This window comes from Ricinus communis, chromosome 7, assembly GCF_019578655.1.
Source record: "Ricinus communis isolate WT05 ecotype wild-type chromosome 7, ASM1957865v1, whole genome shotgun sequence".
Lineage (NCBI taxonomy): Eukaryota > Viridiplantae > Streptophyta > Magnoliopsida > Malpighiales > Euphorbiaceae > Ricinus > Ricinus communis.
The window spans coordinates 2,775,781-2,841,818 of NC_063262.1; the positions used below are offsets into that span (position 1 = coordinate 2,775,781).

The following is a 66,038-nucleotide window of genomic DNA, read 5'->3' on the forward strand; positions in this document are numbered from 1 at the left end:
TTTTTAATTTCAAGGAGTTTGATGAATATCCAAGGGCCGATGTTTGATGTAACTCTATTAGTTTGCCCAGTACTAACTGTATACTTCAGAATGAGTTACTGAGAATTATTAACATATAATTTAGAATTTATCAATGGCGTCCATAATCATTTGATTCCAATACCAGGGCTGTTATTATGTTATTGGCGGATCTTAAAGACATCATCATCTTTGTAAGAATCTGCTACTGCTGCTCAATCTCCAAAAACATAGGTGCTGGTTTTCTAGCGTAGATGAGGAATATCGTTTTGCGACTTGGATGTGCTGTTAGCAGGATCATCACTTGCGTTCCTTGAGGCATAATGGGCGCAGTGGGAACTAATGCTTGAAAGCTGAAGAATAGCAAGTATATACGAGGCTTGAATCTTTTACGTTAATAAAGAACTAAGGCGGATTAAGTGGAACGTTTGGTGGTATATAGCATGTATATTAGCTAGGATCATCCCTTTTTTTTTAACAAAGATAGGTTGGGCTTGGTTACTAGAATAAACGCCATGTTAAACTGAAGCACACAAGTTATGAGAAATAACCCAGCAACGGAGAATTACACTCATGTACCGTTGTCAGTGATAAACAATAAATATCCCTGTCAAATAATAATGATAAACTACCTTCCTGTGTTGGCATTGCTTAGCCCAGCATTTTGAAAAGAGATGTGAAGATGGACCATATAAACCGAAGCAGGCTATTAGGCTAAAACAGTTTCTTATTAATTCATTAGGGCAAGGACCACATCTCCAGCAGAGTAATTCAGAGCTCAAACAATGCAGCACTTATTTATAAATGCATCCAGCTATAGAAAAGAAAGTTGCTTCTATTAGGACACAGCAAGAGGTTTCTCTGCACCCTTTTCAATCCATCATGTGTGGTCAAGTTTTGCACGTTACGAGGATGGGTCCTCTATGATAATAATTCTGAAACTTGTACAGAATTTAACTCAAGTGAAGCAGAAGATGAACCAGTAACTAAAAGGCCTAAATGCATTGTTCACTCAAGATAGACTAAAGCAATGAAACAATTTTTCACATTTGGGTGGAACAAAAAGCTGACATATACATGGTGTGCATATGATCAACAAGAAGATGATCATGCAAACGAACAAGGCTGGGGCACAACAAAGAGTTGAGGAAACAACTAAAACATGCATATTAGGACTCTAGTGTCAAAATTTTTGTTCGACAAACACTATCTTGTCAGCTTGGCCATTACCTAGTTCTGGCAGACCAGAGTGAGCTCTACATGGAAGAAATTCGAGGGAATCCCATCCTTCAGGATTTCTACATCGAATTGCTGCTCAAGAGACTCGAACTTGTGTGCCCTTAGTGTTGCGAGCGTAAGATAAAGATCATAGCGTCAATAGCACTCTGACAAATTAGTTGAAACTCTATTCACACACACGATTCAACAAGTTAGTTATATTGCAAATTTCAGTAGTCAGCTTCGAGAAAACTCTCATATGCTGTTCCAGTTAGCGCCTTGTTGACATCTTCCCAGTTCTTAATATGGTCCGACAATGGACCTTTATGTATTTTGACCTGACGACTTGTTAATTCCATCAGTGGAAGCCCCAGAAATTCTTGAACGTCCTTGAGTTTCTGCAGCAAGCATTAACAATGTGCATTGAGGAATTTGGAATTCAAATAGATGTCAACAATTTCAGTCACAGATTTACAGTCTATAAAAAAGATAATTTTCACTAAAAGTTAAATGTCAAGATGGGACCCGTAGGTCCATAACTGCAACAAGCATAAACAACAGGCAATGGACTACTCTCACATTACTATCTATAGTTGCAGCACTATCATATAGTAGATTTTCACTTAAAAGTCAAGATGACAGCCATTTGGTGGAACCCAAATACATGAAGTTTCAGAATTGTGGCATAAATAGGTAAATGTTAATAAATTAAAAGAAACTTTGAAAAAGCTTTTGAAAGATTACTCATCTCAATTTAGAGGGATAGAAAATGCCACAACGAATTAGAATTATGCCATGACTAAGCTATTGCATATGAAAATGTAAAAGATGATTTGGTTTTCTGTGTTTATAGAATAGGTTCTTAACTAGGAATTTGTTTTGGGATTTCAAGAGAGGTTGTCATGACAAACTTACAGTGTTATTTTTTATAAGATCCTCGTAGTACAAAATGATGTGCCTAGTGCTATTGAAGTACTCTAAAGCCCTGGCAGCTGTTATCTCCACCTCCTTTAAATCAGATATCAACAATGTGGAATTGATTATAGGCTTGTATCTTGAAAGCGTCTCAGCCTAGGAAAAAAAGACAGCTAAGAAGTTCAAGATCATTTGTATTCATGAAATAGAGTGAAAGAGAATCAACAAGAGGAAGAGAGACACCAACCTCTTCTGTCGAATGAACATGGGACTTGTGGGTTCCATTCAATAGCTTAGCATACCGATCATAGGAATTTGCAAGAACAGAAACCATACGGCGCAGCAGATTTCTTCGGAACAGAAATATTGCAGATACACCCCTACTATTAAAGTATTCTACTATTGCCTCATGATGTTCCATTAATCCCTGCATGAGACATAAAAAGCTAGCCATTAGCCTCTTAATCCGTGGTAAAGTATAATAAAGAATTGTCAGAAGAGTCCTTCTGAAGCCTATAATAAACTAAAAACAAACTATCTTGCTAACTAATATTTCATTCCTGTCCTAAAAAGGATGCTCAAATTTCCTTAATATACCTTCCTGATTTTGCAGAAAGAATGACTTTTTTGCTTTTCCTTCCTCTTTTAGTGAGAATTTTGGCATTAAGTTGAAAACAAAAACATAGAATGGAGATGAATGCTTTCAAAACCACCAACAACTACTGAACCTACCAATGGACTTGAAAAACTATAAAACTACTAAATATAAACTAGAAAATCTCACTGTTCACATCCAAAAGCCAAACAAATTTCGTTCAGATGCTGACTAGTGGGACAGGTTACATGAATTAAGAACAAATGAAAAGCACGAGTTTTGATGGTATTAGAAATCTAGTTAATCCACTAGAGAAACTGAATTCAGATATCAGCTGATATTGATGAATCAGAATCAAAGCCAAAAGAAAAAATTGATAAAACTCCAATCGAAGAACAATTAACAAAAACTGCTACCTTATATGTGTTTATATCAGCATAGTTATAGAAGGAAATCCAGTTGAAACAAAGTGGGTCATTTTGATCAAAACAATATTTCAGGTACCTGATTAAGCATCCACTTGAAGCCAACTGCTGCTGAGCATTCATTCTTAGAAGCACTTGTGAACCAGTCCAAATTGTAAACTTTCTCTAGAGTCTTTATAATTGATGAAGAATTTCTCCTTCTATCCAGAACAGAAAATATTTCTCCATTTGAGCTTACATTGACATGACTATTTAACAAGGTCTCAAACCATCCACTCCCCGATCTTTGCATCGAAAGTATTGCAAAGTATCTCACAGGATTATGCACACATTCAGACCTGAAAATTAAGCCAAATATTGACTTAAAAGTCCTAGTGAAGTTCAAATCCAAAGACAAAATCAGAAATTTTAAGTTACCTGTTAAAAGTTTCAGGATGAGGGTAATGCACTATAGGAATTTGCATTTGTGTGGATTCATTATCAGAAGGCCTCTCGATGACTTGAATATCTTCAATTTTAATTTTGCTGTTGGTGCTTATCTGCTTTAAACAGACTGAGCAGATATAAACACCACATACCATGGCAATCAATAAAACTATCATCCTTAACAAAATGGGAGATTTTTTAGGAGCCTTTATGATTACTGTATCCTGGACACAAGAAACAACAGACCGCATTAAATTATTCTAAAAAGAATTACTTCATCAGAGCTAAAGTCTAACTCTAATCTGATCTAATTAGGCTACACAGAAGTTTTAGCTCCCAACACAAGTTAATAGAGCGAAATTGCTCCACCAGGAACAATAATAAGGGGAAGAAAATCATAGAACCTGAAATATTAGCTAAACAGCCACAAAAGATGAGACTTTTATAAAAGATAAATGTAATATGGATTTAGGACCAATAAGCTCGGTGCTAACAAATCCAAAACATAAGAAAAAAGTCAGCTTAAAACCCAGATCAGGACATTCACATTTGTCAAGCTTCACTTTACATACCCATTGCCTCATCTTTTAGACCCACAAATCTAAGAACAAAGACCTTGGAAAGAGGCAGCTTATTCACTGATAAAATTGCAAAAAATAGCGAACCCAGAAAGCATTATCCTTTGTGAAAATCTGGGCTAGTACTCCATTCCCAGATAACAAAAAAGAAAAAAAAAAGTTCCAATCTTTCAAGAGAAACACCAAAAAATTCAAAAGTAAAAGAAGCACTGCTCACCTTGTTAAATAAACAGATATATTCAGCCATTGCTAAGCTTGAAAGATGTTAAGTATGAGAACCCAGAGAGGTCAAAGAAAGAAAAAAGAGAGAGAGAATAGATACCAAAGCAAAGCTTTACTCTTCTTTCTCTATGTATCTCTATCTCTATCCCTCTCAAAACTATAGTGATAAACCCATTAACAGCACACCACCAATCTTGCAGACTCAGCCAGACAGTCCTGTCCTTCTTTAGACAGAGAGATAAATAAAACAGAACAGAAAAGGCCAAATAAAAAGCTAATAACATAAAGATTTAGAAGTAGTCATCGAATACATATAAGTTTAATTTTATAATACAGTAGAATGGCAGCAGGAGCTGCTTGCTTGCTTGCAGTCTTTGTTCTTGTTGGAGTTGGTCTTCCTTTTAAGCCTTGATTTTCTAAATATTATTTTACTTATTTCAATTGGAATACAAAATCCATAGCGAATTTTGTAATAATAATATTAATAATTGCCGAGAAACACAGAGAGAGATGGCGTAAGTGGGAAAATAGTTTTTTTTTTTTTTTTTTTTCATGTAATGGACCCACTTAGACAATATTGTTCAAGTGAAATGTGAAGACTTTGACTTTTGTTTTAATAACTATAATGTTTTTTCTTTTATTTGAATTTTAAATAATTTTTACTTTTATTTTTATTATCTTAAAATATCAAATTATTTTAAAATTCTTTCTCAGCTGAATAGTTTATGTGTTCAATTTTAATTATTTCATTGGAATGTGTATTTTTATAATTTAATTTAAATTTTATACGTTCAGAAATTAAATTGGTCGAGTTTTTAGATTTATATTTATATATTAACAATAATTTTTTTTTGTCAACATGAATCTAGCCAATATAGTTGTAATTTTATTACCATAAATATCTTAAAATTTTACTTTAAAATACTAAAACATAATTATACAAATTTCTGGAGTAGAAAATCAAGATATAAAACCATGTACACATAAGGTTTAGCTTAATAATAGGTATATATTTGAATTTAAATGAGATATTAAACTTAAATTTTCTTTCTGCAATTATAATTAAATAATATCACAAAATCATAAATTCAAAAAGGTTGTATATATTTATTTATTTGTGATAAATATTAGATGAAGAAGCGAGAATATAGGGGTGTCATATTTTTATTTGATTGGATTATTATATTCTTTTAAATAGAACAAGAACTATGAGAGTAGTGCTCCTCGACCATATTTTTTATTTGATATGAATTTTTTAAGAGGTGGTGATGGTCTTGCTGTAATGATGCACATGGCTCAATATAATTTAATTTTTAAAGTAAATATTATCTAAAACTTTCACTTTATGATTTCTTATTAAGATTGTCATTTGGACCCAAAAGCATTCATGATTTAATATTTCAATAATTGCAAATTGCAAATTGCAAAAGTACTCTGAGAATAAATCCGTTGAAGCCCAACTTAGATAAAGGGTTTGCAGAATTTTTCAAATGCAACTTTTTGAAAATATTCTAAATATTACTTTTATGGTGTAAAGTTTTTTAGAAATAATATTTTTTTAATTTTTTTGAAATATGTGTGATTATTTTTCAATTGTTTTTAATTTTTTATTGGTTTTATTTGGTTATTTTATAGAAAACAATCAAAAAACAACTAATCCTATATTTAAAAAAAATTAAAAATATATTTTTAATACTTTCAGATAATAAAAAAAATTACATTGTATTTTTTGTAAAAAATAATATGAATATTTTTATTATTTTTTCAATTTTAAATAATTTAATTTATCTTAACATACATATCTATAATGCCAGTTTTTCACCATTAATCAGAATTGTTGTAAATCTTCTGTTTTTTACATTTCTTTTTGTAATTGATTAGCTTTTATGTATCATTGTTAATAAAAATATGTATATAGTATTTAATAAAAAAAAGAATGAAAATTAAATAGTATCATATTTCTTTCAGACTCAAAAAAAAAATTCAATTTTAATTTTTATAGATATTAAGAAAGTTAGTTCTCTATTATAATTGATAAATATATGGATATTCTAAGTGTTAATTATTTATATTAATTTTTATGTACTATATAATTTGTAAGTGAGATTTAAATACAAAAATTCAGTGTTATACTAGTCGTTTATCTTTGCGTTGCTTGTTATTATTATTAAAAATAAATAAATAAATAAAAATGAAGTAGAAGAGCCCAGATTCCAAATGTTGCTTGTTATTATTATTATTTTAATTATAAGATTAAATTAATAGATATAATTTAATAAATTTTTAATATTTAACATTTATAATATCTTAAAAAATAATAGCAAATTAATTATTTTTAATGTTCTTTTTAATCTTTTAAAATTTTATTAGTGCAATGATATAAAAATCATCTTAAGAATATTAATAATTAATTTTAATATTATATAAATTAATACTATCAAAGTAATTGATACTACTTTTTAAAGTAAAAATTTATTGTATAATTAAAAAATCAATTTATAATTGAATATAATATTAAAAATATAAGCTAAGATATTATTTTCTAGAATTAGAATTTTTATTTAAATTAGTTAATATAATATTAAAATATATTTAATATGCTATTTTATAAGGTACAATTAGTATCATTATCTGATTAGAAAACTATTTATTAGTTAATACAATATTAAAATATAATTAATATATTATTTTTTAGAATAGAGTCAGTATTTAATTAGGAACTAATTGTTTATCCATGTGTTGCATGACTGATATTATTATTTCGATTATAAAATTAAGTTGATAGATATAATTTAATAAAATATTTAATATTTAAAATTAATTTATAATATTTTAAAAAATAATAAAAAAACTAACTATTTTTAAATATTTTTTATACTATTTTTAAATATTTTTTATCTTTTAAAATTTTAAATTTTATTAGTACAATAATATAAAAATTATTTTTAAAAATATTTATTAATTAATTTTAGTATTATATAACTTAATACTATAATTGATATTATTATTTTTAAAATTAGAATTTTATTATATAATTAAAAATTAATTTATTATTAAATATAATATTAAAAATATAATTTAAGAGGTTATTTCTTGGAATTAAAATTATTATCTAATTGAAAAATTAAATTATTAGTTAATATAATATTAAAATATAATTAATATGTTATTTTTTAGAATAGAATTAGTATCATTTTCTGAGTAGGAAACTATTTATTAGTTAACATAATATTAAAATATAATTAATATGTTATTTTTTAAGATGAATTAGTATCATTATCTGATTTGGAAACTATTTATCAGTTAATATAATACTAAAATATAATAAATATACTATTTTTTAATATTAGAATCAATGTTTAATTAGAAATATAACTTATTAATCAATAAATTACAGAAAAAACTACAAAATTATATACATAAGTTTGAATTCTATGGTTCAAAAATAGTACACGTGTCAAAATAAAAATTATACGTGTTAAAAATTAAGCACACATGTTAAAAAAATTTAAGTCTCAAAATTTATATATATATATATATATATATATATATATATAATTTATTAATTAATAAATTAATAGAAAAATTATAAAATTATACATATATTTGAGTACCATGTTATAGGAAATCATTATTTTAGCAACCATACATTCCAATAACTAATGTGTTCTAAAACCCAAAGATATTCTAAAGTGAAGTTAGAAAAAATTAGTTATAACAATAAAACTAGCACTTGAATTCAACTCCAAATGCTACAAATCACATGTGATTTGGTAAATTAAGAATCAAACACAAGATTTTGGTTAGAGAACGCCACAAATTAAAAAAATAGTTTAATAAGTTCAAAGTTCATATAAAAACTTAAGCAAAAATACTCACAAATAACAAATAAAAATTATCATTCATCAATTGATTGTTCACAAATAAATTTGGCTTTGTTATTTATAGCCAAAACAAGATAAAGAATCTTAAATGGATGTTATTTGAGCTCTCCTACGTTTTTTCCTTTAATCCCCATTAAAGCTCATTAAAAATAGTTGTTTTTATATTGATTGCATTCATTTTATAACTTCCAAATGATAACTCATCATGTGCACTCAGATGTAATTTCATATGATAACCATACACAACACACATATAACTCACACTTAATAAAATAAACCCTCACTAAATAAAGTTAAACGAAAATAATTACTTAAGCTAAAACTCAAAAAGATAAGAACCAAATAGATATGAATTAAGCCCAATAGCCTAATCATGGTTGAACGACTTTTATTCTTTAAAATGGGGTGAATGTCTCGTTATAAAGTTGAATTATTATCTTCATACATGAGTTGCATTTCCAATTTGCCCCTTTTATACATGTCTTTGCAATGGAACCTCATGGCAGCCTTGATTCATATCTTCATGTGTCAAAAATAAATACACATGTCAAAATAAATAAATACACATGTTAAAACAAAAATTCTATGTGTCAAAAATTAAACACATGTCAAAAAAATTTTAACTCTAAAAATTAATCTATATATATATAAATTGAAACTTAAATTTGTTTTTAATAAAATTTTATAATTTTGAAATTAGAAAATTGAAATTTAATTTTAAGTAATATTTATATTAACGAATAAATAATTTTTCTGTTATTTCCATCCCAAAAATGTAATCCACTATGATTCTACCTATAGATTAGGAAAGTTAGTCTATAACCATTGATACTATTAATTTTTGCCATTTCTATTAAAATATCTTTATTATATATTTTTAAACTCCGATCCATTAATTTTATTAAAGTTTTCAACTCATTTATTGTTATTATAGCCTTAACCATTGAAATTCAAATAAAAAGATCTAAAATTATATTTTGATAAGTTTAAAGCAACAAAGTTGTAATTTAATTTTGGATGATAATATTTATGATAACAAATGAGTGGCATGTTACCATTAGCTATTCAACTAATAAATTAAAAAAACTATAATTTAGTATGTGAAAAAATAACTATCTTTTTAAAATAGAAGGATTATTAATATTTTTGTTTCAGATAAAGTTAAATATATTAACTATAGAAGAAATACAAAGCATATTCACAAATATAATTGATTTGGTTAGGATTTATAAATTTTTTTACAAATTTAAAAATTTATGTGGAATTAATTATAGCTAAACTAAATTTTATTAAAATAGTTAGAATTTTTAAATAAATTATACACTAATTATTAATATATTTTATAATACTACAATATTTTTTTTCAGTTTTATCATTTTTATTATACTTTTTTTCGTGTATTTTTATTAAATGAAATAAATTTTTTATTGAATTTCAGCCAAAAATGGCATTAAAAAATCTGACCGGAACTAATAATAAGAATCATTTTTAATAAATAAAAATTAAGGAGAACAAGAGAAATTATAATTACGGAGAAATTGAGACGAATATAGTAATATAATAAATTATAAATTTTTAGTAGAAGTAATAAATAAAAGAGATCAATTTATAAAGAAAATATTTAAAAGGAGTGTTGAGAAGGGAGTGTAGTTAATATATTTGGATATTTTCCATCAATTGATTAGGTCGTTTTCCAATGTCCCATTTCGACTTGTAGCTTAAGTCCCTCCTGAGGTAACAGAACCCCGTCGTTGTTAACATTTGACTTATGAACCAACAATGACATATATAGTAGAAATAGCCATTAAATCTAAAATTAGATAATAAAAAAAAAAGAAAAAGAAGTCAATTTCCATTTAAACAATTAAAATGAATCACAGAAAAACCATCTAATAGATCACAAAATACAATCTGATAATTATCTACTTTGTTATTTGTTTTTCTTCACTCAATTTTCGAGTTACTTTTACTTCAATTTTGATAGGATTTGAGTAAAATCGTATTAGAATTCATGTGGAATCCAAAACCTTATTGTATTGTAATACATAAAAAGATTGTCCATAAAATAATTAACTAAAAAGTAATTTTTATTTTTAGATTAATAAAATTTAATTTTTTAAGTTTAATGCAAAATCGTGTCATATTACCATCAGATTAAGGTATTAGATTTACAAGTAAAGTAACTTGTTAATTCATTGCGTAAACAAACTGGGATCTTTAGAAATGTTCCTAATAATGTTAAAAAAGCAAGAGCACAACAGGGACAGCCTGAACTGAAGTACCCATTAATATTTTGGGGTCTTCCACCTCATGAAATCTTCAATGTTAAATGTCGAAAGAATAATTAAAAAAGAAATTGTTGGAAAACTCATTAATTATGTAATATTGGTTCAAAAAACGAGCATCTCTAATTTAAACTCTTTTTCTCTTTTTTCCTTTTCAAGAAAAGAAAAAAGAGAAAGAAATGGTGATTGAGGAAACTATGGACCATAGAAGAGAATGGGTATATTTGATGAACAGATGGAAATGATTAGGACCCATTAGAGGCAGATGACCTCAACAATTTGAGTTCTTAAAGGAGTTTTTAGGGCAGTAAGTGGATCCAAGAAAAAGCCGAAGTTAATGGCAAGGGGCCATCCTTTCAGTTCATACGAAGGGTGTCCCTATTGAAGCATCAATGGAAGGCAATACTCAGAAAATATTTTATGGGCTCCACTTCGAATCCTCTTGGTATGACTCTGACTCATCTAGTTTGGTGAGAACCGACATTTAATTTTATTTTTTACATATATAATTTTGCATTGAAAAATTGAAAAACTAAAAAAAAAAAATCATTTATCTTTAAATAAACGAAAAAATATATTTCATAATTTTTCTAACTTAAAAAGATAAATATTTTATTATAAAATCATATAATAAAATAAAAAATTGACAAAAGATCAATACCTAGCATATATCATTATAATTATTTTCTTAAATTCAGTATATAAATAATATCATGTTCATCCAATAAGTAATGTATTTTTATCGCTAAAATTAATTTTTATATATGATTTTTATTAACTATATGAATACGAGCGGCATATGAAATTTTATAAGTATAATTAGGTTAATGAATTTATGACATCCATAAATTTAAATTACTGAGTGATATAATTCGCATGACATAGTTAAAATTGAACTAAAATTAGCGAACCAACTGTTTGGATTGTAGTTTTCTTTATAATAACAGATTTGTTGTTTAAAAAAAAAAATTAATGAAGCAAAACATGAAATTAAGAGGTCAAATTACCTAAATTATTAGGCTTTTCCTAATTCACTCAAATAATAAAATGTTCTAAACATGTGAAAAAACCTAAAGACTTTAATTTTCTTATAAATGACTCGAGACTGATTAAGCCATTTGATTTTGAGGTTAATACGATCAATTTGGACTCTACCTTTTTAATTTGATTTTGACATGGAATGCACATTGGCCATCAATTACAATGAATAATGACTCTTTTTTTCTAGAAGGGACTTGCAGAGAGAGTTGGCCTTGTTACATGGCTTTTGTACTCATTTTTATTTCTTTATAAACTCTTACTTTTTTTCTTATTTCCGTCACTATCTTAGGCTCTTAGCTGTCCATTGTTTTCACCTTTTTAATTTTGGAAATCAATTTTCTTTTTCCTTTGAAAATGATGGAATAGTCAGGAGAATTTCTTAGACGTTTTCAAAGATTTCTATTTCCTTTCCCCCTTCTTAAATCTTTAACATAAATATTTTGAAGATTGATGAATTAATATTCGTACTTGCTTTCTTATTCATATCTTGAAATCATCTTTTAGGAAAAGGCATAAGTTTTTGAATTTGAATACAATTTCGTTCTGAAAATGGTTTTCAAGAAGAAAGAAAAGGCGTACACATTTTTCATTTTTCATTTTAAATTTTCTTACTAACAAAAGCCATCAAGAATTTTATAGAAACTAAATTATTGATGTACGGAAAGCACAGAATTGGGAAACAATAAACTGTAAAGATGCCAACCCAAAGCTATTTAATTAATACACGTCATATATTGAATTCTTTTTAAAATCTCAAAATAGACAATATAAAAAAAATTACTATTTATTTTTAACCATCGGATTTTAAAATTAAAATTAAAATAGCGCGAAAACCTGTAGCATAGCTTTTATATTAATTTTTTTTTTGTAAATGAATTTTTTATCCGTTGTTAATATATTTGTTATTCATACATAATTATAATAAAAATTTATTTTTCATTCAATTATTTAATATGCTATTTGAATTTTTTGAATTTTGAGAAATATCAGTTTAAATTGTAGTATAGTATTTTATGTTTTTGTTTGACAGTATAGAAGGTCTCAATCCAATCCTTCCTTCGCTTGAAGTTGAAGTTTACTTTTTAAGAAATTATGAGAGTAGAAAAAAGAAATAAAGATAAAACTAAAAATAAAAAATTAAGAAATGATTAAGCACACATGTCTTTTGTCCATCAACGTGACCCCCACGCTCAGTAGTGTCTGGTGGCGACCATCATTTTTATGGAATATATATTCATAAAAAAATAAAAATAAAAATAATATTATTATTTTTTTCTAATTTTTTTAAAAGAAAAATTCGAAGTGGGGAGGATCATTGTAGAGTGTGGTAGGGGATTCTTTTTGCTGGGAATTGTCGTTGCATGTGCCTTGGATGCGTTTCGAACATAAATTTGAACATCTAAGAGCTATCAATTTAAAAATGAATATATATATATATATTGCTTTTGTTAACGAAATTTAAACTGAAGAAGGATACTCTATTTAACTTGCAAAGCGGGATCAATGAATATTTGATTTTAAATTTAAATCTGGCCTGCATTATCAACCAATATTAATTGAATCTATTACTTTTACTATAAAAGTTAAAAAGATATTATTATATTTATATGGGCTTCAAGTATTAGTAAAAAGCATAAAATAAAAAAAGTATTGTAAAATAAAAATTAAGAATAAAATAAATAAAAAGAAAAAAAAGACTATTATATATATATATATATATATATGTATGTATCGTTTCATGGATCGTAACACCTATTAGATAAAGTTCTATTACATTAAAAAATTTATTCATAGACCGAGAGAAGAAATTGAATTGTTTGTGATTAGTAGGGGTTAAATGCGCCGCTGGTACCAAACCTTTGCACTTTTTTTCAAATGGTACCAAACCTTTAATTTGTTTCTTTTTGATACCACTCCTATTATTTCTGTATCTTCCGCCAGTACCAAAGAGGAATCCGACACTTATTTGTTGATGTGGCTGCCGGATTTATGAATGATAACACACCACTTACCACATCTGTTGCTGGCCCAGCAACTTAATCCTAGTCAGCAATTAACTAGTTATCCAACTCAGCAACTAACAACATCTAGTTTTTATTCCCAATTTATAACCTTAAACCCCAAATAAATAACCCTAAATCAGAAAAATTCTCAATTTATGAAATCTAGTTTTTATTATATCGATCGATTTACTTTCTCTAATAATCGATTTTGTAGCTTCCTTGTTCTTTATCGTGTCGAATAAATAGAGCAAGAAACAACTGAAAGTGTGTTTAGTGTTGGAGTTGAGCCACCGATCTATATGTGCATGGTGACTTCGTCTCTCGAACTGAAAGTGAAGCTTTGCCAAAAACAACTGAAAGTGAAGCTTCGTCTCTCGAACATAAAGGAAATCCGGGAGCAAGTTTGGTTATGCTCTGTTATAGTAAGTTTTGGAGATGTTGTCTTAGCTTACATTGATATGTTTTGAGTTGTAATGAAGAACCTTTTTCATGTACATATTCTTCATTTGTCATTTTATTAACTTTAAAATGGAAAGTGGTGAATCTGACCTTACAACTGAGCTGCTGAATGAGTACAAGAATGGATTAGTTTGCTAAATTCAAAGCTGCAGAAAATGAAAGAAGAAAGATGGAGCATGAAGTGCAGAATGGAGTGTCTAAGCTTGACTGTTATGGTATGGCTAGGATTGTTATTTAGAATATATAGCTTTACTTAAAGATGTACTTTGGATACAAGTATTTACAACTACTGTTACTTATATAATTTACTGATGAATGAATGAAATGATAAATGAGTATTTGGTCTTTACAATAGTTGATTAATATTGCTTCATTTGAATGTTACTGTTATGATAAATATGCACAAATATGTCCTATTGAGTGAAAATAATTGTACTCTGTAGATTACTTTAAATAATGAAATGTTTAAACAAAAAGTGAATGGATGTGGAAATTCTGTCCACATGAACCCTACACCCAAGGCTGTCAAAAGCCATTACAAAAAACGAAATTCTGTCAAAAGACCACATATTAGGTCCACACATATATTAATATATTAATAAAACAACAACCAAAATAAACGTTATTTTTTTACGATTTCCAATTGTAATTCCTTTGTTCTTTGCATTTCCTGGAGGCACCCAAGCTCTCTTCTTTGTTGAAACACTTCCATCAATCTTCTGTTTTTCTTTGTCTTGTTTTGTTATTGTGGTAACTCCTTCAGCCCCAACATCTTTGCTCAACAACCCTAGGGGTTTGAAAGTTTTTTTTCCCTTAGCTTCAGTTTCTCCTTTCTGTGTTTGTGAAAGTCTTCCAAAGGCCAGATTTGGTGGCAGCTCACTCAACAAATCATTAATGCTTTTACTCTTCTTGCTGGTAGGTTTTAAAGGTGATGTAGTAGAGTGAACTGCAGGTTTTTCTGATTCTTTTGTTGATGATGTTACATTGAATAACTGTATAATAAAGTCTCAAGTTAGCATACAGTTGACATTACTGAATAAATATTAGAGGTGACATATTACTTACCTGTGACAATGGTATTAGCGGTGACAAATTATCAAATGTTAAAGCTGTCCCTAAAGGAGCTGTGTCTGTAGGAGCTACATGATCAAGTTGGTCATCTACATTCTGTGCAGCAGTAGTTGCAACATTTGATTCCTTTTCCTTTTGCTGTTTTTTTGTCTTCCTCTTCACCTACAATAAGAAAGAAAGAAATTGAAGGGGTATTATATACCAATTGGATATAAGTAACCAATGTTAGGTATCAATTGGATATAAATTACCTATATTTGGTACCAATTGGATATAATTATCCAATGTTTGGTACCAATTTGATATAGTTTGGTACCATTTGGATATAAAAGAACACAGTTTGGTACCAATTCAATATACTTACAGGCATAAGTAAATGAGAAGAATGACATACTTACAGGCAGTTTCTCCCTCCTTGTAGAAGCACCAGCACCATGAAACCTCTTGTTGTGGCCCTTAGCACCACAAACTGTGCATGTCATCACAGAGCCCTTCTTGGTGACCTTACCATTTCTGATCAGACTTTCCATCTCTTCTTTCTCTAATCTTCTCTTTCTAGCAGGTCTGCTTTTTCTAGATTTTATTGGTTTGGAGGGTAAGACTGGTGGGGTAGTTGCCTGGGCCAAAATTCTTTACTGGTGGTTGGGTTAATCAAATGGCTATAGCATTTTAGGTATGTTTCAACCTTGCAGAAGTCATGTATATAAAATTCAGGATTCTCATTGTTATACCAAATTGCACATATAGCATGACAACAAGGTATTCCAGTTAGATCCCACCTCCTACATGTGCATGTCATTTCTTGTTTGTCAACTACAAACTGTCCCCCTGGGCCAACCACTTGAAATCTGTCACCTTCAGACCACTCTGTTGTAAACATCCAGCAAAATTCTTTGCATTTTTCTAGTTTTTTCAATATCTTAGGGCGGTAAGCAGATGCCACTCTTTTCATGGCATCCCTGTTCTTATATATCCTCTTCATTAATTTTGTTCTTATAACCTCATTCATAGCTATCACACCCTTGCTTCTAGTATCTAAGATAAAATTGTTCAAACACTCACATAAGTTGTTTAACAACATGTCACACTTAGCATCAGTCCTAAAATGAGATCTAGACCAATGATGAGGAGGGATGCTATTCATGTAATTATGTCCTTGATGTGATGCTGCTGCAAACTTCTCTATTATCCTTTGAAAAATCTGGACATAACTTGCCTTAACAGCACCCCACACAAGTTCTTTTAACCCTAGACTATTAAATTTCTTCCTAAAATTATATGCATATGTCTAACACAAAATCTATGTTCAGAATTAGGGAAAAGTTCTTCAATGGCAGGAATAAGACCTTATTCCAAAAGAACAACATATAATTAATACCATTATGCCAAAATATATGAAGGAATAGAAAAGCAAATTGTGAAGAGTATTTACCTTCTGCCTGTCAGTCATAAACACCCATTGATAACTGTTTGTTATCCCCACATCTTGAGCCAGCAGCTCCAAAAACTATTTCTAGTTCTCCTTGTTTTCTTTTTGCACAACACACAATGCAACTGGATAGATGCAGTCATTTGCATCTAAACCAACAGCTGTGAGAAGCTGTCCTCCAAATACTCCTTTCAGCCAACAACCATCCAAAGATATGAAAGGCCTACAAAACTTAAATCATCCCCTCAATGCAGCAAAGCACATATACATTTGATTAAAAACACCTTCATTCAAACCAAAAACTATTGTGCTTCCTAGATTACTTCTCAAGAGTTCTAGCTTATAATCATGAAGGCTAGAAAGCTACTCTGTCTCATCACCATTGATAAATGTCAAAGCAGTATTTCTTCCTCTCCATGCTTTCAGTCTGGACACTTCAACACCACAATCTTCTTTTACAGCTTGTATGATCCCTTGAATTGCCCAACTGGGATCAGCTCTGAACCTTTCAACATAATGTTCAGCTATCCAATTGGCATTAACATGCCTATTGTATGCCTCTCTTGAACAGTTGTGGATGAAATTGGCTGACTTTATCTGCATTGTTTGTTTGTCTGAGTTCAGTAGGTAGGCCCAAATGAAAAACTGGCATCCTTTCTTGCATTTTGCCTTGCATTTCTGCCTTGAATTTGGCCCAAATATAACCTGATTTCTACTTTTGATTGATGACAACATCCTTGAATTGTTTGAAGGAACTGAAGAGCATTCCAATCTTGAAGTAGGGATTTGCCATGTCAGTCTCCTCATTAAACACAGGCCATCTTTGCTTCCTTGATTTTGCATCGCTGTCTTCAGATGAGGAGCATGACAACATCTCATCTGATGGACCATAAACTGTGGCATCTGTCTCTTCAGAGAGCTCCTTAGCAGGTTGCCTAGCACTTCTAGAACCAGATAGTCTGTCCCTCTCAAGCTCCTTATCAACAAACTCATCAAACATGGCATCATCATTAGCATCTTCATCCCTCAGGTCATAATCAGAGTCCACAAACTCAGTGTCCTCTGAATCTGCATCATTATCCTTACAGCTTTCATCATCCTTATTTTTCACAGCCTCCTCCCCAGCTTCTGCCCTAGCTTCTGCCCAGCTTCTTCCCTAGCCTTTTCTTTTGTTTCACACTTATCCATGCTAAATATATGCATTAATTTAGAACCCTCCACAACCATTGCCATTTCTAAAGCATCCTTATCAATTTCAAGGCTTGTCAACCCATCACTCATACTCTTTGTAGGATCCTTCCACATAATCAGCTTTGTTTCAGGATTCATTCCTAGCTCTCTAGCCATTGAATCAATTTCTATCCTGGATATCTTATCTAAACTACAAAAATCCACAGCTCCTATATCCCATATCTTAGGTTGACCTCTACCATCAAGTCCATAATAATGCCAATACAAAGTGAAGTATTCGGAATTAGGCACTGCAAAATAAATTAATTAAACAAATGTGAAACAACCACACATAAGCAATGTTTATAAACAAACATCATCAACATTCTTTGCATTTTTAAAAAGGAATTAGGGAAAACCCTAGCCCCTGCATTCTTAACTTCCAAATAAATACAACATGCACTACTCAATAAAAGATGCAAAATAGCTTTCAAAAACCATAGAATAACTATCGGCCCGTTTGTACTTGCAGTATAGTGGTGGGTCTTCGGCTTTCTCCCTCACTCGCCAGTCGAGTGTCATTGTTCTACAATGTCGCAATGTCCAGGTACGAAGAAGAAGGTCAGAGACGAGAAACGAGAGATTCAGAGATTGTTGACAATGGAGGTGGAAGTCGAGCAGTTTGCGTTGATTTTTGAGGTTTGGTACCAATGGTTACTTTTGGGTTAGCTTAGAGGATGAAACCAATTTCATTTCAATTTCTCTCAATTTTTTAGCTCAAATTAAAGGTAATTAATTAATTGTTGACTAGGATTAAGCTGTTAAGTCAGCAACAGATGTGGCAAGTGGTGTGTTATCATTCATAAATCCGGCAGCCACATCAACAAATAAATGCCGGATTTCTCTTTGGTACTGGCGGAAGATACATAAATAATATGAGTGGTACCAAAAAGAAACAAATTAAAAGTTTGGTACCATTTGGAAAAAAGTGCGAAGGTTTGGTACCAGCGGCGCATTTAACCCTGATTAGTAGTGTGTGGTAAAAAAAAAAAGAGAAAATTTATTTTTCTTTTCATGCATGTTATGTGTGACATTTCTTTAAGTGAAAAAGTTGGTAGAATGAGTCATATTTCAAGTAAAAATAGAAATAAATCTTTATTTTTGAAGAAAAAAATGAGATAGAGGTATAATTAAAGAAGAAAAACCGAATAAGAAAAATTGAAGGAGTCAAAAAATGAAGAATGATAGAAGATAAAAAAAAAAAGAGAAAGAATCTTTACTCTTGCATGCATGCCATGTGTGACATTTCTTTAAATATTGTGGTAATTTGCATGCATACCATCATGTGTCCTTTTATTATGTCATTTACATTAGACGGTGAAATAATTTGATATGTCATGTCATATGGCATGCCATATGCAAGTTATATTTGGTTTTTGTTGTTTTTCTATTTTTTATTATATTTAATTTATCTTTTGCTACAAAATAACATTTTTATTTCAAAATATATTAATTTTATTTTTTTATTTATTTTACAACAAATCAATATTTTTATTTTAAAATATTTTTTAATTTACCTTCAATTATATTATTTTTTAATTTATTTTTATGATAAATCAACATTTTTATTTATTTTTTTCATTTTAGATATGTCTTTCTGGTATGTTGAATTTTGATTTATTTTTGTTTTTTTTGTATACCTGATCAATATTATTTCTAGGTTTGTACTTTACTTTTCTTTTTTCAGATTTATCTTCTAAAATCAATTTGGATTGATTAATCATTTATGAAACTCCTGCAAATGTGTCAATTTCATCAATATTGCTTGTAATTTGATCAAAACAAACAAATATTTGAAGAAAACTAAGCTACTTTGTGAAATTTATAATTTTATTTTAAAGATTTGGAACTAGCATTTTTTTTCTAATTTTTTTAAATGTAGTTGTCGATTTTGGTTTGAAAGTAAAATTTTATCAATCTATTTGTTTTTTATTTGATCTAGTGGATTTGTGTTGATTTATTTTTTTTATTTTTTTAGGTTTTACACTTTGTTTCACAGAATCAGGTATTTTTTATATTATTTTCAAAAATTTCCGGTATTTTTTATATTATTTTCAAAATTTCAGGAGTTTTGTAATAAATTTTGGGACACCCTATTTTTGATAGAATGTGCACCATTTTCGGTATTTGTGTAATTTTCCCAGAAGCATATCCAGCCACCTTAAACAGTCCCAAACTACTGAGGCCCATGAAACTAAACTAACTTCACATGCTTGTTCACTTGTCCCCTTGACATTCTTGTGCTGGTACAAGTAGCATTAAACTCTTGTTTATTGCATCATCCTTTTGAAGGATAAACTCCAGAAGAATAGAATCTTGGTTATCTTGCTAAAGCTTATATCCAGTACTTCCTTTGCTCTTTCTCCAGTTGCATATTTTCTGTTCATTTGGACAATTAAGATTCTAGGTTAATGTGAAGCGCGGGTGCTACAATCATCCCGGTGCTAGTTGATTCATAAGCATATACACTTCTAGGAGAACTGAACATTGCTTACGTTTACTGGTAGCATACAGTAATTGAGGGCTCTAGTTGATTGACTTCTAGTGATTCAGAGGGTGTTTGCATTCTGGATGCATTGGAAACAGAAACTTGATGAGCAATAGAGTCTCTAAAACATCTAACATCGCTATAAATTCCAGAAATATCTTATTATCCATCTGTTAAAAGGAAATGAAGTTCACACCTGATAGTCATCTAGGATGCTGGGAGCAAACCTCGAGCTTTAATTGCAGAATCTCCAGCCCTTTCAGCACCTCTTCTGAGTAGCACAATAAATTTCTTCACAAAGGAACACAAAATGTCTCAATTAAAAAGTACAATCATAATAAAGTCAAACAATAACCACAAACGTAACTCCAATATTTGGTTGTCACACAAGACTCAGAACAAGGGGAGAAGAAACAAAATAAAGCTCTTGTAATTCACATCTATAGTTATAGCAAACAAAGGTCACATCCAACAAGCATAGAGAACTTCTCCACAATTTCTCAATCATCAAATAGAGAGCAAACCAAGATAAAGTATTAGATATGAACCTGCCTTAGCATTTGAAACACAAGCCTGAGGTCATCAAGGATAAAGAAGCAGGCCCCCTGGAGAAGTTCAATGGCGTAGTTAATGTGACTGGCCTCAGACCAGAGCAACAGTGAATGATCTACTCAAATGGGAAGACAATGAGGAAAGCAAAGATAGGAGGAGGAGGAGTATATATAATATAATAGAGAAGGGAATGGGGAATCCTTGATTAAAAAATCTTGGTTTTGAAAATTTTAAGACGAGTCCAAATGTCCCCAGTTTCCAGAATCTATCTAATTCTCAGATAGATAGTCAAATCAGCAAATAGAACTTGCATGTTCCTTCATGCATTCTCAACTGACTAAGCACAGGACCTCACTTTATGAACCCTATGGAATGCTTTAGAAAACTATTGAAAGTTAATATACATTTTCTCAGTCCCTAGTTTCAATCAAACTTTGCCCTGATGGCTTGACCAGTCCTTTGCCTTCTATTTCTTTTCTCACCCTTCCTGCATCATCCCATCTTCCAGCTCTAGCATATATATTTGATAATGTCACATAATGGCCTGCACATTTAGGTTCCATGCGGATTAGCTGTTCGGCAGCCAGCCTTCCAAAGTCAAGATTTTGATAGGCTCGGCATGCAGCTAGTAAAGCTCCCCAAATGGACTTATCAGGTTCTAGAGGCATTTTGTGAATAAAAGTGACAGCATCTGCAAACTGACCAGCACGTGCTAGCATATCAACAATACAAGAATAATGTTCCATTCTAGGTGTTATTGAATAGTCTTCAGTCATGCTGCGAAAAAGTCTAAAGCCCTCATCTACAAGACCTGAATGACTACAAGCTGATAACACAGAAGTGAACGTTGTAGAATTAGGGAAAATGCCTGACAGAATCATCTCTTTCAGAAGTTTAAGTGCAGCCTGGCCATGCCCATGCATGCCAAATCCTCCAATCATTGTGTTCCATGAAACTACATCTTTGTTGGGCATGCTACAAAATATGGTATATGCAGATCTCACGCATCCACACTTGCAATACATGTGTATCACTGCATTCCAAACTGTAACAACTGAACTCAGAGTGATGCTTTTCCTGACATAGGCATGAATTGGGTTCCCATATTGTAAATCACACACAGGCAAAATGGTAGATATCGTTGTTTGATCATTCTTAATGTCCATTCTTTGCATCTCACGAAAACATTCAATGGCCTGTTTTCCCAAGTCTAGTTCAACAAAGCCAAGAATCATAGCATTCCAAGTAACAATATCAGATTTGTCCATCAGTTCAAATACATTTATAGCATCCTGAATTCTACCACATTTAGCATACATTGTGAGCAAAGCAGCACCAGCTGAACTATAAAACACAGTGTTAGTTTCCATTTTTGTCCCATAACCATGTATCTCTTTCCCACTCCTCAAAGCACCAATATGCCGGCATGAGACAAGGACACTACACAAACAATCTAAATCAGGAGAAACAACTTCTCTAATGATCATATCTTGGAATACCCTTAATGACATATCATGCTCTCCAATCTTAGAATAACTAGAGATCAAAGTGGTCCAAGAGATGATATTAGGCTGCTCAATCTGTTTAAGAACTTCCCAAGCTTCATCAAAACGCCCCATTTGACAATAGGCATCCATCAAAGTATTCCAAGTCACAACATCAGGTTCAAAACCATCTAATCTCATACAATTTAGAAGCTCCACAGCCAGATCTGCTAACCCATTTGACACGTATCCTGAAATCATCGAATTCCATGAAAACAAATCTCTCTCCTCCATTTCCTCAAAAACCAACCTAGCACTCCTAGCATTTCCACATTTCACATACATATCAATCAATGAATTGCAAACTTGCAAATTAGACTCGCACCCACAAACAATAACATCTTTATGGATCCAAATCCCTCCTTCGAACCACAACAACTGCGTACACGCTCTTAACACTTTTGGAAACACATAGTTATCAGGCAAAACGTCGCTATATTTCATGAACCCATAATTCTGCACACATTTGTCATACATTCCATGTCTCAAGTAAAACCCGAAAATCGCAGTCCAAGCATAAACATTTGGCTGCGGCATTTTATCAAACAATCTCTGCGCAGAGAACAAATGGTCACAATCTGCATACATTTGGATCAATTTGGTCAGCATAAAAGGATCCTTGCCCCACCCAGATACTGTGATTTGTTGGTGAATCTGCTTGCCTGCGTGTAGTGATTTTAAGTTGCTGCAGAGTTGAAGCATATTTATAAGAGAAACAGATTTGGGACTGATATGTAAATAGAAAAGACTCCTTTTGTTTCTCTGCCATAAACTCATTCAATTCTAATTTCTTGCAAAAATGCTCAAAAGCTAAAGTTTTTCTTTTTTTTAAGCACTCAAGTTAGAATTTTGGCGGGAGTTCGAACGGAGATTGAATTTTCTGTTGCAATAATAACGAATTGCTATATTATCAAGCTCCACATCAAACGATGTCGTTTCTTGTCACTATAGATTAAGCATTTTTGCTCGATCGTAATATCTAATTAATTATTTTACATAGTTCTCAAGAAACAAAATTAATCAATTTAATCAATCTTACCTTATAACGGAATATATAAGAATTCGCTTCTGAAAAATATCTTTCTAACAAAATAATCACCTCAAAAATTATTTTCTAATGTTTTGAATATTCATATATTTATTATTTTCTAATGTCTAACATTTTCCCTTCAATGCAATAAAAGTCAAATAGAAAAAGGAAAAAGGAAATGTTTTTTTTTTTAAATGTAATTAGAGAAGTATGGTTTTGCTGATGTTATGCCTGTGTTGTCTGCATGAGGTCATTATATACCAAATTATTTTATATATAATATAGCAAGGAATTTTATATATTCTTCTTCTAATAAGTTATAATATTAAAATTCTCTCAAAATTATTTTTAAAAATGACTGAAAATGATTGAATTAAAAAAATAACCCAAAAAGAAAAACAACATTTGGTGGGATGTCATCATAATGAGAAGAAAAATCTCTAGAATTACATTGCTGGCATTTGGGGTTGTAAGTTGCTTCACAAGTTTGAATTGTCTTTATTTATTTATTTTATATTGGCATGAAATTTCAAAAGCTTGTTGGCCAGGTTAAGGCTTTTATTTTGTTGGGTCAATCTCAAAAAAGACCAGATGTGATATACATGGGGAGATAACTTAATTATAGGAGCAATTGACTCCAATAATAATAATAATAATAATAATAAATAAATAAATAAATAAAATACTAAAATACCATATTATATAGATAAACAATAAAATCTTATTTTTTTTTCTTTCCTTAAAACTAAAGAATCACATATTTTATTTGTTTCTTTATACAATGAACAACAAAAACTAAGAACAAGACAGAGCAATTGATACCAAAATTTTCAAGTAATATCAAAATATCTAAATCGATTTTTAAGATTTGCGGCTTATTTATTTGTTAAAGATTTCTGTCAGGTCTTTTTATTTTTAGGCATTAATCCTCCCATCCTTACTTATTCTAATTTATCATATACCCTAATTGAAATTACTTCTATTCCCCAATTAAAAAGAAGTATAGATGTTTTAAATCCTATAGTAATAGATCAAATCACACATTAATTTTAGATTAAATGTATTTGAATTTTTTAGTTAAAATCACGTGTAACATGTTAAGAGATTCTATGTCACTTAAAAAGTAAATATTTACTAGTGTTAAAGTTTTAACAATTAAGTGTATAGATTCAGTAATTTCGATATTAATTAGACTGAATCTCAATTATGACAAATAAGATCTATTCTTTATAATTTATGTAACTCATACTTTAATCAATTAATTTAAATTTTATACAGTGTCAGAGTATATTTGACCCAATTTTTTTTCAATTTTTTAGCTTTATGTTTAAATATTCGATTTTAATATTATGTTTTAATTCAATTTCAAGTTTCAAATGAATGATTTTAATTTCAAGAGATAACTAAAGAGTCAAATCTCACTTACATTTAAAGGAGAGTATAAATTAAGAGACCCCGCATCACTAAAGAATAATTTTAAAGTGTTACAATCCAATGAAATAAATAACTAGTCCGAGTAATTTGGTATTAATTGAACTAAAACTCAATTATATTAATATATTCTTCATACATTCACTTTAACTCCCAATTCAATCAATTAACTCAAACAATCCTATTATTAATTATAAGGCAGGCAACACGTAATGAATAAAATTAAGATTAGCAAGATGTGTAATTCATTAGGGTAGATGTTAATACGTTACCTCTTATCAGTAATGTGAGTAAAAGGGACTGGTGTGAAGAAGTAGTTTCACCATTTCAAAGAAATTACAGTGTGATCATCAATTCAAGCAAACTCCTACAGTTCATTAGCGTCTGAAAAATGAATGAGATCTTAATTAGTAGCTGAAAGAATATGATAAGGACTATACACCTAGAACACAACCAACTAATCCAATTCTACTTATTCCCCCACAAACTGCATTCATGGGCGCACCATTCTTTTTCTTTTATATAAGAAAAATGATGAAGAAAAAGGTAATTTTATATAATCATTTACTATGAAAATGTAATTAAAAACTCATAACATAAGAATGTAAGTAGCTCAAGTTATGACATGCTTTACAGAAATAATTATTTAATTAATCATTAGAGAACTCTATTCATATGGTGAATTATTAAAACTGTCATTACTTCTTAAAAGGAAAAAAAAAAAAAAGACTCTTGTATTTCTGGTTATTAATAAGAAAAGAAGCAATAAAACAAATTCATAAGAATTTCTTGGTAAGGAAATGAATTATTCGAAAAGATGCAACTACGTGAAATCACATCTTATAGGCGGAAGCTAGAGAAAACCCTTTTCTTTTAGCAATCTACAGACAAAATGGGAATCCAACACGAATTTGACCGGGTCACATTTGGTGCCTTGAAGATTTTTATATAAGCTTTTATTTAGAGACACCAAAAACAGCTGATTAACCAAGCTGTCCATCTTTGTTTATTCACTTCTGATACCTTCAATAGCTTGACAATGGATAGGAGGATAAGCTCCAAAATTCAACCCCCAACATATGGAAATCTTATTACTATACTTAGTATTGATGGTGGAGGTATAAGAGGAATTATTCCAGGAGTCATTCTTGATTATCTTGAATCCAAGCTTCAGGTAATAACATTTATAAACACTTAATTCATTTTCATATATCATCACCATTTTATATATATATATCACAGTTTTGGTGATGATTCCATCATAAATGAGCTAAAAACGTTGTCATTATAGGGTTTCTTTAATTACCAATGGTTCTACATGTGCAGGAGCTAGATGGCGAGGATGCAAGGCTAGCAGATTATTTTGATGTGATTGCAGGAACAAGTACTGGTGGTTTAATAGCTACCATGTTAGTTGCACCAAATGAAGAGGAACGTCCTCTATATGCTGCCAACGATATAGTCCCCTTTTACCTTGAAAATTGCCCTAAAATCTTCCCAGAAACTAAGTAAGAATAAAAGGCCATGTATATATACACAGTAAAATACTAATTATATTAAAGAACTTGAACATTAATTTTTATTTTTCTGCTTGCCTAAAATGCAGGGGGATTTTCGCTTGCATAATAGATCTATGGAAGGCACTAACTGGACCAAAATACAATGGCAGGTATCTCCATAGCCTAATAAGAAGTATATTAAAAGACACAAAGTTGCACCAAACCTTAACAAATTTGGTTATCCCTGCTTTTGACATCAAGAAGATGCAGCCTACTCTCTTCTCTTCATATCAGGTTATAATCAATTAATATATGTATCTTTCTTCCTTTTTATTTTCGTGTATTGGTAACTTTCATAATGCAGGTTCAGCAGTTTTCTCTTTTTTTCTAAAAGCCAAGTAATGGTTTCAATGTCTGTATGCAGGTGACAGCTCGCCCAGTTTTAGATGCCCTACTCTCAGATATATGCATAGCTACCTCTTCAGCTCCAACTTTTCTCCCTGCTTATTCTTTCAAGAATGAAGATCCAGATGGGAAAGTAGAAGAGTTTCACCTCATTGATGGTGGCTTGGCTGCTAGTAACCCTGTAAAGAACCTCTCCACAAACTCTACCTAAAGAATGAAATATAAATTTATGTTACGTATATATGCTTACCCCATTTCATGCAGACTTTAGTTGCCATTTCTGAAGTAACGAAGCAGACAATGAAGAAGAACCCAGATTTCTTCCCTATCAAGCCGACGGATTACGACCGTTTTCTTGTTATATCTTTAGGGACAGGATCCAAGACTGATGGAGGAAAATTTAACGCTAAAATGGCTTCAAAATGGGGAGTCATAAGTTGGTTATATTACAAGGGAGATACTCCAATAATAGATTGTTATAGTAAAGCTAGCACAGATATGGTTGATTATCACAATTCAGTGGTTTTTCAAGCCCTTCATTCTGAAAATAACTATCTCCGAATTGATGTAAGTCCCTGTCCCCACCTCGTATGTACCTGCTTAGCATAACTTGATTTTATAGGTGACTTTAGAACAAAATACTCCTAGAAATTAAGACTATCATGATTGATTAGATATTTGTAGTATAAATAAATGCAAAACTTAAATTTATATATTTTTTATCTAATAAAAAATCAAAAAATTGTTAGAATTGACATATATATCATTTATTTCATTTATATTTCAGATGATTTGAATCATATATATTCTATTTAATAATTTTTAAATTTTAAATATTAGTTTAGTCTCGTATTGCCTGTTTCTACTTAATAAGTTCTATTTAATAATTTATTTATTTATTGAAAGATTGTGTTGAGTGGTGGGAAAGGGTTATGGGAAGAAAAGAAGGCTTTGGAACCAAAGATGACTGAAAGTACTCTATTTTTTGTTTTCTTTTAATTTTCTTCCAAAGATTTTTCAATTGTGAAGAAACTTACCCTGACTAAAAAATCAGGACGATAAGCTGCAAGGGAACCTGACTTCAGTGGATATGTCTACAAAAGAGAACATGGAAGATCTTGTAAAAGTTGGAAAAAACTTGTTGAAGAGTCCAGTTTCTCGTGTAAACTTAGAAAATGGACTCTACGAGCCAATTGAAAACGGTGGTACTTATGAGGAAGCACTTCAAAGGTAATTTGATTTCAACATTTTCATTTCCACAAATTGTGAATTAATTAACTGCTATGTATAATCATCAATAATGAATGCAGGTTTGCAAAACTACTTTCAGAAGAAAGGATAATTCGAGAATTAAGGTCACCACAGTCTCAAAGTTCAAAGTAAAATTTCTATTATGGGGATTTTTGGGAGAAGCACTTGTCCAAAATTCCCTTTAGATGTACCAAATTGTTTGTATTATTGCTCTTCAACTTGTAATTGTAATATAATTTGTTCATCATTTCAGTGTATAAATCAATATCTATCAATCAAAATATGCATAATGCAATCTTCCAATACATTAAAAAATTTACTCAGAATCAGGAGACAGTAGCCACAAATATTAGGTTTACCCATTCGGTTTGGATGGAGTCCGGTCCAAGAGGGGAAAAAAATTGTTGGTCTAGGGAATTCGACTTCTCTGTATCACTACAAGAAAATATGAAACTGTGCCGTCACTTAGTTTAGTGTTTTAGTGATCATCGCTAAATTTACCAACCAAAAATCATTTCTCAAAAGGTATAGCCGACAGCAGTGCATTGCGTTGGTAAAATGAATTTTCAGAGGTAATCCGCGACAAATTATAATATGATCTATGAATCAAGCATTTTGATTTCATTATAGTGTTTGACATTAAATGACAATTCAATAACAAGAAAATTAATAAATATTTAAAATTAAAAAAAATATCATTTTTTATAGTATAAATTTAAGAAAAATTTAATTTTTTTAAATTTACAGTATGATTATTTTTTAGTTCTTTTATTCAAAAATAGCCAAAAGAAAAAACTAAAACCTTAATTTAAAAAAAAAATTAAAATATCATATTTTTGATATTTTAATACTGTAAAAGTAAAAAAAAAAATATGAGTATTTTTGATATTTTTTCTAAAAGAATTAATGTACAGAAATATTAAATAGTGTTTATTAAGAAATAATGCAAAAGTTTTCTTTAGATTAGTGGATAGTTTTAACTTATATAAACGAAACTCATCTACAACTTATTAAATTAACAAAGTTTTTCATTTTATATAGCATGTTATCAATTATATATTTTATTTTAAATTATTATATATTTTTAATTTATAATTATAAATAATAGTAACAGTCGTAACATGCTAGTATATAATTAAATTTTTATTAATCTTAATATATATAATATATATAATTTTTATTAATTTATTATTCCATATTAGGGGTTTGACATTAAATAATTGTTTCATTATATAATTTCCTTTTTCATTTAGGACGACATGCATTGCACTGTTAAAATAAATTACTAAGAGAGTAGTTCGGTTAGGTCATGGGTAGTGAAATTCTAAAAGATGACTATTAAATTCCTCTTGACTTTTTATAAGATTTATATGCACATCCTTCCTTTTTTTAAAACTGATTGGAATTGTTCCTTTTTTCTTTTTAAAAAAACCTAGTCCTCGTATCATATTTTAATCCCTCATTTCTAAAGTGAAATTATGTTTTATTTCTCATATTGTAAATAAACATTACATTTAGTCTCTCATTGGTTAACTTTTAAGGACTATGTTGAAGGACATAATTCATGTTCAAAGTGAAAACCTAGGAACTGAAATTTTTATAATTTTAACTAAGAAACTAGAGGGTATTGAAAGTAAAAACAATTTAATTTATCACTTGTGAGATAAGAGCTATCCAAATGCTCAGGAGGATTTTCTAATGTGAAAATTTGGCTCATGCGATGTCTGAACCCTAGATATTGCTCTCAAATATCAATTTAACTCGGTCCTTGCGTTGGCTGTTTTGAACTAAAGTTAGGCAACGAGTTGCTTACCCAGAAGAATCAGAAATTAATATTTAGATGATCAGATGTTTAATAATTTGGATCATAGCTCAGGCATAATAAACAGAACGAAGAGCTGCTTATTTCGCGCAGACTGCAAATCACAAGTGAGTAATTAACAAGAATCCACCATTAAGCATGGACTGGGAGAGACCCAAAAAATTAGTATTGTAAAAAAGAACATCAGCTCATGCAGAGTCCAGTATAAGCCCGTGAATGAAATAAATTTTCATTATTAAGTAATGCTCTCTCTATGACAAGAAAAACACATCGCAAATAGACAGACCAATAACTAAAAGTAGGCTGTGTTTCTTTGTGAGAAGACCAGGACCTTTCTCTCTCTGCAATCCATTCTGTATCTACAGCTATGGTACAAATTGAATAAAATAATATTCTTCCAAAATAAATAAACAAATAGATCAGGGTCTTTACTACAGTTCTAGATTCAAAACTATGCAAATATTTGTTGGATGACAGTTTCAGCGTTTCCATTGTACTGTGCAAGAAGATGGATAGCATCAGCCCTAGGCAGCGCAAGAAATTCCTGCACCGATCCAAAAACAAGAAGGGCTGCAGATAAATAACAGTTATGCAAGTGAAAGATCGAGGCAGAGAAGCAAAGACAATTTGATAAACTACTTCGAGCAATTATCATCAAGAAATCTGACTAGGCATCTCCCTAAAACATTTTGTTATCATTTTTGCATTGAACATGATTGAGAAATTTAAAAAAAAAAAAAAAAAAACTTTCCTAATAGTATCAAAGATTGACTAACATAAGCATGACCTTCAGAGGGGAAAAGACTCGTAGTGCAGAGATGTGGTTCGAATAACAGAGGAAACACACATGAACAGACTGGCACCAAAAAATATGCTTTTATCAGCCTATTGTTTTAGTGGGGTTAGCCTGTCTAGGAACTGGATCGGAAACTGAAGATAAAATTTTCCCTTTCAGACATAAATTTGAGAGTGAAGGATATAATAAGTTTGGGTGGTCTAGATGTACTATATAAGATGTACTTAATCCTGCTTTCCCAATTTGCTTGGTTTCCTTGGACTGCCCGGCTTAAAGCAGATGTGGCTCTACAGTTTTTATCAAAGAATAAATCCTTTTTAGATGATTAAAAAGAAATACAGATGCATTCGACACCCAGCACACAAGGCATGCACAACTTACCATAACTTTGAGTATAGCATTTTCATCGTGAACATCTCTAGATGACACTTGAGTTGGACTGCTACCATCTTCAGACAACCTAATGCTTGAAGACACTGTAACTTGGGAGGATCCATGAGTACAGCTGTCAGCATTTGATTTTGAAATCAAACAAGCAGAAAGCATGGGGGCATTAACTTCTTTCAGAGAATCAATCCTTAGAAGACTTTCAAAGCGATCTTTACACATTTGAAGTTTAAACCACTCATTGTGTGTGTGAAGCATTGCTCTCATTATCTTCATAAGCTGTGGTTCCTCAATACCAAGTCTCCTCCCAATTGCAACCTATCCAAGATATCAAACGTTTACATTAAGGCACATGCACATACTCCTCAACCAAATATAACAAGAGTCGAGTCAGGATAAACAGCTGACTATATTTGTATAACAGTAAGGAAAAGAAAAAACAAGATGTTAAAGTTAGAAGCAAATAGCTTCAGGTTTATGTAGTCTCTTTTAGCACATGAAAAAAAAGAAAGAAAAGGGAACAAAATTGAACAGGTTTCAGCAGTCAGTTTCTAGTCCCAGATCTGCAGTCTTATGTTTGGCCTTCTTTAAGATTCCAAGATGGAAATGGTAACTTTATCAGAACACATAGACAGGCATCTGCACACTTTTATTCCTCATTCCTTGCAGGCAAGAGATGATCAAAGTGTTCTCTTACTACTCTTGTTCATGCCTATAATTCTCAAAATGTTTTAGACTTTAAAGCATAATAATATATGATAGTACAAAAGAACATCAACCGCATTGCATTATTGGAAGCCCAATACAGAACCATGTCCATAAAATAAGAAGGCTAAAAACCTAAAAGGAGTTGCTTACTCTTGAGCTTTGCAACCATGCTCATTGCTATTCAAATACGCAAGCAAGAAGCAATTCACATCCCAAAAATAATTCAGTTTATCGATTTGCAATTTTAGACTCTGTATCCATGTCGAACAATAAGCTGTAAACAACAATGTTCCCTTACTGGGTATGAATTCAAAAAATTCAACATGCTCATGGAGCTTCCAATTGAGGAACAGTCAACATTAATCATAACCAGCCTTAATATGCAAACTCCATATAAGAGTTTCATTAGAAATTCTAAAAATAAAATTACTGAAAGAAATAACATTGGCAGTGACTTATTTAATCACTCCATCAGGTCATGAAATACCTGAAGCGAAGTTGCAAGAGCATGTAAAGGCAAGCCTTTCCCTATTGCATCTTCATTAGGTCTAAGCAATGCCAACATAGTCTCCTTCAAGGGCTTCAGTAGATCAGGATCACTAGCAGCTAAGGGCCCTAAATGTGAGCATGCAACCTTTAGAGCACTTGAGTGATCACCTGAATCGACCAGCTTAAGAAATTCAACCTGGAGCCAATGAAAAGTTAAAATTTTGAGAAACAATTACTTATGCATGTCATAAACAATGTAAACAGTGAATACAAGATCCACGCGCACCTGCTTCAATTGGAAGAGCAAGACAGGATTTTGGACAAAGAAGTTTGGATCAAAAGCATTAACTTCTTCCACAACCTCTGCAGCCATTCCACTACTTGCTAGTTCCTTAATCCCCAGCACAAGCTCATATTTATCCTCCCTATTACTTATGTCTAGTATGGAATTTTTTTCAAAACCCTGCAGAAAAAAAAGATATTGTAACCAAATGAATGTATAAACAGGAAAAGGCAAAAAATAATAGATACAATACCTGTTGTTCCGTTGGCAAATTTGTGCAGATAGCAGTGACATTATAATCTTGCTTACTGCTTCCATTGAACGAAACTCCAGAAATATAGTCTTCGTCATCTTGCCTACCCCTCCATCTCTTGCGTTTGCTCCTTTCTCCAGTTGCACGGTTTTTGTTTCTCTGTATAACTTTAGAAATACCAGTTTGATGTGATCCACTGGTGCTACAATCTTCAAAGTTGATAGTTGTCTCACATGCGTATCTTAACTCAGCATCAGTTCCTTGTGTCCTATTCATCATACGCGCATTGTTTTCAGGAGAACCATCCATAAGAGCATTGCTTGTGGAAGTTTCACCATCCGAATGTTTATAGGTAGTATGATCGACTTCAAGAGAACAGTTCATTGATGAAGAATAGCCAGGCTCTGTTTGATTGACTTTTAAAGGTTCAGAGGGGGTTTCCACTCCTGAAACTGATGGGAATCACAGGTAGTTAATGAGAGACACAGAGAGAGAGAGAGAGAGAGAGAATAAGAGTTTGAAGTTTGAAAATACCAGAAGGGGAAGCAAGACCGGAATCCACAATGCCCCTATAAACACAGTACTCACGAACAAGCTCATCAAGCATTGAGACATCCAATTTCATCCGACATAACTCATTCTGTGGCAGATAAATCCAGCGGTAAGCTTATATAGTCAACGCTAGTCAATTACAGTAGAATATCTATAATCCCCTTCAAGAAATATTCTAGTTATGAATCGGGGATAAAAACAAAGGATGATGCTTGGTTACAAGTTCAAATATGTTATTACATGTTTGCTCTAGTTTTTGTTGTTTGATCATTTTAATAAGCATTTTCTTTTATGGTCCATACTCTGGATTGCATTCATTACATGGTGTTGGTAGTCAACTGGAGGTCTGAGCATAAGAGTATGTATTGCTTATATAACATAGACCAGTATTCGTTGCTTGTTTAAGAAAATACAAGGAAAAAAGAAAATCTATCTCTCTCTCTCTTGCTCTCTCTTGGTTTTTTTCTCTCTTAAATAAGACAAAACACAGAAAGTTTGAGCAGAGGACACTAAACCAGAATTTATAAGAAATAGATGAATGTTAAATTGTCAACTCAGTGAACTCGCAATTTAATTTATAAAACACTAATTAGTTATGAGTCAGTCCAAATCATATGTGCAAAAGAAAACTACCAAGTGATCTATATAATTAAGTGCCAAAAAAGTTAATCAATAAGTAATAATTTTTGAGTGAGGAGGGCAAAGTTGAACTTTCACCACAGGGCAAATGTGAACATTTACCTCAGATATCCTTTTTGGCCATAGAAAAATTTGAAAGAGACTTTTCTGTCCCTTAATCTAATCATCAGGTGATAGGATATTGTTGAGTTTAAAAAGCCAAGGACATTAACATCGAGTCTTGTATGCAATCAATACATTGGCTACCTACTTACATAATAGCTCCCATCTATGCATGGACACAAACACTTAAATGGAGTGACAAAGGGAAAAAATGGAAACTCAAAGGATGAAATAAACATCTATATTACACATGAGAAACTATATCATGCCTGGAATGCCTGAAACAGATCTCCCTTGGCAAATCTCAAGCTATCAACTGCCCCTTGTCTTGTAAGCTCCACTGCATGTGCAAGAGCTTGTATATCCACCTGAATCAACATGAAATTTACCAAGTAATGAAGTATCAAGGAAAATAAATTGCACGCAATGGCTTTCTGGACCAGGGACACCTTATATATGTAAATGGCATGAGAAGGATATAACAATTTCTTGTATTAGCCACTAGGATACCATCTCAAGAGATTTATTTCAATATCTAAATTTTAGAAACTTTACCTCATCAAATGGAGGTGCCTCATACAGACTCTCTTGTGGTACAGCAGGAGGATCACGTTCTTCAAGGAGCAACCTCTCAGTAAGATCTGATATAGGTGATGAAATTCCCTCACGAAAGCAAAATCCTTTATGTATGCTGCAGAATGTATGGCAACATTGAAGAAAATCAAAGTTGATTTGGTGCATGCATTAACAACCATGGAAACACAATGAAGAAATCTTATGAAAAGTTATAAAACTGAAGTTCAAGGCAAACCTTATCAAATATCTCAATGTCATTGAAAAGACTGGATCATATGCATGTAAATGCGCTCTTAGAACTGAAGACATTAATCCAGCAATGTCAAATCTCCTCCTTTCAGACCACTGAAACAGTTATGGCATGCCAGATTAGGTATCCAAAACATGTACTCTTCGTAAAAAATTTTGCATCATCAAATACACGTAAAGGAAAGATAATACCTGAAGACAACCGGATTTCACATAATCCACTAGTTTAAAAGTAGAATTCCAAGTTGGAATACTTTTGATATTAAATATCATTCCTGACTAATAATTTTAGATAGATGCTAAATGTAAATGCTCTAAATGTCACATAAAGCTATTGCATTTATATATGCTTCCAAGTCAATGGCAGGCAACAAAATCTCTCATATCATTGCCGCAAATCCTAAGTTCATAAAAACAAAAGGGATTCTCGTTCACATCCACAAATCGCTTATTTTTAGCTAAGGAAACTCCAAAATCATTCATTTGATCGTCCTTTTTATAAATTCCACCATTCCACATAGCATAATTCGACACCAGCATAATGACTCAATGCGTCAAACTTACTTAAGATGATTTTTGCATGCACTTTGCATGATGAATTATTCTCAACAGAAGAGAGTTGATATCATTTAAAATGCAGACAAAAACTCAGCCAACAAGGATAAGGATAAGACCATCATATAATTATAGAACAATAAAAAAAAAAAAAAAAAAAAAGAGCAGCAAATTTAAAAAATTTTAAGGTCTACACGGAAAAGATGCTCTGGCATGGTCCGCAATCCATATTAAGAAAAACTACGAACTGGATTCAGATTATATTCCTTGTCAGGAGTAACACAATCCTAGAACTAATAGAATAGCATACTTTTTTATCAATTTTTCTAATTAATTTGCAGCATTGATACAACTATCCTAGAAGAAAAATGTCAATGGTCCTAAAAATTGTGTAAGAAATAGTAAGAATGACAATAAAGTCCTACCTCATTTGCCACAGGAGAACTCTGGTCATCTTTGTCATATATGAAGGCAAGAAGGACATGCTTGAATTCCTCATATGCTTCCTTAAACACATAACATACAATAGTCACATGCTAGAAATGAATAAAGATGCATGATATTCACTAAGAACATTTCTTGATATATATTCCACATAGAAAATCCATTGTTCCAAAGCTCAACCAGAAATACATTTTGTCATATTTAAAGAATACAACATCAAATTGGTTCATCAAGTTTAACTTCAATATGACATTTCTAGATCGCATAAATACAAATTTATGGCCCTATAATTTAACTACTTGAGATTCTAATTTCCTAACTAGGGTACTCATCAACTATATTGAATCAGCCCGAGATCATGACTTCAGACTCATTACAAATCGTCAAATTATTTTCAACCACTATGAAGTAACTGAAAAACAAGTTACCGCCCTCGTAACAAAGTAGTTTGAATAACAACTGTAAATGCTATTTTGATATCCAGAAGAGGTATTGGCAAACTATTCACCAATCTAGAAGATGTTGGCTTCTCCATAGAAAGTTACAGACACTTCTTCTTTGGACAAATCAAGCAAGTTGGTTTGAAGATTATATCAGTGTTCATTTTGGGTTAACGTCCACATGATTTATATCGTTTTGTGTTTGGTCAGGTTGCTATGCCATGCTCTCCTCAAAAAATTACCTCTCATGTCCAAAGTTGCCACCTCCAATACACAAGGTAAGAAATTTCAAAATGGTGAACCACCAAAAATGGTCCATTTTTATTCCAAAATTTCATTCCATATTCCACAACTTCAAGTGCTTCCTTATATACAATGAAGACGGTGACCAGAACTGAAGAGATATCAAGAAGATTTTATCCACCAAGAAATCTTTGTCGGGAACCACTCTTATGAGACTAACTAGTGTACTTTGGAATTATGCTTCTATTTCTTAAACATGCATTTTAAATTAAACACAATTACATAATACAAAGCAGAATTTTATAAAAATAGGACTCTGGAACATACATTTTAGAAAATCATGTTTTAACTGCCCTCATTCAAATCAGCTGTGATCACCTTAAACACAAAAATCTACCACAACACCAATCAGACCCTTAGTTGCTTCTTCTATGGCTCTGTCTTCCACCATCTCAACAGAGTTAAAAGAGCCAATGAACCATATCCAAAACAAATTTTAAATTCAGCTCCGGACGCTATAGTCCTATTAGTAGGGGCGAAATCGAGCAAAGTCAAGTCGAAATAGAGCTAGACTCGAGCTAGACTTGATGGGACACTCTATTTAATAAAAGCTTTTGGCAGCACGAAAACTAAACTCAAATATGCTTGATTGAACTCAAGCAGTAATTTATTGAAATATAAACAAGATGAAATAGTAAAATGGAAAAATGGTAAAAGCTCGCCAGCTCTCAAGTCCGATATGGCAGCGGCTCGTCAATCTACTCAAGCTCGACTCAAATAATATAACGAATCAATAATATTTTTAGAGTCAATTCTGAGTACCACACGAGTTGCCTCAGCTCATTTACACTCCTATCTCTTAGCTCCAGAACTTAAATTATATCACAGCCCTAGGCAAAACCTAATTAAAGAAGTAAAATGATATTACAACCTACTTCTTTTAATTTTTAAAAAAATATTGTGGAACAGGATGATAGGTTTCATCAATTACTCATAAACTTAGTGTTAGTACAATAAAAGAAACGGTATAAATTGGGATTTAAAATAAAAATAAAACAATTCGTTCTAAACTTATATTTATTATTGCTATTGTTATTTTAAAGAAGCAAATACCGGATAAGCATCAAGAGCACAAGGAGCAAGGGCTGTTCTGATACATTCAATTGCAGAATCCCTATCCTGCTCCGTTCCTTTCCTCAATAACTCGATAAATTTCTTCCCGAACCAAAGAATAAAACAATTGTAAGTGTCAAATAAAAAATAAAACCTAATCTACTAAAACTAAAAATTAGAAAACAAAATACAACGCAGCGTTTTGAATAAGAACCTGTTTCTGCAACCGAAACAAAAGCCTATGATCATCAAGAATGAAAGGAGCGTGGGAGCCGAGAAGCTCAATTGTTGTGTCAATGTCACCAGACTCTAAGAACCGTCTGATCTGTCGAATGATCAATCGCGAATGATATGATGATGATGACACTGACGAAGAAGAAGAAGATGGAGAAGGAGAAGATAATGGAGAAGAAAACGAATCTTCAATTAATTTTTCTGATTTTGCAAACTCGATTATAAGTCTGTCTAATGCTTCCCAGTTCACCGGTGTCGTTTCCATTCTTCTCTCCTTTTCTTTCGTTTTCTCGAGAAAATTATTTTGAGAGATATAATGAAATGTATTTTTATTTTTATTTACTGTGAGCAAGAAAGGCGGCGATTTCAGGTTTAAAAGCAAAAAAAGAAAGGGTGAAAACGAGGATCAGTTACTGGGTAAATTTTGTTTTTCTTGTTAATTTTTCTTAAATGTTGTTTCCCGTGTAAGTCTGTCAAAGTCTGTGTATCAAACGGTGTCGTATAAATGATTGTAGCCAAATGTCAACATTTTCTTTTTTGATATATAATCAAAAAGTATAGAATAGATAGGTTATCTCAAAAAACAAAGATTATAGATAGGAAAGAGAATATCTAAGTGTCTTATTATTTTAATGTATAGGAATTTATTTGACATATATATGATGTGAAACTCAACTTAATATGTAATTTCATATTTATTTGTTAATTTATTATTTTTCTAATCAAAATAATAGTTCTGATTGTATATTAAATTATTTTATCTTAAACAAAATAACAACATAAATTATCAAAAATTAAAATATTTAAAAATTAAAATAACCGATAAATTCCATCTTAACCAATCAAGTCACGTAGAAAAAAATAAAAATTCTAAAAAATTTATTAAAATATGGAATAAATATAGAAAGAGCTAAAATCTTGATTTTTTCTATGCTTCGCTTTTGATCAATCATACATGATACTATTAAGAATCTGAATGAAATGAATGTCTTTTTCGATGTACTCAGTTATTAATCTTGTACAGACATGTAAAATACTTATCTGAATAAAACACAATCTCCTTTTGGAATGATTATTATTCACATTTCTCAATATATGAGAACTCTTATTTTGTTTTTTTTTCTTTTTTTCTTTTGGTTCCCTTTAATGCTATTTACTATGTATCTAATCTTGACATTTATGAATTCTCTGCCTCCGGAGTCTTCTCTCTTCTGACAGTAATTTTGCAAATCTGTAAAGGCAACCGCAAAGCAATGATGCAAGTTAATTAAATTTATACAAATCTATAAAATTATGAAAGTCTCCACTCTTCCATAAAATTTGATTTATATAAAGAGTAAATTACCTGATGAGGGCTTCTTCGTTAGTGCCTCCATTTTCAACTGGTTCAAGAATGCCGATGTCTAGATTAATCCTTGAAACAGGTTTCTGCAGAATCCTTTCGCCGATCTTTACAAGTTCCTCTAAATTTTTTTGGGTTGCTTTGTCCACCGACGAACTCTCCTCACTTAATGTATCATCCTAATATAGAATTCGATAATATAATATAAACGAACATACTAATTATTTATTTATTGATTCTGTACGTGTCTGCGATGCAACAATATCTATTCAAAGAAAGATGACCTATTACAGTACCTGAATACGAAGGTAGTTATGCTCACATTTGTTGGATCTGAAAATTAAGGACATGTGAAGTTCAACCATGTCATCAATAGCATTTCTGAATGCATCAAGTAATGGAGACTGCCTTTCTTTGTAAATCCAGCTTAGAATTCCCCACTTCTCTGCTGATTTCGCACTGTATTTTTTGTGCATCTTTGAAGTTCCGGTTCCCAGGGATATCACCAAATATTTCCCATAATGTAGAGCCTGTGCTGGCAGGGTGTCCGGATCGGGAAAGACTGTTCCAGTTGGTTTCATGGCCAGCAATGCCTTTCAAAAAATAAAAAAATCATTCGGTAAGTAACTTAGTTTGTCTTTTCTTTTCTTTTTCTTTCAGTATTATAGCTAGGTGCAGGAGAAATTATACAGTGCAAGAGGTTTGCTAATTCATTTCTCCAAGTATAGAGTTGTTTGTGTATTCATGAACCAAATATTTTCGGGTTTCAAATCGTATATTTAATTAAGTTTGATTTTATTTAAAATTCTTAGTTATTATTTTTACAAATATAAAAATGAGTTTTTTCTTTAACTCAATAAAACCATATTATACTACATAAAAAATCATAAATTTTTTTATTGCATATTGACTTGAGCTCAGACATAAAACTGATATCAACCAGCAAGATTTGTGAAACTCGAGTTCTTAACATTTAATCATAGCTCATATGTTTTACTTAATTATAACTATTTTATGTAATTATATTGTTAATGGAGTTAGAAAGCTCTAGCTTACAGGGTTGTTTGCAGTAATGCCCCCATCAACAAGGTGGAATTCTCTGTAGTTTCCTTCAGAATCTTTAGTTTGAAAATAATAAGCTGGAAAGTAAGTTGGAGCTGAGGAAGTACCGATACAAATATCGGATAACAAAGCATCTTTTGAAGCATCGATTTCTGCCTGCAAAGAAATATTGTATTGTCACCAATATGAACAATTCTTACTTACATATATATAACCTGAAAAACATAAAAAGCAAATGAAACTTATTAAGTACTTCATTTTTTACCTCAAACGTTGAGAAGACAACGGGTTGAAGTAATTGGATGTCAAATGTAGGTACGACAACACGAGTTACAGTCTCATGAAGCCTTCGATTCCCAAGTATCTTTCGAATTAGTTTTCTTAGATACTTACCATCATACTTTGGCCCCATTAAGGATCTTATTTTCATTATTATCCCCCTAATCAAAAAGCAGCATTATAAACAACCCACCAAAAGAATCGAGTTAAAAATGGGGATAAATGTTAATATGACCAAGAAAAAGATCATTCTTTGATATTAGTTACTTACCAGGACTGGGGGAATATCTGTGGGCAATGCTTGAGATAGAATGGCACTATATCTTTTGCTTTATATAGAGGACGCCTGTTCTCATCAGGAGCAGTCAACATGCTTGCTATTAGACCTCCTGTGCTAGTTCCCGCTATCACATCAAAGTAATCCGCGATCCTAACATGTTCTCCATCCAGCTCCTTCACAAAATAATCAATTCATAACTTAGATTCCTTCCCTTCAATTCCTTGTTATAGGAGCCTGGTGCTCCCCTTGGCCCTAGTTCCCAGATTATTTGGTGGTTCTGATAGTTTTTAAAATATATATATGTAAAACTCACGCCTATATGTTCAGCTGAAGATGTATTGTCCTAAATACATTCTCATGTTCCAGCAAGCACATGCACAATTATTGGAACTAGTTTGTGTTTGTAAGAAGCCTTCATGAAACTTGTTTTTTTTCCCTGATGTAACAGATTAAACTTTGTTGCTATGCTATACTATATGTGGGCATGCACGTTAATTAGTATGTATGAAGCATGATTTTGGAATGCATATGAATAAATATATATACCTGTAGTTTGGATTCCAGGAAACTCAAGATGGTTGCTGGAATAATACCTCTAATGCCTCCACCATCAATACTTAGAACAGTAATTCTTTCACCATAGATCGATGGGTTGATTTCATCACTAAGAGTATGGAGATCCATTTTAAAATTAGTAAGTTGTAATCTTGAATCATAGAAGTGTGCATGGAAGACTTCTACATTTATGTATATATACAAGTTACCCGGTTGATAGTTTCGTAATGAAACTGTCCAGAACAGATAAAAGCACATCTACAATTGATAATCTGTATTCAGTGTATGCCTTGTAATGAGGTAATAATTAACCTTTAGGACAAGATGGAGATGATTGCAGACAATCCAATTAATTATTATAATATTTGGTATATTTGAGAACTGATGTTCATCCAAGATAATAGGGGTGCACAAATTAAACCAAACCGACTAAATCAAATCCATCCGATCCAATCCAAATTAAAAATGATAGTTTCAAGATATTATGGATTGATTTTAATTTTTAAATGAAACACAATAAAAGATTTGAATTTAATTATGGTTTAAGAATATAAATAACCATAAAAACCAAACCAAACCAAATAAAAAAAAAACTTTTTTTGCTATTTTTATCATAGTATATAGTATTAATATAAAAAAGGTTACTTTAATAAATTATTGTAAAGTTTGAAATTCATTATATAAAAGGAGTTCTACCTTCTATGACATATTAATCTCATATTATATTTACATCTTTTTAGAGTTTTTAGTTTATTATAAAAAAATTTATAAAATGAAACATATTTTTTAATTAATAAATTTAGATTTATTGTTTTTCTACATGTACTATAGATAATTTAATTTTTATGAGATATAAATTTAATATTTTGAAAAAAATAAAAATTATATTAAATTTATTAAATAATGCATCAAATCGATTATTTAAAACCAAAATGAAACGGGTACGATTTAAATAAAGTTAATAATTATTTAATTTAGATATGCTTTAAATTATTTATAAACTATTTGTAATCTCATAATTGAATTCTCATTATATAACATAAAATCACGATTAATCAAAAGAAATTAAAAATTTATATATCTTTAATACTATTGGACAGTTTCATGTTAGTTATATATATAGGTGGAAACTCTTTTCCGCATTTCCAACTTTCTAGTTGGATGAAAGATACAAGCGATCTATTAACATTTTCTAAGTAGAAACGTTTTTCCCATTCCTCATGTTCACCACCTTGTAATGGGTCGGGAATTAAAATCTTTTGATAAACATCTTACAAAAGAAAACAATATAGTTTTTTATATTGTGATTATGTTTTAATGATATCTAGTTTTTTTTATTTTTTTTATTTTCTTACTTTAGTTCTATGAAAATGAAAAATTCAGTCTTTAGGGGGACGATGAGAGGGAAATTGGTGAATTTCTTCTAATTGTATTTGTTAGAAGAGCAAACATCAACCATTAGAATCACTCATTCAGGCTCCAATACACATCAAACTTTATGATGAAACAAACAGCCCTTTAAAATGGCTCAACTATTTGGAGAACTGTCGTCATGTGCAAGAGATTCCTAAAACTGGGTTTCAGCATAAAGAAAGAAATAGAAAAAGATGAATTCTTTTTTACAACTTCTCATTCAATAGAGAAGTACGTGGACGCACCACCCAGTTATAAATTAAACTTTGGTACAATATTCACTTTTAATACTCCTGATATCTGGTTTTAGCAAAGAAATTTAATGTTGAGTCAGTTTTGAGAATTTGCTTTCTTCTTATTGCGTGGTTAATAATTAACAGAGCTCGGCTGACAAAGCTTAAATTTCTGCCTCCGGAGTTTCCTCTCTTCTGATAGCACTTTTGCAAATCTGTGACAATGCAAAAAAAAAAAAAATATATATATATATATATATATATATATATATATATATATATATATATATATATATATATTTATTTATTTACACCAGATGATATATGACAATAAATAAAAAAATTAATATATATAATGAATATTTTAATACTGAATGATTAACCCATACTCAATTATTTATTAATAATATATATATCGGCCATGTATCTGTCTAGTATTTAAAAGGGAATATACAGCCACAATGTCCGCATGCATACAATAATTTGTGCCATGATATGAGAGATTCACAAATTACCTGGTGAGAGCTTCTTCATTAGTTCCTTCGTTTTCAACTGGTTCAAAAATCCCACTATCTTTGTTAACTCTTGAAACTGGCTTTTGCAAAATATCTTCACCAATTTTTACAAGATCCTCCAAATTCTTCTTGGTTGCTTTGTCTGTTGAAGATGTGTCTCCCCTCAATGTGTCGTTCTGATTCATATATATTTCATTTCAAAATATTGCCTCTACGTCGGTCCAATTACAGTATATATATATGCTCACAAATGAATCTAAATAATCGTTTGAATAATAATTCAATGATGAAGAAAAATTGTGCGAGCAGATTAATATGTTACATGTTTATACTGTACAGTACCTGGATACGAAGGTAGTTGTGTTCACATCTAATGGATCGGAAAATTAAGGACATGTGAAGGTCAACCATATCGCCACTTGCATAAGTAAAGGCATCCACTAATGGAGAATGACCATCTCGATACAGCCACCCAAGGATTCCCCATTTTGCTGCCATTTTTGCACTGTATTTTTTCTCCACTTTTGAAGTACCAGTGCCTAAGGAAAGCACCACATACTTTCCATAGTGTAGGGTTTGTGCTGGCAATGAAGCTGGATCGCCTGGGAAGACTATTCCGGTAGGTTTCATAGCCAGCAACGCCTTTCATCGTTCAGAATTACTTCAAGTCAAAATAGGTTTTGTTTCGATTTATATTTTGCAATTTAAAACATTTGTTACAAATACAAATTTATAGGCCAAATCTTGATACTGGAAAACAGAATTTGCAAAGATCTTAGAAAAATAAACTTGCATCTAGTCCAATATGCCTTATGAAATAAACCCATTTTCTTAATCCTTGAATTACAGGAAGTGCTGTAACAATGTATGGCACTAGAGATAATAATGTCATGAGCACTATCAAAGTATTATATAAGTAGTAATAGCTAATAAAACATAATCCCTGTAATTAATAAAGGCAAGTTATATTATAGCAATTATGAAATAATTAATTCTCTAATATCAAGCATTAGAATCATAAAGGAAAATTAAGGAGGTCACTGGATGAATAAGAAATGAATTTCTTACAGGGTTATTTGCTGCTATACCCCCATCCACAAGGTGGAATTCCCTATCATTTCCTTCAGAATCTTTAGTCCTGAAGTGATAAGCTGGAAAATAAGTTGGAGCTGACGAAGTACTGATGCAAACATCAGATAACAAAGCATTCTTTGATGCATCAGTCTCTGCCTGCAGATATAATATACAGCCCCATTAAAGAAACCTCTTATATGCCATTAAGTAATTACTAGTCCATTGATCAAGTGTCCGTCTCTTATCGCAGAATGTCAGGTATATATTCAATTCTTGACAGCTGATCTTTTTATATTTAAATCTATAGCTCGGAATTTACATTAATTTCAACTCCGGAATATGTACCTCGAAGGTTGAGAAGACGGCAGGTTGAAGTAATTGGATATCAAATGTAGGTATAACTACACGAGTGACAGTCTCGTTTAACCTTCGAGCTCCAAATATTTTTCGAAGTAGCTTCCTAAGGTACTTACCATCGTACTTTGGTCCAACCAAAGCATTCATTCCCATAATCATGTCACTAAAACATGATATATAATCATCAGAATCAGAAAAGTAGAAATGTTTGATCATACAGGAATATGGGTATAGTGATTTTATAGAGGCTTACTATGACTGAGGAAATATTTTAGGAGAATGCTTTAAATAGAAGGGAACTATGTCTTTTGCCATGAATAAGGGGCGCTGGTTTTCGTCAGGAGCTGTCAACATGGTAGCAATTAGACCTCCTGTGCTAGTTCCTGCTATTACGTCGAAGTAATCTGCAATTCGAGCATGTTCACCATCCAATTCCTGCAAGTAATTAAGAATAGAATCAGTGTGATTCAAACATGCCTGGATATTGTGTGATTTTAGGACTAAAACAAATGTAAATACTTGTAATTTGGATTCTAGGAAACTGAGAATTGTTCCTGGAATAATCCCTCTAATGCCTCCCCCATCAATGCTTAGAACTGTGATTCTTTCGCCATATGTTGATGGGTTGATTTCAGCACTCAGGCTACGTGAGGTCATGTTCGTTCCAATTTCTTTTACCTACTATACATGCAATTTCGATTATATAGAGAAGGTCTAATATATATGTATAATTTTTTTCGTAGTAAAGTTTCTAGATTTGCATGAGACAAAAAGATTTTAATTACTTACTGGCTAATTAGCCAGTCAACTGACAAAGATGGGCAGGGTTAGAAGCTGGCAAACATATGTCAGCACTCAAGATGGTTAAGCGATGGAGTGTAATAACATGTCTTCCTCTCTTGAACCTAGAATGTTGGTATCGGTCTTCATGCTGAGTAACTAGGAAGAATAAGATTGGCTGTAGATCATGAAATCTACTGGATCTATCCGGGATAATTATAGAATGGTCACTGAATTTATATTTAGTTTTATCTTAGTTATAAAATTTTAATTTATTTTGTTTTAGTCATCTAGTTTTAATTTTTTTGGAAATTAAAGATTAATACATGGCAAAAATAATTAATAAGAAAAAAGTAATAAACAAACGACATGTCAATTTTTTATTGACAAAATGACTAAATTGGAATTAAAATTAAAATAAAATAAATTAAAATTTTACAATCAAAATGAAACTAAATGCAAAATTAGATGACGATTTATATTATTATCCTGAATCTATGGTGTTATACAGAAAAAATAGATAGTACTATCTAAAACCAAAGAACTTATCGAGTTATTCGTGACTCAATTTGATATTTTTTTTTGTCTGCCCCAATCTTTAAAGTGAGGGTACCGATCTCTCTGTCGATGCTCCCTACTTATCAGTAAGTAACTAGGAGTTATCAAAGTGAAAAAAAGATAACAAAATAATAGATGGAGTATGTAGAAGTAAACTTTTAGATTCCCATAATTATATTAACTATAACTGAATTTAACACTCAATTTCAATTAATTATTTACAATTTTCGACCTAAGATTAGAATACCCTTTTCTATACATAAACAGAAAAAGAAAAATAGGAGTTATAAAAATTAAGCCAGACATGAATTTTAGCCATAAAATTCCTGTGGCGCTCATAATTACCAACAAAACAAATGACTTTATCTTTATCGGCCATGCCCAGCAGAGGCTCCTTTAAGAAGCCATTCTTTTCATTTTGCATTGTACGACTCTTTGATCTTTTATTTGCCAATTTGCAAATGATCCCAGACGCATCACCATGGGAGCAAAGCACTTTCTCTTCTTCTAAGGGCATTAATGATAGATATAGATAGTAGAATGAGAATTTTGAAGTTCGGTCTAACTGGTAGGTTAGCTAATAGATATTTTAGTAATCGAGTTTGGTTGAGAGTGGTAACATATATGTCTAAAGGAAAAAGAAATAAAAATAAAAAAGAGAGAAATTATAAAAAAATTATTCGGTCAAGTTAGAAATTCTTAATATCATTTAATATTTAAATTTAAAACGAACTATTAGTGAAACGGTATTAAAATAAAATAAAATAAAATTACAATAGCATAATATTGAAATATAAAGAAATATTTGCGAAACCTAAGGAGATATTCGTCATTCACCCAAAAAATCTATTTGCTTTTCTTTAGGTACTCAAGCTAGGTAGCACTTGCTTGCAAGCTAAAAGCATAAGAGAGAAAACTAACCAAAGACTATATACGTATGTATGATAGCAATAGTTCAAAAATAACAATCACCCTTTTCATGCATGCGAATTGTCATATACATACTTCCTTTGTTTTGCTTCTTTGATGCAACTTTCTATGTAGTTTTCTTCTTTAGGGTAGCATCTTAAGCAAAGCCTTCTGTGATAATCTTATTTATATAATTACTTGATTAGTATTTTGTTCTTTTCACCATTAATTATAATGATGTTACCGTTTTGCTAATAGTGCGGTAAAAGAGGCTAATCCTCCCTATTTCTTGGTTCGTAATGGCCTAAGCAAAAGCTGTTGAAACAAGCAACTCATTCAATTCTCACTTCTGATATCTTCTTTCCCTCTAGAAGTTCTCTGTGATGCACTCACGCAACTGAAACTAAAGGACTAAATATTTACAGAAAAGGATTCCCTAATTCATCATAATATTAGAGAATTTACCCTAAAACTACAAAGAGGTGATTCTTACATGAAGTAACCTTCCTTTAAACTGGTGGAGCAGAATCGCACAAGTCATTTCCGTTATGTATATATATATATTAATTGAGACATAAATAATTTCTGATATGTATCAATATAGTAATTCTAACATGTGTCAATAACAGACGTATTGATGTGTTGTTATATAATTAATTTATTAACTAATAAGTTATATTTTTTAGTTAACCAATGATATCAAAATCTTATAAAAATATTATTTTAATCATTTTTTATATTATATTAATTAATAAGTAAGTCTTCTAATTGTACGGCAAATTCTAATTCTAAAAAGCAATATATATTACATGCATGATTAGTAAATTAATTAGTAAATATTTAACATAATTCTTATATCTTACTGTATTAATAGAATTTTAAAATATCGAAGATTTTATTACGAACACTTAAAAGTATTTTAAATTATTATTATTATTTAAAATATAATAAATAATGCTGAAATATTTAAAATTTTCTTTATATATGTGCATGTGTGGCAGTGGCAATAAGGTATTCACAAGATGAATACCCTCTTATTAGAAAAAAGAATAAATTAAGATATAGGTAACGTTGCGTTTTAAAACTGCTTCAAATAGAAAAAGCCCTTCTACATGCTTTGCAAAAATGAATTGACGTGCATTATCAATATTTTTAAGATATATGGAATATGTTACACAAATACACTTGAAAATTTTAGAAATCAGATGTAAGGAATCGTGCCACTAATTAAGAAATGTGCTTTGCTAATTTAAGTAACAGAATAACTAGAATGCTGAAACAATATCGGTAGCATATCTATTTCGTTCTTGGTAGAATACTAGAAATAGATAAAAAAAAAACAAGAAAAATGCCAAGGACCATGTCATATCAGACAACAAATGGAGGAAGAGAAGCTAAGATATAGTCAATACATTTTCCATCACTTTTTCCAGTTTTAGCTAGAACATTTGCAGCTAAGTTACCTCCCAAAATTGTCGTGCACAATGCAATGTTTAACAATCTCTTTCAATTTCCAATAACCAGACACATAAGGACACGACCCAGATGATGCCGGAAAGATGTGAATCATAATCAACAACCACCTGTCAGAATTTCTGTTGCCAAGCAAGATGTAGGGCAACTCCACTTGCACATTATTCATCTGCAAGAACAGATACTAAATCTGCGGATAACAGCAAAAGATATATATAAATCCGTAGCCAGAGCGATATGAAACAGTTTCCTGAAATATTTTATGTTGGAATCAGAGAGATAATTCAGTTCTTATTGATCAGAAAGGATTATTCAGAGTTATCTAATTTTTGATAACATAAGTAATACACTTTTACTATGCTTACAGTTACTGAACCAATAATTCATGTAATTTGCAGGAGGCCCTTGAACAAATAGAGCATGAATAAGTTACAAATTACAACCAAAAATGGATTTAATGGCATCCAGAAAAAATACATAGTAGAGGTAAAGAACATGTTGCCCCTGCAATAGAATTTTTAGCACGAGGCAAATTCAATCACATCTAGCTTATGTAAATGGATAGACTTGGGAGGGTTCAGCCATACTTTCTAAATACACATTCAACACTTGGTCAAGATCTCAGCCCCATCTTTTGTTATTAGAATGGTATGCTCAAACTGCGCGGATAGATTACCATCTTCTGTGACAACTGTCCAGTTATCGTTCCACATGACTGGGTTGATGCTACCAATTGTCAGCATTGGCTCTGTACAAAGCCATCATGTCAAAACATTTAAATAAATCAAACAGAGTGACATAAGATAATTCAGTCATTAAAGTCCACACGGAAGAAATTATCTATCTAAATATGAGAGGACCACAATTAAAGTTGTCAATGCAAAGGATGCAATAATATGCATAATTGATCTATCATCTGCGTCTGCAAACACGTCAGGAAGAATAAAACCAAAATCAAAGTAAAATTATTGCTCAGTGACTATGATAACAAAAGCAATCAATACCTTAGGTTCCTACACAACTGGACAAGATCAGATGGCTAGAAATTTCTCTTGTTTAGTAACTGGTGCCTTAGCCTAGTAGTGGTACGAGGGGACCACTATAGAAGTAGGCGCTAGGTTTGAACCTCACCAATGTTAAAAATAACTCTCCCCAATGCTCAAAGAAAAAAGAAAGATTGAGAAGTATTCAGCATTAAGTACCTAAATAAAAATCAAAATTCCTCCTGAACCCAGTTGGTTTCTATTGCTTTGCTCCACTATGTCAGCTTTTTTTATTATTTTAGTTCAAAGAAAAAAAAGATGTGAAAACATAAACCTGTGGCATTCACAAATCCACACCCTCCCACGATAACAATAACAATAAAACAAATTTGAATGGACTATGCAAACTCTGAAGAGAGAGATATACTCGACGAACAAAAGAAAACTATTCTCACTAGTCTCATTAACATATGCTCTCAGCTCCATAAACTTTATCAAACAACATATTTCAATTCATCTCTGTGGAGATGCAGTAGCCCTGAATTCATTTTGACTAAAAAAGCAAATTTCAATGGATATTGGTATTGAATACCAGAAGCATGCCATTTAATGAAAATTATGATATGCATGTTTACCGATTGTAAAGGTTTGATTCAACATCATGCGCCCACCATCATTGTTTCCTGAAAGAAGACATCAGTTTCAGTGTTATTATTTTGATAAGGGGTAAGAATGCATCCAGTAGAAAATAAGGGCCAGTGTGAAGGAGCTTTTCCTTCCCATTTCCCATTGCAACTATGCTACCAGGGTCTGAACCTGGCAATTTTCCAATATAACATTAACGAAAAAAAAGATATTTGAAGTTCTAAAATTTCAGATTTTGGGTATCTTTGCAGAATGGCAGAGCGAATATGTTTACGCCTTGCTCTTTGAAACCAATTATAAAGTAAATTTCGGCAGTGTTAAGAAAAAAAATAATAATTATGGTAAATCTGCTTAATATTGTTTAATGCAAACTGTCAAGGAGTATCCCAACAATTAAAATACAGGTACAATGTTCAGTTAGATGCAGCTTCACCATGAGTTTCGTGCAAAGTCTTCATTTAGTCTCTCAGAATGTTTAGTTATCAACAAGAATACCCTATAACCAAGTTCCAAATGGTTATATTTAATATGTCGCTGAATGATAAAATGGGCATAGAGATATGATCAAGTATGTCAAAGAAATTAGCCAAAACCACACCAGAAAACAAAAACATAGACAATAAATTACAAAGCTTAGGGTAAGTACTGTAGTGTAGAATAACTGGATCGGCATGGAAGACACGCCCAACACCATGGCCAACAAATTGTCGAACAACACCATAGCGATGTTTATCTGCATAGGCACTTGGAAAGAAAAGCAAATCAAGACAAAAATAAAAATAAAATATGTGCATGTATGCCTATTATTTGTGAACTGCTGCAAGCATGTTGACTCACTGCAGTACATGTAACACTAACAAGAGAAATAGAGCTATTCATTCAACTTGAGAGCTTCTGGAAGAATTCTCATATTCCTCAAGTGCTCATTGGATATTAGGCCAGGAATTGATTAAATTATCATTTAATAAACTACCAAGTACATCATTTGATTCACTTAATGAGCACAGAATAAAGCTAAAACCAATGAAATAAATGCAGAAAAAAATCAAATGGCGACCATGGAAGTAAACTATCTATTTTCAAAATTGTAAATCTCTGCAGGGTCAAAAAGAAACTGCACAAATTGAATGGGCAGGTTACAAAAGAAGACGCCATACTGTATTGTGTGGCCGATTTTCTTATACTCCACTCCTGGTGCACATATTGATATTGCTTTATCAAGGCATTCTTTTGTTACCTAAAGCAAAATAAAATAAGCATAAGACTAAGACAAAGAAACTCATATGACACAACTAAGCAAATCAAACAAGTATTCCTCACAATAGACTCGTAGGAATTTAACAGTGAAAGCATGTAAAAGTCTGAGTAACACATGTAGCTTATAACGGCAATGTTCAATTTCATCAAGCAATGGCAGAATCCAGTTTAAAAGTACTATATTAAGGCTCCAGAGTATATGATGATCATTATAAGAGAACTAAATTAATGACTCAGTTCCATTATGTTTATGCTATGTAACCCTAAGATATGGACAGAAACAAAATAGTTGTTGTTCACAAGAGAAGGACATGAATGATTATGTAAGAAACAACTGAATTAAGTTACAAGTATGGGGTAAGAAAAATATTAAAATGAATATACAGTGATGGTGAAAGTACAGTCCTCATTAAGCACTCCACTCTTAACAGTTACATGATGTCCCCAAGTGGCTACAGATTGTCCATGCCAAATTTTAGGTTGGAAACTGTATAATCTTCTTAGACATATGCCTGTAAGGTGAAGACAACTGTCCAAAATGACGAAATATATATCAAGACTGACTGTGCATTTACTATTTAATTACATCCTCTTCACCCTCCTCGCAGTAGCTCCTTTTCTCTCCATTTTAGCATCAGAAAAGTCATATTAGAAACATATAAGGAAACTTTCTTGTGAAACAGGGTAAGTTTTCATGACAATCTACCTATTCAAAGAGACACTGTGATTTGCAAGCTAATCAAATTACCAAATGAAGTTGCATATTTGAATTATAAACAAGAAGATCCATTTAAATCTGCAAAGTTTACCACCTGAACCAAATTTCTGGCTTGATCATCAACGTCGCCACAGAAGAAAGTTGAAGATGTATCGCCATGATAACCCTAATATCACAATCAGTCAAGTGAATAAATTCTTGAAGAATACGCAGTAAAAGAAACAATTTCAAAAGTCAAAAATACTGAGAATATACAGATAGCTAAGTAATGAACTCTTAAATTCTAAGAATATACAAATAGCTAAGTAGCTAAGTAGTATTTTCATGCATAACGCAGAACTTCTAAAAAAAATTGGAAAGATGCTTACATTTAGATAAACTGTAACATCAATATTGATAATATCCCCATCCTGGAAAAGAGTGCAAGTAATGTTTACAAATTCACGGGAACAATAACCTAACTACATTAAATGAAGAAATATTGAGAGGTTAAATAGCTAGGACCTCAAGGGCACGAGAGTCTGGTATGCCATGGCAAATGCACTCATTCACTGATGTGCAGACACTCTTAGGAAATCCACCATAGCCAAGAGGCGAAGGATATGCTCCATTGTCAATAATCATCTGGTGAACTGCTTCATCAATGTCATCTGTCTTCACGCCTGGCTGCCAAAAGAAGCAACAATTAGAAAATTGAATACACTGAGCAGCTTTCTTTAGCAATGCATAATCTATATCTTTTGCTTCCCAACAAGCCTACTCATTAACTAAAAAGGACACGACCACTAAACTATATTAATATAATAAACACAGGTTAATAGTTATAAAAAAATTAATTAAAATTATAGAATTTGATGCCTAAAGGCTGAAAGTGCTCAGCAGCAGAATTTTTGTTTGTGCAAGCTTATCTGTAGCATGGTAACTACCCTTTTTCAAAAGCAAATAATTCTTATGCTACCTTCACTAGTGTCCCAGCATATTCAAGGACCTGTGCAGCAAGCTTTCCAGAAGCTCTCATGCATTCTATCCCCCTCTCGTCATGCACTTCAGGTCCACTTGCAATCCCAGGTGGTTGCCGAGAATTAACATAGGGAGGTCGTTGTATATGATTTGGGACAGGCCGACAAGGAGATATCTTTCCTGGCCTTAGTCGTTTACGCTTATTGTTTGTCCCTTCATCCTCATTTCTGCTCATTTTCAACCATGGATTAATCAAATGTATGATTTATCCAGATCTCCGTCTCTGCAACATTTATTATGTGCATGCACGTCGTACAAGTATGCATTATAAGAAAGTAATATTGATGCATGATTTTTTCATTCTACCATGTCCAGTAAAAAGCATCAAAACCATGCAAAGCATTAACATAGTGGTTTCAGACGTTTATGCTTGTTGTTTGTCACTTCATCCTCATTTCTATAATTTCAGCCATCTATTAATCAAATGTACCCAGACCTTCGTGTCTGTACATGAGTTTGTGTCTCAGTGTGTGCATGTATGCCTTATAAGTATGCATAATATGAAAGTAATATTGATGTGCAATTTTTTCATTCCATCACGTCCAATAAGAAGACACAAAACCAAGAAAAATATCAAATATAGTGGGCATGAAGATATAAAGAATTTAAGCAAAAAATCCAACACTAATGCAGGAGGAATGAAAGCTCTTCAGTCTATCAGTAAATTAAAGTGACATGGACCAGAATTCACACATGTTTGCACAGGCACATGCATGCATGTCTACTTGGACTTAAAGGTGCTGCAAAATTTACAGAGAACAGCATGGGATAGTGCATCTCAGAAATCCATTATATTATTAGTATGAGAGTAATTTCATCACAGACAGAAGGGTAACAAAAATAGAATAGAAAACCCTTGCAAAAACAATGTTCCATCGCTTACCTTCTACTGAAAAGAAGATCAGTTAAGCCAGAAAGTCCTCTAGATAGTTGCATCGACACATGTTTTCTTCCTGTTTAAGGAATTAAAAAGAGCAAAAGTAAAAAATAATAATAATAATAATAATAATAACAATATTGTCATAGAACTAATAGCCAAAAGATGTAAGCAACAACTTCTGCTACCAAACTTATAGTAGGTTCGCTAGAATATTGACTTGAGTAGGTTTTAAGAAAAAAATGTCACTAAAAGCAGTGTCACAAGTTAGGTAAAACATAGCATGTAAAGAAGTTTCAGATATAGCATCCCGGACAAATGATAAGGAACATCATAAAGCTTTTAGATTCTCATAACCCTCCAAGAAAAGCAAAAACAGCACCTAGTAGAACATTATTATCTGAAGTTCACTTAAATCGAGAACGATTTGGCAAAGGCCATTGTTCAGCTCTTCAGTAAGTCTGAAAAGCATAATAAGGAGCGAATAATTAGAAGAAATCCATTAAACTGGAAGCCCATAGGACTGAATCATTTCAAATAATCTCTATGACCCCTTGTCAAAAGTTAAGTTTCTTCATTCTAAGCAAATGGGATACAACTTTCCTTATTTCATTTTGTTTGTTTCCCATCATCAAAATGTAAAATTAATTAACGACTTCAATCCTAGCGACACAGTCAAGTATGGAAACTCCATCAATCATAGGATGCTAAGGAAAGTTGACTGCTCCAAATCATAGGCACATGTGCAACCCTATGTCATGAATTGAAGTCACCTGTAAACCAACTCAACAAATAGTGGGAGCTATTTGACATTCAGAAGTACGTATATGAATATAAACCAAAGGACTCCACAAAACAGTTTTTAACAGTCAACACTTTTGCATGAAGTGGCTACATTCAAATCTTAAGACCTGTAACCTTTTCATTGCAAGTTCAATATTTCTATCAATGAACTGGAAGATCATCTCTTTGGCTATAAAAAGACTAATAATTGGCCCTCAAAATTTGTAACCTTTTCATTAAACAGAGAAAAAAAGAAGAATGAGAGTGTTATCAGTGAACAATATAATCACTTAGTGAGCACAAAAATACCAAAACCTTAATAGTCCTTTAAAAACCTAATACACTCCTCATAAACTAAAATATATGCGCGCTCTCTACTTCAGGAAACAACCTTATACACATTACTATCATACTAAAATGGTACTATGTTGCAGCCGACAAGTGCGAACTTTACACTAATCTAATTAAACAGGACAACTGTAACAGAGCTCCATAACATTGTTGCACTCCAACAGTAGCTAACAAAACCTTAATTCAGCCATTCTATTAGCTAATGAAGCCTTGCACGAAACTCCAGACAAACTGGAGTATGTCAAACATACATCCCATAATAATGTCTTGTGAAATGAGATAATTCCACAGAAAGAGCTTCAATATTCTCATTTAGTTTAATTGAATAAGTACTCTCATAAAAGCCTATTCAGCGCCACAAGAAATTCTAATACTGTTTCTTTCTGAAAAGCCGAACATTCTATTTCACATATAATCAAAAGCAAGAAATGGTCCAAAGGAAAAGAATCAAAATGATTGTAAAGATGGTAAATTCCCAAGCCGGGTAATGAATATTTTAATGAAAGATCAAATTTTCAGCTACCAACAACTAAACTAATGCATAAGAAATTGAAACACAATTACAGATTATGAACCTTTAATGAGAAGAAGAAATAAAATGAACAGACCTGGATCGTAGTGAAAGAGCTTAGAAAGAGGATGTTTTGATTGGATAAAACAATCTCCTACAAGAGAATATATGAGTCTTTGCTGCAGAGAGGAGGCGCCTACCATTTTCTTTTTCTCTCTTTCTTTCAGAACTCTTTTCTGCTCCTCTCTGGTTTCTGGTTTATCCGTTATACTCCACTTACACTATGGTGGATCTATTTTCTGATGGCCCATCTCAGGCCCATTCAGTTTTTTCCCCAATCTAGTGCTTGTCCTACTCCATGTGGAATCCTTGGTTAAGCCCAACTGACTTTTGTTTTCCTTTTAACTCATAGAGACCGCCAGTATAGTAATATCTTCGAAATACAGAGCAAGAGACTGATACTTTCTATGATTTTTCTTTTCTTTGCTTCTCTTCTTTGTTTTTAGTTTATTGAGAGGTTCAACTCAACGGGCTGAGATTATACAAAGAAGCAGCCATCTTTCGATACTTGTATAAAGTTAAAAACACACCAATATGTGAGAAAATACTTGAATCTAATACCTTTCACGTAAAGAAGACAAATATTGTTTAGCAGAATATCACCCGGGTCTGGTGAGATTATCAACTCGGCCGAATTTCGAACCATTTTTATAAAAATAAATTTTTTATCTAAACTTGATTTATACACTATAACTAATAAAAAGATGATACGTGTATGTATGAGTATTTTATATTTTTATATTAAATGATTGACATATTTTTCATCACTTAAAGCTCATAGATATATGTCAATCATCTATTGTTTCAGGGTGTAGTTAGAAACTACCTTAAGCCTATATAATAATTTTCTTTTAAAAAATTAACTAAAATGTATTGTTGATATGGCACATTATGGATTGGATCATCCATTAGATGTCTTTATTTCTTTTAATGTACGAGCGTGTTATTTTATAAATATAAGGCAAAATCCATTATTAAGCTCTTAAATATTTTTGTTTTATTTTTTTGAGCCTTTGAATTTTGAGTTTATTTTATTGAGCTTTTGAATATTTTTATTTTTAGTTTTATTAAAGATCTCTTATACATATTTCATGAGATTATTATTTGTTCAATTGAGTATTTGTACTTTTATTTTTATTTTAATTAAGGACCATTAAGTACTCAACACAAGTAAAAATAAAAATACAATAGCTCAATGAAATAAAATAAAAATTGAAGGACTCAATAAATAAAATTGAAAAATTTAAGGGCTTAAAAATACATTTTGCCTAAATATAAAACTCATTTATAGTTTTATTTGCTGTTTTGACATTATTATTAGAAACATGTAAATACTTCAAGTAATTACACAGTTGTCATAATTTTCTTGAGTTTGAAATTCTTATTATTGTAATGAGATTGAAGGGTATGGAGACATCCTTTATCGCCATGTATTACATGATGTTTGCATGTAATCAAAATGATCCGATTAGAACAACTGAACAAAGCACTTAGGAGACAGTGAAGCTCCACATTTACACATAGAATAAAAGAATTAAATCTATATGGAACTCGGGAGTTTATTATGTCCCTCTCCTGAAGGTCTGAAATCGTGGCTGCTGCATGATGCGAGAGGTGTGGCTTATCCCAGAGTAGAGATATTGTTGTTTTCTTTTGGCTTTTGCCTCGTTTTCTATATATAAAAAGAAACAAGAACTGACTCCTATGCAACTCTGGAGTTTTTATCTCTTGAATTCTGTGGCATTTAAGTTTCACAATCTCTATTCTAACAGAAATTTTGTTTATAATTAATAAGGAAATAAGAAGTTGAAATAGGAATGATATTATGATGAAAGCTCAATTTGTATGTAAATGCAGCAAACGAGTAGCCCTAATTGCGAGGTATTCAAAGTTTGGCCAGATAATGATTCATTTGAGTTGGTTTATTAAATTAAATGAGTTGAGTTTATAAACTCTATTAGTAAACAAGCAGAGTCTATATTTATTAGTGATTTCCTTGTTTAAACTCACAACTTGACTCTTATTTATAAGTTTTGAACAAGCTCGTGAACTAATTTGTTTAAAAACTCAAAAACTAGTTCATAAATTGATTCATTTATATGAGTTTAAGTGTGAAAGCCTGATCTAGAAAAACGGTCCAATAAGGGTGGAAAGTGGACGCTGGTACAAGGATAGGATGCTGGACAATGAGCGATTTCTGAGAGACTTCTAGGATGAAAACACTCTAAGGTACAAATGTACATGAATGAATGGAATTAGACATCGAAATGGAACGAAGAATAGTTGATAACATATATGTAAAGAGTTAGAAATAATCATATAAATGCGTCTTTTGGTTGTTTGGCTGTAGATTTGCAGGAACTTCAAAGTTAAACGTGCTTGGTTTAGTGAAGGTTTAGAGAAATTTTAGAATGGGTGATCTCCTGGAAAGTTCTCGAACCCGCCAAAAGGATAAAATCGTGAAGCCAGTGGAGAGCTAAAACAAATAATATCTTATATGATCTGATTTCGGATCATTACATTAAGAATTGACTCATGAGTCAATTTATTTGTAAGTTTGTCGAGAGCTCGACAATTAGCTCATTTATAACTTGAAAGTACTCCTATTTATTTTCTTTTTAATATTTTTATTTTATATTTTTAAGAAAACATTTCCTTTTTATATGAATTTATGAAAACATTGTAAAATAAATATTTACTAGATATACATGTCCAATAATGATTAATGTGAACCGTTTCTAACTTAAAGTGAAGTATATAGTAACTAAATTAATTCGTTTTTTTATTTTCTTAGACGTTTGAATGTAATATACTGGCTGTATTAATAATGTAAAGTCACAAATAGAATAAGTTGTATTCTAATTTGCTGGTATTGTTATTGTTTTTGAGTGTTCCGTTTTATATATGATTGATGTTTATTTTCAGATTTCTTTTATTAGTTATCGTCCGTAGTAGGTTTAAATATAACTTATTTATTATTTATTTTAATTAAAAAGATTTATGATTATATATTTCATAAGTCTAAATTTGAATTCTAAAATGAGTTTGAGTTTAAATTTAAATTTGAATTTATACTTATAACCAAGCTAATTTATAAGTAATTTCAAACTTTACTCCGACTCAAAAATAAAAAAATATTATTAAACTGAATTCAATTCATTTTAAATAAGTCGACTTTAAACATTTAAAAACTTGATTTAACTCGGTTTGACTTTATTATTTATATAAATTTTTTAATATTAAAAACTAATTGAAAAAGAAATTAAACTAACAGTGATTTACCAAACAACAGAAGATTACGAAGCTAAATTGTCATTTTCAATTAAAAGAATGAGGGATTTTGGTTAGGAGGTTTTGTGTAGTTGATAGTTATTTCTTACTAAATAATTAGTTATTAGCTGCATTTATCATCCGAACCAAATATATCTAATATTAATTCCGATTGCAATATTAATAAATGTAATGCATATTAAATAATCATAATTATCAACTAATTTTTAGAGCTAATTTCACATGTTTACTTATATATTTTCTTTTCAACAACTAAATCTCTAAGAAATCATATCTTGCACTTTAAGAAAGAAAATATAGGCCAACTAAAGAATGAGTTTGTTTATATTGTCATTTGTAAAAATACAAAAAAAAATTCTACAATTTAATTCTTTTCTATTTGAAAGTAAAAAAATAGCTACAATATTATAGCATACATTTGAATAGACCTATGAATTGCTAAAAAATAAAAATAAATAAAAGACCACTTCGGCACATTTCTGTACCATCCCCATTATTGTTATATTTATTTATTTATGTGCTGACATCAGAAGATAAAATAGTATGTCTGTGCAACCGTACATCATGCAGCTTTTTTCTTTTTTCTTTTTTCTAGACCTCCAAGTTGGAATTCTAGACTTTATTTTTCTTTTAAAATCTTATCCCAAAAGGAAAAATATTTTATTTTACATTATAATAAAATAATAATAATCTTCGTAAAGAGTTTTTAAAGTAAAGAAAAAAAGATTTTGGCTTGGGTTTCTGATGGAACATTATTGCTTGATAATTTAAGTAGACCCACAAAAACATCATCACACTTTTTTCAAAGTTTTTCAGAGAAAAACATTATGACCCTTTTGACTAAAGCTCTATTCCTTCTTCAGGAAAAATAGTATTAATTCTTAAGAACCATATGGGATAAGATGGATGGTGGACCAAAATAAACTCTGGCTGTACATATTTTTTGTGCATGTGGTTAGACACATTATCATTTTCAGAGAAAACCTTCTTTGATTGAAGAAAAGTTTTTGTCCCTAATAAGCTTCACTACCACTCAAAAAAAGAAGAAAAATCATAACCCTATATGTGCAAATGTCATGCACAAGACAAGTGAAAGCCCTGGAAAATGAAAGGTGCATATATAATTCCAAGCTTCAATTTCATATCAAATTCGGGCATTTGCTCGTTGCTCAAGAGGGAACCCTTATTTTATTTTTGGCTGAAAGGGGTTTGTCTTTTGTTTCTAAGTTTCGAGAAATTTTTAAAAATCATGCTAACTGAAAAATTAGCGAGAGCAAAATGATGATTAATGTGGTTGTTTTTCTTCAAGTATAATTATTCTTTTTTGTTATCATAATGAACCGATGAGGCCCCCCCTGGACCGTACCCCGTCCCGCAGAAAATGCGGCCATGTCCACGCCACAACGACCTGTCGTTCTCTGGTGACTCTCCAAAAAAAGGGACAAATTTTGGAATCCGATGCGTGGAGATACTTTTGGGTCAGTCATTATGACAGTAGGTCTCCGTCCTTACCCATGTTGTGGGGGCACCTCTTTCTTCTTCTGTTTTTTCTTTTCTTTTCCTTTTTTCTTTTAAGAAGAAGAAGTGTTATCTACATTTTGCTTCGTTTATAATATCCTGTTTAACATAAATTTCTTCACAAAATCATCTTTCATAAGCTGCTAATTAGATTCTTACATCATTCTCTCTCTTATTAACTTCCATTTCTTTTCCATGTAAACCTTTTTTCTTTTTATTTTAATTTTAGACTTTGAGATAACTTAATGGAAAGTTCCAAAGTAAATACAAATAAAATATATAGAATTTACTCCATTAGTAAAAGAAAAAAAAATAAAGTTTAAAAAATTATTGTATTATAAGATGTTTTTATATTTAAAAAATAATAAAAGTATTTTTTTATTAAATGAGTAATACGTATTTTATTTTTTTAATATTTTTAAATATATTATATTTTTATCATTTCTTGTATAAATTTTCATGTATTTAACTTAAATCATCAAATAAAATAATAATTTTATAAGTAATATGACATTTTATAATGTATAGTTGAATTTTTATTTAAAAATTATTTTTAAATTTTGATTAAAATTTAAAAAAAATGTATATTTTATTAATATATTATAATTATAAAATGTTTAGTCATTACTAAATTATTTAACAGTACTTATTTTATTGAAGTTTTATATTTATATTAATATTTATAATATAAAATTATAAAAAAAAATAAAATGTATATCTAAAAAGCACTAAAAGATTAATATACATGTTATTCTTGTAATGTAGATAACATTTCTATTCATTAAGTGTAAAAATGTTAAATTATATATATATTTTTGAACTTTATTCTAAAAAAAATTATCATTAAGCGTGAAAATGCTTTTTGGAGCTTTATTCTAAAAAAAGGATAATAGTTTATCTTTATTGACATGTTAACTTCAACTAATTAAAATATGTTTTAAGAATAGTACAAACATTATTGATTGACAATACAAATAAAATAATATATAATTTCACTAATAGAGTAAGTTTCACATCTCAATTCGATACAAAAGATAATACATATTAATAGTTGCTGAGGTGTAATAACATGTGATTTATTTTTATTTTATTTGTTGTACTTTTTTCTTATTATAAATGTCGTAACTCATAAGTTCAAAGAAATGTATATATCTATTTAGTAATTCATTCAAATAGTTAAGTCTCCTTCTAAGGGAAAACTTGCGAAAGGGGTAAAAGAATAAAGAAAGGAAATTACTCGAGAGGAAAATATTATTTTGAGAAAAAAGAAAGATAGAAGAATAGATAGAAAGGTTAGAAATAATATTAATTTATATATCAGTGTCCCCACGACCTGCTTCTATATGATCACGATTGAGCATATATATATATATATATATATACATATAAGAAGAGGCCATGTTAACATGTCTTATGATTGCATGTGAGTCCTTTCATTTTGATCCCTTGCTTGCAACTGAAAGCAAGAATATACATTTAATTTCTTTTTGCTGGATTATGCATATATATATGTACCAGTGAACATGCAAAAGATTTGACTTTTTGCTCTTTGATTAGCTAGAAAAAAAGAATAAAATGATCCGGTATTAAAAGAATAATTATATATGTATATACCACTTAATATTCCTTTGAATCCTTTATACAGCCAAATATACAAGTAGGAAAAAAGAAAAACAATTAATAAGACATGAAAAAATTACAGATCACATCAGAAGTACAATTGCACCCAACTTCAAGAAAATCTCACTCTCAATCTTCTGTTTTACTGTCAAAAACTTGTGGTCTCCTAAGTCATCACTTATCAACTAAAATATCATGAAAAATAGAAAGATTCAGAAATGACAAGGTGCAAAATGAGCAACAGACAGCATTGATTACTACTGCTCAAATGTAATGTCAATGTGCCCAGAAAGCAAAAGAAAAGGAAAATGTATTCAGGGATAGGAACTAGATCTATCAGCTCAGGAATTCCAATGCAGATTATCTTGTTTACCTAGTCAAAGAACAATGACATTTCTATACTACTCTAGTAACAGTATAGCAGAAGCAGTTACTCATCAATCATCATCTCTTTCAACCCCAACATAATTAGGCAAAATTGATGCAAAATAATTGGCATATTTAAGTCACTAGAAAGACCACTAAATTGTAGTAATAAACAAGAGCAGCAAATTTATTGTGGCCCATTCATGAATAATAGCTAAATATAAAAACTTATAGCATGGCCACCAAGCACCCTTTAACTTGAAGAAATTGAAACAAAAACTGAAATAAAGATAAATTTTGTCCTGGTCCACCAACCAATCCAACTACTAGTTAGGTGGGTTGTGAATTCAAAAACTTCTTTTTCCAACAAAAGGAATCTCCATGTTAATATTTAATATTCTCATCTAATTTCTGTTTTTTTTTTCTAAATTATATTTTAATTGGAGCACCATAGGCCATTTCATATTATTTTTATTATACAAATGATAAATTCTCATTTATATTGGTAGATGATGGATGAAAAGATCCCAACTCAAGATCTCCCGGTTCTCATAAATAAAATTATTAATAGGATCATTTGTGATTGACTAATTATTACCTAAGCTTTTGTGTCATACATGACATCTATTTTCATCTCAAGAAATTTCTTTTTTAAAATGCAGTATATTAAAATGAAAGATGCTACTTAATTGTTCTCCATGGCAATATGTAATGTTATTATGACCTTAAAAATGGTAATGTGGGCATGCAGATCATCGATTTTGCAATTAGATTGTCAGTGGTTTGAATTAATGATTACAGGTATAAGGTTCCAGAATTATCGGGTCCTTTATCACCTGTATATTTTTATTTTTATCAGCAATATAATGTTCAAGTGTTTCTTAAATGCGACAAAGATCAAAATTAAAGTTCATGTTTTCTTGCTTGACACAATCATTTGCATGCATGTTTCCCTGATCGAAATAAAAATGCTGATATTCATCGTAATGATGATGGATTTTAAGCGTATCAATCAGGCCATACTCTACTAATAATTCATATACAGAGCGATAATCCAATTCTCTACATATGATAGTACACCAAACTGACAGTAATGATAAATACTAAAGCAGGAAAAGAATAAAAAGTGTATATTACCATATAGGTAGCGAACTAAAATCCAATGGCAGAAGAACGAAAAAGGCGAGGCAGTGAATTGCTCCGGTTAGCTTTGCACCCCAAAGAAGAAGGAACAAAATCAATGCCAATAGCCAAAAGATTTTGGCTGTTTCGAATGAAGAACACATAATAGCTCCAATTGTGCATGAAAGACTTTCAGTAGACGTAACAGTCACTATACACAGAAAAATGACCTAAGCACATACAAAATTTTAGCTACAACTAGACAAGTGTCAGAAGGCTGAGGTTAGAAAAAAAGAAATTATTAAGGAAAAAGATTATAGAAATTCTATAGTTTGAACAGACTCAAAAAGCTGGTAGATGTTTGGGTTAATTTTAATAAGGACACAGGATTGCAGTACTTAGGTATTGTAAATGGACCACAACTGTTTAAGTGCAACAATGTGACTGTGAAAGAGGCTTTTTACTAAAGGGCACATGGCCCTTAATGGGTTTTGATAATGACCTTTTTCCCATGTTGCATCATCTATCTTGAATTTTTGTTATTTGTTTTAATAGTTTTTGTCCAGTCGTTATTATGAATTATTGGACCACTTGATCAAAAAAGCTACTTGGCTTGAGCAATGTCCAATTTACATACATGTTCAAAGCATCAACTTAAGTTCTCTACGGGTCTATTTGCCACCAAAATGCTAGTGATTTTATATTTTTGGCCCTCACAAAAACTTTATACAAAAAGTGTATAAGGTTTTGAAGAACTGTTATAAATCAAGTGTGTCTTGCACAATCTTCTAAACCCCTTGATCTAGCAATATTATTGCCTTGGAGACTTCTGTTTTCCCCAACTTCAATCTCCAATTAGTATATAGTTGGCAATTGGAATAGAAAAATCCAAGGCAATGAACACTATTTTCCAGTTAGCTGATTATACATATGCTTTTAGATTCAAATATATATTTGAGTGATCACTTTGTAAAGCTAAGAGTTTAATTTAAACGTTTCTTCTCCCATAATAATTCATAGAAAAACAGAATGATATCTTCTTCTTTGACCTATAATCTTTTGGGCCAAAGTGTATGTAGGAGGTAAAAAAGTCATCTATGGCATGCAGGTCAACGGTAGAATTTTCTTTAGAGAAAATAACAAGATATTTATATATGTATATATTAGCTATATTCTGACTGTTAGAGGTAGGGATATTCGTGGTCCTGGTGGTTGGGGTGGGTTCAGGCATCTTTACATAATATTAATAGTTTTGTGATGAAATAACTAAAACCAAAACTGATAAGTTGGTTTCATTATAGTACATAACTATATTTTTAACCCACATAAATGACTCGAAATTAGGTTAAAACCTAATAACTAAAATAAATTCTTATCAGCTATTCATTTATGAAAAATATTTACAAGACCATCACTTTACTTGAGCAAATTTCGACATATTTATTGTAGAAGATTTATATATATATATATATACAATAATGCTTTCTTATTGTTGTATACTTGTGAAACTAAATAAAATTTATAACTCTAAAGAAGTTATAACTTCATGAAAGTTTAAATATTAATTTTTTTAACTTAATACTTAATTATGTTGATAAAATAAAAGCAATTTTTACGATAAATCTTATAACTTATTATAATATATAATTTATTTCTATTTATGCAGAGGTTATTCTTATATAGAGTATCACTATAGATAAATTTTATTAAAAATATGAAAGAGAAAGAAAAGAAAAAACTAAAATATAATAGAATTAAAAAACTGATTCATTGATAAAAATATTAATTTATAGAGTCAAACAAAGAAAGAGGTGAAAGGTTTGTGAGAAATATTAAAATTGAGAATTTTCTTTTTTAAAAAGACTTAAAAATTAAACAGACCGTTGATAGTGTAAAATATAAGATTTTATAAATGACTTGAATTATATTAATCGGGTTGGATTAGTAAGTCTTTTTAATTTAAAACTGACTCTAACAAAATAATTTTCTCAATCCATTATAATTACAACATATAGAGTTCATAGAATTTGATTAAAATATTTTTTTCTGAGTTATTTGGTCTGTCCGAGTTAGGAAGTTGGTTGGAGACTCTAAATAGAGCTGCGTGTGTTGTTGTCTTTTTAAGAAACACCATCATTATTTTCCTTCTAGTTCACTCTTAGCCGCCCCCACATACCACAAAATATATTCAATTTGAAATCT

At 30.9% G+C, this 66,038-nt stretch overlaps 8 protein-coding genes across 15 annotated transcripts; 1 reads left to right on the forward strand and 7 right to left on the reverse strand.

Moving 5' to 3' along the window:
• Positions 1–1,041: 1,041 nt before the first annotated feature.
• LOC8260596 lies at positions 1,042–5,024 on the reverse strand. Of its 6 annotated transcripts, none has more exons than XM_048377293.1 (7): positions 4,732–5,005; positions 4,393–4,621; positions 3,589–3,821; positions 3,251–3,509; positions 2,399–2,578; positions 2,152–2,307; positions 1,042–1,634 (listed from the first exon to the last, which is right to left on the reverse strand). In XM_048377293.1, exons 2-7 carry the CDS (start codon positions 4,420–4,422, stop codon positions 1,467–1,469), a joined length of 1,026 nt encoding a protein of 341 aa, XP_048233250.1. In that variant the 5' UTR covers positions 4,423–4,621; positions 4,732–5,005; the 3' UTR covers positions 1,042–1,466. The 6 variants fall into 6 exon arrangements, with proteins under 6 accessions (XP_048233250.1, XP_048233254.1, XP_048233253.1 ...); XM_048377297.1 differs by having other exon boundaries at positions 3,589–3,710; positions 4,732–5,004; XM_048377296.1 differs by having other exon boundaries at positions 3,589–3,713; positions 4,732–5,004.
• Positions 5,025–14,496: 9,472 nt separating this feature from the next.
• Positions 14,497–20,972, reverse strand: LOC125370501. Its single transcript, XM_048376277.1, has 5 exons — positions 20,836–20,972; positions 20,484–20,578; positions 15,539–18,050; positions 15,135–15,302; positions 14,497–15,061 (listed from the first exon to the last, which is right to left on the reverse strand). The coding sequence occupies exons 3-5, from the start codon at positions 15,668–15,670 to the stop codon at positions 14,657–14,659; spliced, it is 705 nt and encodes a 234-aa protein (XP_048232234.1). The 5' UTR covers positions 15,671–18,050; positions 20,484–20,578; positions 20,836–20,972; the 3' UTR covers positions 14,497–14,656.
• Positions 20,651–23,349, reverse strand: LOC8289482 (pentatricopeptide repeat-containing protein DOT4, chloroplastic). Its single transcript, XM_025158161.2, has one exon. The coding sequence runs from the start codon at positions 23,158–23,160 to the stop codon at positions 21,250–21,252; it is 1,911 nt and encodes a 636-aa protein (XP_025013929.1). The 5' UTR covers positions 23,161–23,349; the 3' UTR covers positions 20,651–21,249.
• A 1,986-nt stretch (positions 23,350–25,335) lies between these two features.
• LOC8262869 (patatin-like protein 3) lies at positions 25,336–28,274 on the forward strand. Its single transcript, XM_002523509.4, has 7 exons — positions 25,336–26,018; positions 26,171–26,352; positions 26,451–26,637; positions 26,768–26,929; positions 27,013–27,315; positions 27,803–27,978; positions 28,059–28,274. The coding sequence occupies exons 1-7, from the start codon at positions 25,884–25,886 to the stop codon at positions 28,129–28,131; spliced, it is 1,218 nt and encodes a 405-aa protein (XP_002523555.1). The 5' UTR covers positions 25,336–25,883; the 3' UTR covers positions 28,132–28,274.
• A 1,752-nt stretch (positions 28,275–30,026) lies between these two features.
• LOC8262870 lies at positions 30,027–38,230 on the reverse strand. The gene is made up of 12 exons (XM_015722028.3): positions 37,865–38,230; positions 37,651–37,752; positions 35,836–35,916; positions 34,842–34,951; positions 34,586–34,721; positions 34,300–34,398; positions 33,272–33,377; positions 32,738–33,189; positions 32,488–32,664; positions 32,200–32,397; positions 30,999–31,322; positions 30,027–30,365 (listed from the first exon to the last, which is right to left on the reverse strand). The coding sequence occupies exons 1-12, from the start codon at positions 38,147–38,149 to the stop codon at positions 30,273–30,275; spliced, it is 2,163 nt and encodes a 720-aa protein (XP_015577514.1). The 5' UTR covers positions 38,150–38,230; the 3' UTR covers positions 30,027–30,272.
• A 631-nt stretch (positions 38,231–38,861) lies between these two features.
• Positions 38,862–41,577, reverse strand: LOC8262871 (patatin-like protein 1). The gene is made up of 7 exons (XM_002523511.4): positions 41,394–41,577; positions 40,839–41,020; positions 40,554–40,728; positions 40,283–40,444; positions 39,523–39,819; positions 39,230–39,405; positions 38,862–39,115 (listed from the first exon to the last, which is right to left on the reverse strand). The coding sequence occupies exons 1-7, from the start codon at positions 41,529–41,531 to the stop codon at positions 39,049–39,051; spliced, it is 1,197 nt and encodes a 398-aa protein (XP_002523557.1). The 5' UTR covers positions 41,532–41,577; the 3' UTR covers positions 38,862–39,048.
• Positions 41,578–42,873: 1,296 nt separating this feature from the next.
• LOC8262872 (patatin-like protein 5) lies at positions 42,874–47,332 on the reverse strand. Of its 2 annotated transcripts, none has more exons than XM_048376419.1 (7): positions 46,694–47,332; positions 45,248–45,429; positions 44,983–45,157; positions 44,632–44,793; positions 43,906–44,205; positions 43,564–43,739; positions 42,874–43,263 (listed from the first exon to the last, which is right to left on the reverse strand). In XM_048376419.1, exons 1-7 carry the CDS (start codon positions 46,847–46,849, stop codon positions 43,182–43,184), a joined length of 1,233 nt encoding a protein of 410 aa, XP_048232376.1. In that variant the 5' UTR covers positions 46,850–47,332; the 3' UTR covers positions 42,874–43,181. The 2 variants fall into 2 exon arrangements, with proteins under 2 accessions (XP_048232376.1, XP_002523558.1); XM_002523512.4 differs by lacking the exon at positions 46,694–47,332 and adding an exon at positions 45,514–45,667.
• Positions 47,333–48,972: 1,640 nt separating this feature from the next.
• Positions 48,973–56,271, reverse strand: LOC8262873 (methionine aminopeptidase 1D, chloroplastic/mitochondrial). Of its 2 annotated transcripts, none has more exons than XM_002523513.4 (10): positions 55,957–56,141; positions 54,221–54,290; positions 53,276–53,504; positions 52,822–52,983; positions 52,686–52,727; positions 52,412–52,483; positions 51,500–51,579; positions 50,989–51,086; positions 50,333–50,380; positions 48,973–49,462 (listed from the first exon to the last, which is right to left on the reverse strand). In XM_002523513.4, the coding sequence occupies exons 1-10, from the start codon at positions 56,060–56,062 to the stop codon at positions 49,317–49,319; spliced, it is 1,053 nt and encodes a 350-aa protein (XP_002523559.2). In that variant the 5' UTR covers positions 56,063–56,141; the 3' UTR covers positions 48,973–49,316. The 2 variants fall into 2 exon arrangements, with proteins under 2 accessions (XP_002523559.2, XP_048233040.1); XM_048377083.1 differs by having other exon boundaries at positions 49,371–49,462; positions 50,971–51,086; positions 55,957–56,271.
• Positions 56,272–66,038: the final 9,767 nt, after the last annotated feature.

Coding starts and splice junctions, on each gene's coding strand:
- LOC125370501 (XM_048376277.1), bottom strand. CDS start 15,670: ATGGAAAGTCTGATCAGAAATGGTAAGGTCACCAAGAAGGGCTCTGTG. Junction 15,303..15,538: donor CAAGGAGGGAGAAACTGCCT/GTAAGTATGTCA, acceptor TTCTTATTGTAG/GTGAAGAGGAAGACAAAAAA. Junction 15,062..15,134: donor CGCTAATACCATTGTCACAG/GTAAGTAATATG, acceptor TTTATTATACAG/TTATTCAATGTAACATCATC.
- LOC8262873 (XM_002523513.4), bottom strand. CDS start 56,062: ATGGTAGGCGCCTCCTCTCTGCAGCAAAGACTCATATATTCTCTTGTA. Junction 54,291..55,956: donor GCTCTTTCACTACGATCCAG/GTCTGTTCATTT, acceptor TTCCTTAAACAG/GAAGAAAACATGTGTCGATG. Junction 52,984..53,275: donor ATGCTGGGACACTAGTGAAG/GTAGCATAAGAA, acceptor TTCTTTTGGCAG/CCAGGCGTGAAGACAGATGA.
- LOC8260596 (XM_048377292.1), bottom strand. CDS start 4,681: ATGTTATTAGCTTTTTATTTGGCCTTTTCTGTTCTGTTTTATTTATCT. Junction 3,510..3,588: donor CATCCTGAAACTTTTAACAG/GTAACTTAAAAT, acceptor CTTAATTTTCAG/GTCTGAATGTGTGCATAATC. Junction 2,579..3,250: donor TCAAGTGGATGCTTAATCAG/GTACCTGAAATA, acceptor TGTCTCATGCAG/GGATTAATGGAACATCATGA.
- LOC8289482 (XM_025158161.2), bottom strand. CDS start 23,160: ATGAGTTTATGGCAGAGAAACAAAAGGAGTCTTTTCTATTTACATATC.
- LOC8262872 (XM_048376419.1), bottom strand. CDS start 46,849: ATGCCCTTAGAAGAAGAGAAAGTGCTTTGCTCCCATGGTGATGCGTCT. Junction 45,430..46,693: donor GCATGGCCGATAAAGATAAA/GTCATTTGTTTT, acceptor AATTACTTGCAG/GAATTGGATGGTGAACATGC. Junction 45,158..45,247: donor AAAATATTTCCTCAGTCATA/GTAAGCCTCTAT, acceptor ATCATGTTTTAG/TGACATGATTATGGGAATGA.
- LOC8262870 (XM_015722028.3), bottom strand. CDS start 38,149: ATGGAAACGACACCGGTGAACTGGGAAGCATTAGACAGACTTATAATC. Junction 34,399..34,585: donor AGGCACCTCCATTTGATGAG/GTAAAGTTTCTA, acceptor ATGTTGATTCAG/GTGGATATACAAGCTCTTGC. Junction 30,366..30,998: donor ATGCTATACTCAAAGTTATG/GTAAGTTGTGCA, acceptor GGATCGGTGCAG/GAATTTCTTGCGCTGCCTAG.
- LOC8262871 (XM_002523511.4), bottom strand. CDS start 41,531: ATGGATCTCCATACTCTTAGTGATGAAATCAACCCATCGATCTATGGT. Junction 40,729..40,838: donor CAGATATTCCCCCAGTCCTG/GTAAGTAACTAA, acceptor CTTTTTGATTAG/GGGGATAATAATGAAAATAA. Junction 40,445..40,553: donor TTGTCTTCTCAACGTTTGAG/GTAAAAAATGAA, acceptor ATTTCTTTGCAG/GCAGAAATCGATGCTTCAAA.
- LOC8262869 (XM_002523509.4), top strand. CDS start 25,884: ATGGATAGGAGGATAAGCTCCAAAATTCAACCCCCAACATATGGAAAT. Junction 27,316..27,802: donor ATAACTATCTCCGAATTGAT/GTAAGTCCCTGT, acceptor CTAAAAAATCAG/GACGATAAGCTGCAAGGGAA. Junction 27,979..28,058: donor TATGAGGAAGCACTTCAAAG/GTAATTTGATTT, acceptor TAATGAATGCAG/GTTTGCAAAACTACTTTCAG.